The sequence below is a fragment of the Elgaria multicarinata genome, chromosome 3 (assembly GCF_023053635.1).
Source record: "Elgaria multicarinata webbii isolate HBS135686 ecotype San Diego chromosome 3, rElgMul1.1.pri, whole genome shotgun sequence".
In the NCBI taxonomy this organism is placed as follows: Eukaryota; Metazoa; Chordata; class Lepidosauria; order Squamata; family Anguidae; genus Elgaria; species Elgaria multicarinata.
In genome coordinates, this window is record NC_086173.1 from 62,526,048 (window position 1) to 62,597,661 (window position 71,614).

At 45.2% G+C, this 71,614-nt stretch overlaps 2 protein-coding genes across 5 annotated transcripts; one reads left to right on the forward strand and one right to left on the reverse strand.

The window, feature by feature from the left end:
- Positions 1-254: 254 nt before the first annotated feature.
- On the reverse strand, positions 255-40,590 carry STXBP2 (syntaxin binding protein 2). 4 transcript variants are annotated; one of them, XM_063120475.1, is made up of 19 exons: positions 40,513-40,590; positions 19,902-19,951; positions 18,605-18,686; positions 18,197-18,273; positions 17,696-17,774; positions 16,846-16,949; positions 15,213-15,361; positions 14,064-14,148; positions 10,852-10,982; positions 10,600-10,707; positions 10,141-10,198; positions 9,284-9,349; positions 7,439-7,519; positions 6,864-7,002; positions 5,954-6,060; positions 5,183-5,278; positions 3,674-3,759; positions 2,312-2,469; positions 255-1,111 (listed from the first exon to the last, which is right to left on the reverse strand). In XM_063120475.1, the coding sequence occupies exons 1-19, from the start codon at positions 40,541-40,543 to the stop codon at positions 1,032-1,034; spliced, it is 1,767 nt and encodes a 588-aa protein (XP_062976545.1). In that variant the 5' UTR covers positions 40,544-40,590; the 3' UTR covers positions 255-1,031. The 4 variants fall into 4 exon arrangements, with proteins under 4 accessions (XP_062976545.1, XP_062976544.1, XP_062976546.1 ...); XM_063120474.1 differs by having other exon boundaries at positions 2,312-2,472; XM_063120476.1 differs by lacking the exon at positions 40,513-40,590 and adding an exon at positions 20,355-20,432 and having other exon boundaries at positions 2,312-2,472.
- A 12,515-nt stretch (positions 40,591-53,105) lies between these two features.
- On the forward strand, positions 53,106-59,311 carry RETN (resistin). Its single transcript, XM_063123257.1, has 4 exons — positions 53,106-53,133; positions 54,419-54,561; positions 57,685-57,750; positions 59,120-59,311. The coding sequence occupies exons 2-4, from the start codon at positions 54,438-54,440 to the stop codon at positions 59,254-59,256; spliced, it is 327 nt and encodes a 108-aa protein (XP_062979327.1). The 5' UTR covers positions 53,106-53,133; positions 54,419-54,437; the 3' UTR covers positions 59,257-59,311.
- The last annotated feature ends 12,303 nt before the right edge of the window (positions 59,312-71,614 follow it).

The window sequence follows — 71,614 nt, forward strand, 5'->3', positions numbered from 1 at the left end:
TTAAACTAACCTGAGGATGGGTGGGTGGGAGGAGAATGTCAGTAACAATAAACCGTGATTTTGCAGTATTTCTGAACTGGGCTTCTGTCATGTTACATGAAGGGGCAGGGCGACAAATAGAAGAACACATCATGTGCATGAGAGAGGGCATGAGAGAGCTGTTCAAGTGTTGCCTTGAGATACAGTCTTGGGTTTGTACTACTGTCCAAATATCACAGCTTGAGTTTGATTTACAGATTAGATAATGCAGTCAATTTTAATTTTCACATTTATTTTAAAGATTTTGGGGTTCTTGAGCAGACCTGTATAATTCATGGCATACAAATAGTATGCACCACCTTCTGTATACACATCTTCAGTGATCCTTTAAAAAATATCAACCACTCTCATCTCATACCAGGTGTTAGTGCAACTGCTAGGCTTGCAGCCCTGGGCATCTAGGACCGGTTCCTGCTTCTGATGTTTCATATTTTGCCCAATGAGAATTGGGAGGCGGATGGTCTGGAAAACTTTTTTTTTTCTAAACGAACAACAAAAAGTAATCTTTCAGTGGTCAGTTACCTTTGGGAGAAAAAAAGAACTGGGGGAGCCCAGACAGCTGCAAAGGCATGTACGTAGGAGCCATCACAGCTCATTTCCTGAAAATCCCTCTTAAGGGAGCAAATAACCGCATTGCAGGAGGTGCTTATTCATCACGTACGCAGCTGCCACTCCTCTCCCACATTTTACGGGATGGAGGGAAGAGGGGAACAGAAAATAAAGTGCAACCAGAAACCTCACCACAGTGAGAGATAAGGGACCCGTAACAAGACGGCTGGCCCCTTGTCTTCAGCCTAGCCATTACATAGGTTCTCCAACGTCAGGCTCGTTTCATGATAGCTGGCTGAAGAAGGGGCCAGGCCGAGGGCAAGTCTTAAAACGGCAGAAGCAAAAACAGGTATGTGAAAGAAGACATCTTGTTGGGAAAAACTTTATCAGGGCCAGATAAATAGAACTGCTGTCAGCCAGTCTCTTAGGGGTCAGGGATGACCTTATGTCTTCAGTGGAGTCTGCTCAGTCAGATTGCGCACATCTTCCAGGAACTGCTTGGGAGTCAGGATGTGGGATGAGCCTGTGCAGCACAGAAGAAAGGTTGGCAGGGTTAACACCAGAGCGCATCACACAGCTCAGGTATGGCGGGAGCACTGTCCACCCAGGGGCAGTCACAAACAAAATCTTTGACAGCGCTATAGTTTTTGGAGCAGGTCACACTTTGCTCCACAGGTAGAACAAGACATGTTACCCCAACCCCAACTCCCAGTATCTAAGTCATCATCATCATCATCACCTCCCACCTACTGGACCTTTGCTGAGGAATGTTGCTGCCTCTCAAAAGATTCGCCTAGGACAACTGCTACCTACAGCCAAGGTGTCTAGAGAGGCATAGCAAACCATCTTTTCAGGTCAATCTCAGCTTAGTGTGGAGCTGTTGTGACCCCCACAAGAGCTTCAGAACACACAAAGATGTAGTGATACCCGTTAGCAAGCATGTCCAGAAAGTCAATAAAATATAGGTGTTAGAGCAGTACAACAATGGAACCAGTTACCTAGGGAGGTCGTGGGCTCTCCCACACTAGAGGCATTCAAGAGGCAGCTGGGCAACCCTTCCAACTCTACGATTCTCTGATCAAAAACCTGGGTCCAGAAGCAAGCACCAGCGGCCCCCACTCTTCTCCGCAGCAAAGCCTCAACCAGGAAGAACTGTTTATTTTGTAGAAGGGTCAGACGATCCCCATTGCATACATCCTTGGGTGCTTCCAGGCAAGGCTTTTATGGTGCCATCGCCCTGCCCCATCCATGGAATTTTACAGTGTGTGTGCCTGTGTCCAGATGTGGCTGTCATTTTCTATTTGTGCTTCTCCCGTGTTTTTTCTTAATGCAGAAAATCCATTTAGGGGAAAAAAAGATGAAAGAGCTGCCCAATGTCTTCTGATTGCCAGTCTAGAAACACCCATACCCATCATCGTTGCTTATTTGCATACCACTTTTCAACCCAAAGCAGTCATGACTAGAAGTGTTCATTGTCCTAGTCCCAGAAAACGCATCTGAACTTGCTTTCTGCTGCTAGCTGCATGCCGTTTGGATCCCTGACCCAAGCAGTTATCCCTTTCAAGAGGTGCTATCAAGTAACCCATCCGCTTGGATAAGTGTGGCACCATCCCTTTTTTCACTGGGGACGCATGGTTCCTAAATCATTGACTGCCTAAATGGTTCCCACCTTAAAGAGCTGGCTTTAGCCTGGGCCGCACCAGACCAGCACCAGCACACTTACCAATCAACACCTCCCACTTCCCATCCGTGGCCTCCGTGACTTCATAGGCGCAGCGCGTCTCGGACATGGTAACGCCCCCCAGCACGTACAGGATGAGGCGCGGCCCTGTCCGGTACTCGGTTGCCGTCTTGGTCTTGTGCCAATGGCCAAAACGGGCACTGCTGGAGAAAGAAATACGTGGGCAGACGGGGAGAAGCTGCGAGAAGGGGGCCAAGGACAAGCAGTCCATGAAAAACGAGGATTTCCCTCCATGCTGGGCATGTTGCTCCCAGCAAGACCGGCTCCTTCCCACACAACCTCAGCCCCAGGAACAAGCAACATTGGGGCCGGCCCAAGATGTTCTGGAGGCTGAGGGGAAGGGCATGATGGCGTCCCCTCCATGTACAGAAATTGAATGGGCTGCCAACACTTGTGAACAAGACAGCATCCTGCACTGCACCTGAAGCCAGAAGGCCTAGCTCAGGAGAGTGCAGGGCTAGCTGGGCAGCACAGGCCGCTCTGTCCCTCCAACACCTCGCTGCCACTCTACACCCAGTGCAACTATTGCCTGAGGAAACCGTCTCACTCGGCCTAATAGCAGGGCTGGTCCTGAGCAACACATTGCCCCAGGTTGTGTTTGTGTATGTAAGAGGGAAAGAAAAAAGGACAGCTTACAAAGGATGTTTACAAAGAAAACAAAATCTGAAACAATGAAAACCAGAATGTACAACACACACACAAGTGGAGTTCTTGTGGAGAAAGCCTTCACAGTTTCAGGTGCAGCTGTATTGATTTTTTCCCCATGTTGTAATCGGTCCAGTGTCATATCTGGCCATTATACAGCTATGATGACTGACATGTCAGAATCCATAAAAGAGCACCTTAAAAGCAGTTTGCTCTTTCAACTTGCAACCATTACCTGATTCTGCTGCACATACTCATGGGGATTTTATCTGCCTCTCTTATTCCTCCCTGCAATTCCCCCCAATGTATTTGGGTGGCATCACTCTTCCTTCCCCAGTGCCTGAAGAAAGGCCATCCCCACCCTATACTCTGCAGCTGCTCAAGGTGTGGCTACCATGTTGTGGTGAACATGCTTTTAAGCAGGAACAGACATGACAGGAGGAGAAGCAAGGGCCTTCACACAAGAATAGGTTCCCTCATGACCATTTCTTGCCTTGGTTTAGATAGTTTTCCGGCCTAGCTTCCAAATTGCCCTGGATGTTAGAAGACGCAGCTGTCATATGGATTCTTCTATTCTGCACACATCCCACCCTCCCCACAAAAGAAGAGACTGGAGATAAAACACTGGAGCATAGACCCAAGCCCCGGGCTTCGTGTATGAGGGAGTAGCCACCTCAAAACGCTGCCACCTTTACTCACCTCACAGCAGCTTGTGAGCAGGGGCCTGGGGCTGGGCAGGACACGTAAGGCCACAATTTCTTATCCAGCTTGTCTTCAATGGCGTCCTGTGTAAACATGAGCAAAGGGAGAAAGGAAGTCAGCTTCCTTTGTTCTTGCCTTTTAGAAACTGCCTGGCTCAAGACACAGTCCGATCTGACTCTTAAAAACAAAACAAGGAAACAGGCCAAGGAAGAAAAGGTGATCCATGCATCAGTCCTGAGGCAAAGGCAAGGCTGGATTCCACCAGGTGGTTCCCACAGCACAGAGAGGCAGACCTGAGAGTACCGAAGGGGACATGGGACAGATAATATGAAAGACACATTGAACCATCATAGTTGGTTCACCCTCCATTTCCAGATGCAAGGACATGCCAAACTCATTTGCTGCTCCCAAATCTCACCTCCAGGGTGGAAGTCCTTTTGGAACCCCCTCAGCCACTAAGCAGAAGTCCCAACTAAATCCCACCCACACTGCCAACCCTCCTCCAAAACAGACCGCTGCACAGCTAGCAGCTGAGTGGCACACAGGCTGGCTGTACACCAGGCCTGGGCTATATGACAACATGGTAATGGCTTCCTAATAGGGACTTTCAGCTTAATCCTTTGTTGACTTTTTCCCGTGGGAGCTTAATGTTTTGTGCAGCCCAGCTTCCAAAGCTACATTGGAGTTGCCTGGGGTGGGTGAGCGGCTCCCTTGATTGGATTAACTATCGGACTGAAGCTGGGTCAACGGCCTATTCCAAAATCCTCAAGGAGCGCAGTATCAGGACGAACAGTCAGAGTAACAGGATCCACGGCAGCAAGGACAGCCTGGCCCCTGAGAAGGAATACAACACACACACACACACCACACCTAGGGAAGTCACAAAGGGGAGCCCCCAAATAAGGCAAAAATGAAACACTAGCCACCATCTCAGACCAGGGCTTGGAGGGTGGGAATGAGGAGAGAGGGGCACAGGTCAAACTCGGTCACTCATGGTGGTGAGAAGAAAGGGCAGACCAAAGGGCCAGGTGACTTCAGCTGCACTGTTGTCTTATAGAGACAACCTTATAGAGACTGCCTTATAGAGCACTTCAGATGTTTCCCAGTGTACACCTGAACACTGCCAAAGGCACGAGCAGGGCCCTAAGCAGTCCCCGGCCAATCTAGAGAGACAGCACAGGATGAGCAATCCAGCCACACAACTGGTGATGCAGTCTGGGCAGAGGGAGAAGGGAGAGGAACACACCCTTGCCATTACCACGATGCATCCCATGCTCCTCGATGTGTGCTACACTGCCCAACTGGGAGCATTTGAAAATCTGAAGATCATCAAGGCGGAGTCGGTCCCAGAAATTCCCATCCTGATCTCTACACCTTGGGCGGCCTCACAGGGCTGCTCCTGTACAACTGCTCTGCCTCCAGGGGGAGATGCTCTCTGGGGAAAGTCACTGTGGCAGGTGGCACAAAGTTAACCTCTCCCTCCCTTCTTAAACTCCCTCTGCATACCTCCATGACATCCTTAAGAATGGGAATCCATCGCGAGAGCTGGTAGGTAGGTTCCAATCGCACTTTCCTCGCAGGTTTCATGTGTCCACCGGTGTCCTGAGAGCAGAGGAAGCAGTAAATAAAACAGACAGCAGCACTGGAGGAGGTGCCGGGGGTGGGGGTGGGGGAGGGAAAGAGAGGAAAGAGGTTCAGGAATGTGAGAAAGTCTCGACAGAGAGAGAGATGAAGTGGCTTACCTAATCGGCTCCAGCTGGTCTGGCAAAACAGAAAGGCAAGAGGAAAAGAACAGAGAATAGACTGAGAAAAGTGTGTGTTACACACACACACACACACACACGGACAGAAGAGCTGGTGTATCTTTCCCTCCCTCAGGGGAGTCACCTTAATCAACAGGAAATCCAGAAGTTACTCCCTCACCCCCTGCCAAGAATTGTCATTCATTCATTCCATTTATATCCTGCCTTTTCCCCTCTTGCAAGGGACTCAAAGCATCTTACGTGATTCCTCTGCTCTCCATTTTATCCTTCCTGTGAGTTAGGTTAGGCTGAGTGTCAGGGACTGCCCCCAAATCACCCAGTGAGCTTCATGGCTGACTGGAGATTTGAACCTGAGTCTCCCCAGCCCAGGTCTGCCACTCCAGCCACTCGACCGCACCATGCCGGCTCTCCAACTGCGTCGGTGATGGTCAATACAAGTTGCCCCGGCTGTAGCAGCTCAGGTATAAGCGGCCTGCCTAGTGGGTCTGACAAGGCAGCCATGGGGATGACGTACCTCCGGCATGATGGTGGCACCCAGGCAGTGCATGTTGTAGAGGATGTCCCTCTCTTGCTGTATGTTGGCATGCTGGATAAGCTTGGTAAGGTTCTCCTCATTGATGCCTACGCAGAGGGAATACAAGCAGCTCAGAAATGGGCGCTCCAGGGCTCTATAACCTGGTTTGCACATAACAACAAGCCATCTGTTTAAAAACCGAAGGATTGTCAGGCATGAGGGGGAGAGAGCAGGCCAGCCTCTTCTGTTGTTACTCAGCAACCCACAATAGGCTCCTGCTCAGCGTGACGTCCAAACCCAGACTGCTGGGTTATTTAGGGGCTCAACAACCCAGCAGTTAACCCAGTTCATTGTTGGGTTAACTGCTGAGTGGAGGAAAAGCAGAAGAGGTGGGTGGGCTGCAGGGGTTTTAAAACAGCTGGGTTGCAGCTATTTAGAATGTTTGTAGGATGTTTTAATCATGTATGCTATGTTTTTAATTAGTTTTTAATGTGTTTTATATTCACTGTTCCCTGCCTTGATCCAAGTGGAGAGGCGGCTAAGAAATTAATAATTAATAATAATAAATAATAATAATTTTGTGCACCAGCTTGTATACCTGGCCTCAGGTCACCAGAGCACCTCCACTGCCCATACCTGCGGAGAGAAAGCCTCCCAGGCTCCAGCGGATGGGAACAAACAACAGGCAGCCTCACAAGTTCAGGTTCCACATGCCTCAGCTTTGTTCAAGGCAACCACAGGGAGGCCGAAACCAGGTGAGACCCTTGGGGGAACATGGCTGGGCGGAGGAAGCCTGGAGAGGCGGAGGGGGAAAGAGAGCCTCGGGCGCCATGGAATCCACGCTTCCTTTCCTCCCTGGGCAGAACCTTTCCTGCAGCCCCTGCGGGTGATGGCTGTGGATGAGAAATACCATTCTGGAGGAGGATGCACAGCAGGATGATGCGGATCTTGTCGAAAGCCTCCACGCTGGCATCCAGGACTATCGGCACAATGGACTTCATCGGGTTCTTGATTTTCTCCCCTTCAACATCTGCACCTGTGGCCAGGTCCTGGGAGGGAGACAACCACAACAATGACAACAGTGGGAAGGTCCCTTCTGTTTGGCTGCTGCCCCCGCACGACAGCCGAGCTTTAACCAACCAAACGTATTTATTTTATTTTATTATTGCATTTATATCCCGCCTTTTTTCCTCTCAAGGAACCCAAGGCGGCGTACATAATCCTCCTCCTCTCCATTTTATCCTCACAACAACAACCCTGTGAGGTAGGTTGGGCTGAGAGTCTGTGACTGGCCGAAAGTCATCCAGTGGGTTTCCATGGCTGAGCGGGGACTAGAACCTGGATCTCCCGACTCCCAGTCCAACACTTTAGCCACTACGCCACAGTGGTGTAGGCGGCTCTGCATATACATGGCCTGAACCAGGGCCTACGGCAGCCTGGGGGTTCTCATTGCTCCCATCTCCCAGCGATCCCCAACATGCTCACCTGCTCCACGCCACACAGGTTCTCCACTGTGCCCTTGAAGGCATTCATACAGTCCTCTGCCAGGTGCAGATGTGTGGAATACTGCAAGAGGGAAGAGGAGGAGGGTAGGGAGTGGACAACATGCTCATCAGCCAGCCTTAGGTGACTCCTTCTCCCTCCCGCCCAGGTCAATCCCCCTCCCACCTCCATGACAAACAGCCAGTGGCAAGGTGGAATCTGAGGAGATGTTCCAGAAGACATAAAACTCTAGTTCAGGGCCATGCGTATCCTGCAATAATTAACCACATCCTGTGATCAGAAGTAGTTATGCAAATTAAAAAAAATCTATTCATTTTGCATAATTTACTCTGTTTCTACTGGGCAGAGTATCGGTCCCAGCCCTGGAAAACCCTCCTGAGCCTCCTTTATAGCGATGGGAGGTTCACCAGATATTGCCCCCATACTCTCCATCCTACCTTCACAGCCCAAAGGGCGAGAAACCCGTCTGCTGAAAGACAGGCTGCATTCTGTCTGAGGGAGAGCCTCTCCTTCCTTATATAGGCCTGCCCGAGACTTGAGATCTGTTGGAGGAGCCCTTCTCCGCATCCCACCAGTGCAACACATTCGTTATGGTGGGACATGGGACAGGGCTTTCTCTGTGGTGGCACCCCGACTGTGGAATGCCCTCCCCTTGGAGGCCCAACTGGCACCAACGCTGATTTTATTCCGGCGCCAAGTGAAAACATGGCTTTTTAACAAAGCCTTCAATGGTTAAATTCACCAAGCTCACACATTGTTCTAACTGTTTTAATTGTTTTTACTGCTTTTGAATTATAAACTGGTTTTAACTTGATTCATGGTTTAATTTGTTTTTAGCTGTGTATATTTATTGTTTTATATTGTATGATTTTAATCTGTATGCCACCCTGATATCCTAGTGATATAGGGCGGGATACAAATGTTTTAAATAAATAAATAAATAAATAAATAAATAAATTCTCAGGATGCTGAATTAGGGCCCCATGAAAAGAAATGCTCTGGTGTTTCTGCTCTTACGTGCAATCACACAGCACTGATCCACAGCCAGTGTATGGCACACAGCAGAACAGCTCTGGGTAACACAAGAAGAACTGCATGCTTTCTATAGGGAAATCACCACAGCTCAACTTCAGGCCCACTAATGCTCCCAAGCAAACCAAGGTGCCAGGAATGGGGTGGGGTGGGGTGGGGACGACCCATAGGATTTTCTGGCAGCCACCCAAGGGAAGGATGGTTCCAATATGCTGAGCTCCTGTGCTTGTTGCAGAAGTCAAATTGCAGAATAGGCATTATGTCCTTGGTTTCCAGGCCCAAGAGGGCCTTTACCTTTTACATTAGCTAGTATGCAGTCCTCTCTATTCCACCCCTACCCCACTTCTCACTGCAGATTCAACTAGCCCCTCTACGCTTCCGAGTTTTCATAATCGGCTCCCCAAAGAACAAGCAGCCCAAATGTAAACCCAATTTGTTTCTGGTCTCAATCCAAAGTTACGATTGTGACCTTTGCAGCTCTAAATGCAGTTTGGGACCAGGAGTATTGTAAGGCCGGCCTGCTCCCATAGGAACCTGCCTGGTTTGGTCTTCTGGGGAGACAAGGTGTGGTGGGTGGGGAGACAAGGCTATGGAATTTGCTCTTCTGGGAACCCAAATTGCTCTCCCCCAGCTTTCCGGTGCCACTTAGAAGCAAACGAAACAATATTCTGGTAAATGCACTGTGATGGTTGTTATTGTTATTTAAAATGAGCTGTAGCTACGGTGGAAAGTGTGTGGGAGTATAGATATTCAAACAACAACAAAAAACTGCCATGTGAGCCCGGACTCCTTTACCTTGTGAAGTTCTTTCTGGTACTGGGGCATCTTCTTCAGGATTTGAGACAGGTCCTTAATGTTGGCCTAGAAAGGGACATTCAAAAGGCAAGGCCAAGACCAGGCGTCGTCAGAGATGGTGAGCAAAAGCAACTACTTTCCAATCTTTCTCACCCTAAAAGCTCTGCAGGCTGGCGGACCCCAACTCCTTTAAGCTGGTCCAAGCTCAAAATTGCTGGAGCAGCCAGTACGCTCCAGGTGTGCCATGGAGCTGAAGACAGAACCCTCTGCCCCCTATTCTTATGGATGACTCCACTCTGTCCTGCCGAACTCCTCCAAGACTTTCACTGTGGGAAAGACTGTTGCCTACAGCGGGATTGGGGCTGTATCCTTCCAGAAGTTGTCCAATTCCCATCAGTCCCTGTCAGTATGAACCATGGTCAGGAATGCTGGGAGCGGTAGTCAAGGCTCCCTCATTTCATGCATTTAAGTGCTCTAGCCTCACAGCTGGCCCTCCCTTCCAGGGCCAAGCCTTCCTTTTTAATTGCACCCTCCCCCCACAGGCTGTTTCCCCTAAGCCAGGCTGCTCCAGTATCCTTGTCCCCACTGCAAAGGGGAGACCCACTTTGGGAAGGCGAATTCCCATGCCCAGAAGAGCCAAAGAATGGCCTGAAGCCATTGAGCTAAGCACGTCTGACCCTGTAAGGGTCTGTAATTCTTATGAACCACCCAGAGAGCTTTGGCTATTGGGTGGTAGAGAAATGAAATGAAGTAAATAAGCTGCTGGACGAGACACTGCTGTGGAGCCATATGTAAGCCTTCCCAAGCTCCCCAGAAGATAGAAGTACAATAAACAGGTGTCATCCCAGCAGTCTCACCTTGTCTGTGGTGAGTCTCTTGCTCTCACAGAAGGTCCGCAGAAGCTCCGTCACTTTCCTGTGAAAGGGAGGCACATTCAGGGCCTGCTCTGGAGTTGGCTCTGCACAGAACTAGAGCCAAAGTGAAGGCCCTCAGCTCCCTGGACCTGAAACCTCCAGCCTCTACATCAAACAACAATGCTCCGCGTAGTCTGCAAAGGCCAGGGCTCCCTGCAGCTGGAAGGGTGTGAGCATTGGAGGAGTGGTGGTGGATGTTACCATTTTATTGTTATCATCTGATTGGGATGAGCTATGGACACATGGGAGGCAACCCAAATGGACCTGGTAAGTGGGGCTACAGCTACCGATGCCATCGGTTTAAAACAAATCACAGGCGGGTCTCATTTGGTGACTGGAGAGGTGGGTTTGTGCGCATGTGTAAATATATACACAGGTGTACATGGGAGGACAGGTTCTCACTTGGACACATCAGCAATGTGCATGTGGCGTAGCAGCACCCAGAGGTCATCGTCCTCATCCAAGAGCACCGTTTTTTCCTTGGAGTCGCTGATGCCTGTGGATTCGTACCTGGAGGAGTTGAAGGAAGGCGAGAGAAAGAGGTTGGCTAAGACCCACACACACACGGCTGCCATCTCAGGGAGGAGGCAGCCCCCATCATCTGCCACTGACTTCCAGCCTGGCCCTTTCACCCCTGCTGCCCACGTCCCGTACCGATAAGTGTCGTTCTCAATGTTGAGCAGGTCATAGGCCATGGCCTGGAAGGTGAGCTCGTGCAGAAGTGGGGACACCAGGTCGTAGCTCCGGTCTACTATCAGAAGCTGGGAGCGAGATTTGTCGGGGCCCTGAGAGCAGTGAAAGAGGGGAGATGAGTCACGTCCTCCTTTTTGTGCACCTGGCACATCGATAGCACTGTTGCTATTCTCTCCCAGGCCAAGTAGACCCACTGCAACCTGTCCACACGTTCTTCAGTCTTAAGAAACCCACATGAACCATCACACAACTGATCTGGGCTGCAATCCGAGACATCGGGCACGTTGAACCTCTTTCAACCCGAACAGGGGGAAGAAACTGCACAGCAGCCAGGAAACCAGCAAACGATCAGTGGTCAGGGGAAGGGGTGCAGCTACCTGGGGACCCCCGTGAAGGCTGGATTTGGACCCTGGGCCTGAAGTTCGGCATCTCTGCAATACATACTTATCTGAGAGTAATTCTCATTGAACTCAGCGGAGCTGAATTTGTGAGTACCTGTCCATGGGACTGGAGTGTTAATTATTTAAGGCCAGCACTGCTGCAGGCACCAAGAAGCCCAGAGGAAGGAAGGCAGCAGCATACTGGAGCTCCCCAGGGCCTCTTTCCTCCACTCATCCCCGGCAAACTGACCTGCTGCACTAGCTACCAGTTGCGTGCAACCTCTCCAGCACGCTCGCGGATGGGGGCATGGTCAGAAATGCAATCATTCAAATGTACAAAATCCTTTCCCAATTGACAGTGCAAAATCCCATTAGGAGAGATGACTCACTAACCCAAACAGGTTGGGCTGTGCAAAGGAAAACAGCCGGTCTCTCCGGGCCACAGGCTGCCTGTCCTCTGTGGTGGAGACGATGCCTCCAATGCCCATTTGACAAAAGCACTTTAGGGGTTGCTTGGAGGGAGGGGAACCCCCCCCCGCGGGCAAATCTTTTAGGAGACCTACTAGCAGCCAGCCTGGAGGAAGCCAACATGGCAGCTGGGAGAGTAGCCACAGCACAGCAAAGCTTGGTGATGAGAAATGATGGAATGCCACTTGTGCTTGGGAGAAACCAGTTTTGACTATGGAGGCAAAATGCCAGCAAGTCTCAGAGTTCAGTTCATAAAACCTTCTGTTCTATGAATGCAGCAGCAGCTTGGGAGTGGGCTGTTCCCCAAATATTAGAGCTCACTCGATAACAATTAGCACGAAGCCTCACTTCTGAGCGTGCTCAAAGCTGGTCGGAATGTGCCCAAGAAATGTCCCTTCAGACATTCCTGCAAGCGAACAATGCAGTGCATCCTTAAGCCAGCAGGTGGCAGTACGAACACACAGCCGTGTTCTATGGACATGTGGCCGCTCTTCTCTCCTCAGGTGAAGCCAGGAATGCTTGGGGTGTCTTCAGCGTGGTCAAATAAAAAGCACCCCCCCACACACTTCAGAAAGCCACACTGCCCACTAGATCACTTATGGAAAATACACCCACGGGCTGCAAGTACACGTGTGTCCTGCAGCACGAGTGTCCAGAAATGGCTGGATAAGCTGGCCTGAGTCAAACAGCTGCCTTATCTCTCATCATCATCATCATCATCATCATCATCATCATCATCATCATTCCCCCCCCCCCAATCCCAAAAGCAAAACTGGTCTCATGGTCTTCCTAGAGCAGCCCTTGGGAGGGGATGCTGTTGCTGGTCATGGAGACCAATTCTCTTTCCCTGCCCTGTGAGAGGGTCACTGTTTACTAGCAGAGGTGCTTTCAAAAAGTATTTCCTGCAAGAAGCATTGCTAGGGAACAGCCTTCCCCAACCTGCTGTATGCCACTTTTTTTTTTTTACTACAACCCCCACCAGCTGGTCAGTGGTGATGGGAGTTTGAGTCCCAAACATCTGGAGTGTGCTGGATTGAGGAAGGCTGATAGAGAACATCCCTTGGCATGAAGAACGTGGTTCATCTGGGAAGATATTGGTGTCTGCGACCTCAGCTGGAGGTCGGGCACAAGTCCTTCTCTTCCTGCCCCACACACAACATTGACATCCCCTTAAAATTTCCATGCTAGCCCCCATCCTTTTTAACATATGTTCTTTGACTTCCATTTTTGGGTTAAGGGGAAAAGCCCCTGTGAAGAACAACTCCTTCCCTGGAGGCTGGAACATTGCTCCACGCTGTCAGAAACTGCAGTGAAAGCCAAAGGAAAGTGCCTTGTCTGGAAGTGATCTTAGACAAAACCATCTTGGTCTTCGGGCAAGGAAGATCAGTAAAAGGTAATGTTTGACTTGCAGACTAGATGAAGCACGGGAGACAGGTGAACAGTCTGTTTTGTTCCATTCTGTTTTTAAGAAAGAAATGTAGCTGTGGGAGGCTATGAAGGCGATCACAGAAGTGGTGTGAGTCAAGCCCTTCCTGGCAGCCCGTTTCTCCGATCAACATCTGCCTCCCTAGCTTCCTGCCCACCTGCGGGGAAAGAGCAGTTTGGGGAAAGTGATTCTGATGAGCTGAAAGGTTCACAGGGAAAGAGCTAAAGCGCATACATTTGTGCCTGCACCCCACCACTCCAATCAAATCTGTAGGCTCCCACAGCTGCATTTCAGTTCTTAAAAAACCCCGAAGGAAACAAAACATTCATGTACCATCTCTCCTCCATCATCTAGCTTGGCCTTTGGTGCACGTCTAAACTTGACAAGGAGAGGAGTGTGCAGCCTCTGCAGAGCTCCTCCCGTGGATGGCCTCCGTGGAAAGGACATTTTGTGGGTGTTTGGCAGGACATCCCAGCATTTAGTTAAATGCAAATAAGCTAGTTAACGATGGCAGTCTTCGGAAGACACACTCTTCCAGATGTTGTGCAAGACTCTACCTTCTTAGAAATGGTCAGAGTTCATACCCGACTGCCAATTTCCGTGTTTGACATGAAGCTGGAGGGCAGTCATTACTACCTCAACCCAACTTGTGTAGTAATGTAGTGATTGCTTTTCAATCTTGGCTTGAAGGAAGGTGACTTCTGCATTTTTTCCGCACTTCGAGGGAATTTCCCCCAGCACTCTTCCGAAGTCATCACACTCGTGCTCTGCTAGTGAAACTTCTGCTGCAGGGAATTTCCGAGATGGCACCAGAGCAGCTGGCCTTGCAAAGCAAGGCATCCCCCCAACCCTCACGGCTCTGCCCCACTGCACTCGAATGGAGCTTCGGCGTTGCTCACCTCTCCCATGGAAGGGTTGTCTGCTTTGAAGGCATTCAGCTTTGCCAACACTGCATGGGCCAACAAGCAGCAGTCTTCAGAGCCACTATGATAAAGAAAGTGGAGGCTATTTAGGAGCAGCACTTCTAGCGTTGAGTATAGGGAGAAGGCTAAACAGGTGGCTGGGCATGGCAAAGGCTGGGGCACCTCCTGAAGGACCTGGTCCAGCTGTCTCATTCATAGGTAGGCACCCTGGTTCTCAGCCTCATTCCTAAGGTGGGCACCTGGCAGTAAACCTCCCATCCTAAGCAGGTGGCCCCATTCCGATACTAAGTTAGTGGGACACCTGCTCAACCCATAATGGACCCCAATATGTACATCTCCCCTAACTTCTCTGCACAGTGTTATGGCTCAATATGCTCTCGCTCATGCTACATCCTCCTCATATACTTTCTCAAATAATTGGTGTAATTTCTCCAGGAAATATCAGGATATTCCCAACAGTCTCATTGAGGACAAGTCAACTGTAATAAAACCAGCAGGTAAGGGTGGGACCATTGTTATATTAGACATGATCAATTATAGTGCAAAGGTTCAGAGATAACTTAATGATCATTCCCTTCCTAGGAAGATCAGTCATGATCCCACCAGCCATATGTTGCCCAATATTGAGACGGTTGTGAATGAAACTCACACACAGAAGCCAGCCTTTTGATTAACTCTTATCCCAGAGCTTACAAGTTTGCCCGGACTTGAGTGTTCTGGAAAAACTGCAGATGGGCATTGCTGTCATCTTGTCATCAAGAAATCTTTCAAGTGAGGAACATGTATGATACATGCCACCCAAAATATATACACGTGAGAGACCACCATCAGGCAGACCAATTGTATCTGGCTCAAATTCAGTACTTCAACCCTTGCCTTAGTGTGACAGAGCACATCCTTTGCATGCAGAAGGCCCCAGGTTTGATCCCTGGCTTCTCCAGGTAGGGCTAAGAAAGAACCCTTCCTGAAACCCTGGAGAGCCATTGCTGCCAGTCAGTGTCAGCAATACTAGGCTAGATGGATCCACTGTCTGACTCAGTATAAGGCAGCTTCCTATGTTCCTATGTTGCCAGCCCCCCTCTATCCCTCCCTCTCCTCAGTGTATGGTGGGATCACAGCACTAACTTTCTATAGCGAATTGAGGGGTACTCCTTGAGGGTATCGCATAACGTGGCAATCTGCTCTGCCATCCTCTCTAGGTGATTGTTCTTATCTTCCCTGCAGTATGGGCTAAAGAGATTGTGGAAACTCTCCGGTTTGTCCAAGGAGTACACCTATGGGAGGAGGGGATAGAGAGAGAGAGACAGAGAGAAAGAGAAAGGGAAAGAACAGGAAAATAGTGAGTGGCATGTGACGAATGCACACCACTCGCACAGTCCTCTAGCAACACTCTTTCACAACAACCTGCCAGAGAATAGGGGGTGGGGCAGATTCCTTAAAGAACCATTGTCACAAAACAAAATGCATATTTCTGAAGACAGCTTCCTCCAGGCCACTGTCCCCACCCAAGGAAAACCCACCTCTCCAGTAGGTGTCAATGAGTGCAAACCCAAAAGGTTACCCCCTATGTACTGTATGATCAATCAACCTGACAACAGCCTCTTCATTCAGGCCATCACATCACCATCACTGGGACAAGAGCTAATGATTATTTGTGAACTGTGGATATGCAACACTTCAAAGTCATTAAGGGCTGCCAGTTTCTTGGCCTATAATTTACTTATTGTGTGCAGTGGATTAGCATTATTACTGCAGGCTCTTTGGGACTGTCATTCATCACCTGTATGGTGACTACCAAGCACAAAAGAGGCTAATTTAGCTACCTGCTTGAGGTGTTAAGAGCACTATTAGTCTAGCAGGTGCAAGACAGTTTGATGGAAAGTTTGCCAGACAAAAGCAGGAGGAAGCAATTGCTGAACCAGATATATTTTCTTTGTCAACTTTTGACTCCTAGTTCACTATTTTAAAAATAGAAAAGCTGACAGAAATCAATTGTTCAAAACAAACAGCAAAGCCAAAACCTGCAGCCAAATACTTGAGAATAAACTATGAGTTGCTTCATTTACAGCAGAAGTGAATATCAAGGGCATGTTTGACTAATTCTACAAACAAGGTGTTGTCAATAGTTTAGCAGAAGAACTCAAACCTGAGCTCTCTAGCTCACAGGTGGGGAACCTGTGGCTCTCTAGATGTTGCTGGACTGACCATTGGCCTTCCTGGCTGGGGAAGATGGGAGGTGGCGTCCAACAATACCCAGAGGGCCACATGTTGCCCATCTCTGCTCTAGCTAACTTGTATATTAGCAGCAGTTGTCAGAGAGGTATGCAAATGCTTCCTGATCCTTTTTTCAGCAATTGCCTGGTAGCTAAGCTTATGCTATCAGAGCATGCTCAGTTGAGGGCATGAATTCAGTCATAAGTCACTAGATACGGCCAAAGTATAAGGTTAAATATACTGTGGGATATACACCTCCCACTGTACACACGCTCTCTGATTTGACAAACTCTCATAATGGCCTACAAGATGGACACAGGCCTCCTGCTCAAATTTTGTAGAGTCATTACAGAAATCGCCTGGTTCTTTTTTGTCCCACAAGGACTTATGCAGCGGTAGCCTGGGTCCCTGCATGTTTTTAGCAACAGTAAATCCCTTTGTGCAAAACTCACTCACCCACCTCTGCCACTTGCATTGTCTGGTGGAAGGAAACACAGGAAGCCCCTATTCACAGCCTCCACCCTCTGCCTAGCTTTCTCCTTACCTGTGACTCAGAGGGAAGGAAGGCCACATTGATTTCCTTGAGGGTCTTGATGGCTTTGGTGATTCTGGATTTGCCAAGCTCATTAAAGAGGTGCTCAGGGCAGGCTGAAAATCAAGGAGAGGGGACAGGTGTTACACTGTTTTTCCCTCACAGGTGACCCCCCCCTCTCAACCCAGCCTACCACACAGTAAGCGCCTTATGGTAACCGGATGACCCTGACAGCTACCAAGATGGGAAACAAAGGATTCCGCCTTGACATGCTGTCTCACAACTGAAGGTCACACTGAGCACTCCTGGTCAGGATCTTTCTTTACTGCTTCCCAATCCTGTCTAGACAACCTATGAGCAGGTGCAGGAAGCTTAGGAAGAGAATACTGAGAGGGACCAAGCGATCTAACCTCCAGCTTTTCAAGCAGAAACATCAACTCCTCATCAAGCCATGCCACACTGGAGGCTCAGGACAGATCTTGGCGCCTTCCAAGATTCATATATACGCACTGGGGCCAACACCCATAGAACCCTGCAGTTAAAAACTCAAGCAACTGCAGAAAGGCACATAGCCAAAGATCAGTGGGTAGAATGGCTATGTAGATTGGCTAAGTATCAACCGCTGGGTTGGGAAACACCATGGTATCCAAGCCAGGGGTGGACAACTTGCTGCTCCATGTTTTAGCTTACAGATGTTTTGACCTACAACTCCCATCAGCCCAAGCTAGCATAGCCAGTGACGAGGGATGATGAGAGTTATAGGCCAAATCATTCAGACGGCCACAAATTGCGCACCCCTGCCATAGAGTGAGCCACGCACATCCACTTGTCCTGTTTGCATGGGAGCAGTCCTTGAACTTACTGTCAGTAAAGAAGACATGGGCAGCCTTGTACGTGAAGGTGGGAGAGCCTTTGAAGTCATTTATCAGAGCGTGCACCGACTGCAGAGGGAAAAGAGTTTGTTAGCAGTAGCTAATATACAAACCTGAACATCTGCCACTACTTGAGCTTCTGCCTCTGGTTTCCGTCCCCTTGGCTTCACAAATAGTTAACACTCCAGTCATACTAGGAATCCTTCATCATACAGAATTATGGGAAGAACAGGTTCCCCTAAGGGAATTATACAGATATGGGCAGCTAATGGCATGCACCCCACCACCCCATGGTCCTTCCTGCCAAAATTCCTCCTTCCCAAGGAGTTGGCAGAGAGCTACCCCAGGGATAAGCCCTAGTCTCAAGTGAGCCACACACTGGCATGGGTAATTAGGGAGGTACCATCGGATTCTTCCTCAGCCATTAAATGGTATTTGGAGGTTATCACTAATTCAGTGTCTGTCTGAGGATGCAGCAATTAAGAACCTACCGTCTCAATGGGGCTGATCAAATAGATTGCTTCCAGGCTGGGGAGAGGCTCTCGGCGCTTGTTGATATCTTCGATAACTGTAGGAAGTAAATGTGTATCAGATGTCTGGATTTGGGATGGGGAAAGAACGGAGTTGCATAATTCCTAGCGGCTGCACTGGACTCCGTTTTGGATGAGGGAAGGTGAAAACAGGGCTAAACACAGACCAAGAATATGAAGATGCCAAGAGAAGCAGATTGCAAATCAGTCAGGTTGTCACTATCCAGCAACCTGCAGATCCATCTTAGTTTGGATCGACATATCATCATTCATGGGAATAGAAGAGAGAAAATGGAAACATCTCTGCGATGAGAGCCTCTGCCCACAAGATTAAACAGAGCACAAGAGGATATTGCTCAAGTCACGTACTTGTGATTCCTTCAGCCAAAAGATCTGACATCTTAAAACAGGATGAGAGAATCCGTGTGCTAGGATGATCCATAATGAGTACCTACAGGGGTGAAAGAGAGAAAGAAGGATGGACATGAAGACCTGGTGGTCCATGAAGCAACCATTTTTAACTCAGGACTACACAGGCATTAAAAAAAATGGTTACATCACTAAGAGGCAGCATGGAAGAACCAACATGTTTACTCTTTCTCTATCCTAGCTCTTTGTATGTGCTAGAACTATAAAGCCAAATATCCTGTTCTATTCCACAGTTCCATCACAAGCCATTAGACACCACACTCTTTCCAAGAGAACTGAAGAACCATGTCCATTTTCATTTCTTACTTCACCTATTTTATGTTCCAAGGCTCAAAGTAACCCCAAGATTTGTATGGTGGTATTTAGGTCTAGGCCCCAATCTCCTGCCCCAAACCATCCACTATGAACTTCTGGAAGATAAATTTTGCTTGTAAAAAAGATACATTGATTTCAATTTACGAGATTCCAAATATAGGAATGTTATAAATCTTATCACTGTGTTATATTTCATAACTTCAGGGTTATGGGAGCTTCACAGAGGATGTTCCAGGAGTTTAAAACCTTCACATTTGCACTGGAGACACCACCACAGAACATATCGACTCAGGCTATACCAACGCTCATAACTCAGTTCTCTGATGTGAGAGGTGGTGGAAGGAACTTCCCATTCTGCTTTTTAATCCAATCTGCTTTTTCAGTTAGTCCCACACATAATTAGTGATAGTAAAGGAGCATCTCTCTCTCTCTCTCTCTCTCTCTCTCTCACACACACACACACACACACACACACACACACACACACACGTCCTCCTTCCCACAGGTGCAACTTTTTGGAGAAAGAATAAAAAAAGTTATAGGTGTCAGCATTATATAAGCCACAGTAAGCCCTTGTAGAACCAATAGAACAAAGCCAATTCCAAAGACTCTTTGATCTGTCTGGAGCCAGTAATTTCATGGCTGACCTAGCATGTATGCTCCTAATGTCAGCAAACATTATGGGAAGCTCTACGAACCTTAACTGCCACAATGAGGAATGCAAAAGGTCTAGCGAACACATGCCCCGCATAACAACCGCACACTTCCCATATCACAAATAAGCTGTGGGAAGGTTATCTCAATGCATGACAGAGTCCAGTGCAGACACAAGTAACTTTCATAAATAGATCTCTGTAGTTTATATGAAATCTGTGCACTACATACACACACATGTACAAACACATAGTGCACCACTTCTTACCTTCCATTCTCCTTCCTTCTTCATGCTGCGTATGACATCATTCAGGATTTCTGAAAGGTGAAGGAGAGCTCTGGGTTAGCAGTGAGGTACCTTCTACTGCAGTTACAATAAATGGTTGATCCCTGAGCCAGGTAAACAATGCCTCTTGCCACCCCGGTAGATGTCTTCAGAAGGTTCCAATTTACTGTTCACAAAAGACAAAATGTGAACGTGTCTGCTTTATTTCACATGCATATCTTATACCAGTTGCCCTTTAGGTTGTCCTTTTGCCATTGGAGCAGGAGAAACAAATGCCTACCCTGGTGCTGCAATTAGACTTCAGGGTTTGGGGATGTGGAGTGAGTGGTCAGGCCTTGCTGCAGGATCAGACTGTCTGAGACCAGGTAATTTGAAAAAAACTACCTATTCGCATATGGACCTGCCTGGATATCATTGCCTCCCATATATGCTTACCTGACCTCAAGATCTTCTGAGGCTCCTCTCCAGGTTCCCCTGCCAAATGAAGTGAGGCAGGTGGCTACTCCGGAGAGGGCATTCTCAGTGGTTGCAGCTTGGTTGTGGAATGCCCTCCCCATAGGTGTTCACCTAGTGCCTATGTTGTAGGCTTTTTCAGCATCAGGTGGAGATCATTTTATTTTCCCAAGTCTTTTCATCTTTAGAATCTAAACATTTAGATGAAAGTGTTTTAGTGCTTTCAAACTCTTACACTGTTGATAACCTCTGTTGTAGATTCTTATCTTGGCTTTATTCTGAAGCTGTTTTAGATGTACTGCTTCGTCTTTTATGTTTTTAAATTTTACTGTGAACAGCCCAGAGGACTTTTTTGTTTGTTAATGGGCAGCATACAACTGATGTAAATAAATAAATAGATGCCTCCCCTGCTCCCACTATCTGGAGGGAAAGTGAGTGACTACCCAGGGATAGAGCCTTTTCAGTGGTGCCTCAGATATGGAAGCCTTTCCCCTCATATAGTGTTCTATTTCACCTGGTTTATGCACTGGTTTTTAGACTGGCCTTTAGCTGCTTTTGAGGAGATCACTCTTGCTATTTTAAACTGCTTTATTGACATTTTTAAGGGTACATTGTGAGCTACCTAGAAAATATTTTTATCAAAAGGTGGACGGGAAATGTGTTTAAATTTATAGGATGATTTACCTAATATGAGATTACCATTTTATAGATGGGACAGAAGTCAAGCACATCAACTATCATGGAATGATAAAGATCCTGCTCTTTGATCTGGGCAGGATGTGCATTCTTCACCCTTCCCATTCACTTTAGTCAGTAATTCAGAAACCTATTAAACCACAAGGAACCTTGGCAACAATTCAAGAACAGCTGGTGCTGTTTGCTTCTCCAAAATAGTGCTTTGTGGATGGAGGTGGGAGAGAAACTGCAGATATTGTTTACCGGCAACAATTATTACGAATCAGGAGGTTCATTACTTTCCAGGGAGAACTGGCAAAACTGATGGAGAACCAACAATCCCCACAATTGCAATGCATCTGTGATTGCACTCCAGCCCTATATCAAGGGCTAATCCATATATTACTGCTGTACCAGCCAGCCAACATGGCCAATGGCCATGCTGGCTAGGGATGATGGGAGTTATAGTCCAGCACATCTGAAGAGAACCAGGTTGGGGAGGGCTTAGCTAGGGACACGATGATTAAAAACAAAATGGAGGTTAAAACAAAATGGACAGAGTGCTCTAGCAACCTCTGTGCGACAAATGCTTCTGACAAACAAGGGCTGGGGGTAAATCCCTACCTAGCATAAGAAAATGAACTGCTGTATGGGGAAGTAGCTTGCACAATATGACAGAAAAGAAAAATATTGAACTTTGCTTCTTCTGCAAGAAAATAAGCTTCAGTACCCCCAATTCACTATACAGAACTCTCCAAAATGATTAGAGCCAAGATTAGAACCCGAGAATCCCAGTTCTCAACTCCCTCCATCTCCCTCCATGGAGCACACTAGTCTTTCCCTAGGATGGAGCCAAGAGCCCCGTTCCTTAACTCACTCTGATCTCTAATAATGGACAAGTGCCAGAAGTTTCCTGTAGATTAACAGAAAGCCCCTCCTGTGAAAATTACTACAGGCCAGCTCAAACCAATCTCTTGAGCTGTAATGCTCAAATAACTGAAGATTCATTTAAAAGCCACATGCAAGTTGTTGGAAATGAGATAAAGCATTTTTTCTCATTGATAATTCTAATTAAGAAAAAAGCGTTTAAGTTCTGAATCCAAGATGGAAACTGACTAACAAGCAGAAGGCAGTCTGGAAGTACTTGTTTCTTAGTTTTATGTGAACTCTTCTCACACATTAAGAGTGCTAAATTCTTTGTAACTACTAGAGACCCATGGTGCTTTAAATGCTCAAAATGCCCAGCCCCAAACATAAGTAGGCACATGATAACTGGACAGGTAAAAAGAAGAACTGGTAATACTTGTTTAAAGGGTTGAGCCTATAACTAGAGAATGTAAAGCAAGCTGTAAAACTAGCAGCTGTGCCAAAGTGAAAATTCTTTGGAGGAATATGGCTGACAACACCAGAGCTCTGACAGAGAATAGCAGAGAACTGCTACTAAGGGAGCAACTCTGAGTGGAGAGACGCCACATCAGGCAGACCCTAGATAGCCACAAGTATGCCACCTGCCATATTACCATAGAAACTGCAAAGTAACTTGTGTCTGAGGGAGAGATGAATAAAACTGGACAGTTCTGCTCCAGAAATAATTTATACAGCAAACCCTTAACACACTGGATAAGCCACTGAGCCTGGAATAAGGAAGTCTTCCAGTCACACCTCAGTCATGAGCTCATTAGATGGCCTTAAAAAAGCCACTAATTACAAATTTAAACCCTCAGCCCCCTTCTTCCACTACAATATCTGGATAATAATACAATAACCGTGTAAGGTCAGTGAGTAAGGTTTACTGAGGTAGAATGTTCAAAGCGTTTCACATAAAAATGAGGCACTCTATAAAAATGACATGACTATCCTGAAGAGTTAGGGCTTGCAGTAGGCCACTACTACTGAGGCCTTCAGTTGATTGCATGAGCTATGCCTTCCAGGCCTGAGGTATATGACTCTACAGCCAGAGTAGCAGGGATCACCTCTCCACCCCCTATAGCCCTGCAGAGTTACCTTGGGGCCATGTGTAATTGGAGCTTTATAGCACATTGAGGTCTACAAGTCTAACGTACAAAAGCCTAACGTGGTGCTGCGTACTACAAGGCTCTGTTAAAATGCTGGTTCTGAGCTGCATGTTCTGAGCAGGAGAATGCCATGGCAATTAAAGAGAGCCAGTGTGGTGTAGTGGCTAGAGTGTTGGACTGGGAGTCGGGAGATCCGGGTTCTAGTCCCCACTCGGCCATGGAAACCCACTGGGTGACTTTGGACCAGTCACAGACTCTAGCCCAACCCACCTCACAGGGTTGTTGTTGTGAAGATAAAGTGGAGAGGAGGATTATGTACGCCGCCTTGGGTTCCTTGCAGGGAAAAAAAGGCAGGATATAAATGCAATAATAAATAAATAAATAAAATAAAGAGATGGTGTGTGTGTGTGTGTGACTGTTCAGAAGGTAAAGAAAGGACGATGAGCAACAGGGTACTGATTCGCATGATCACTGCAGCCCACTGTTACTTATTTAAGCCATGCTGCCTTACAGCGCATGCCAGCCGCCATTGTGAATGTTTAAGCCGCAGCAGGCGGTCACTGCAGCTTATTGTGAAGTCTGAACCCTGCGCAGGGTGAGTTGTTACGTGGTTAACAAACTACCCCAACTCAAAAACAACCCATGAGTGGTTTGTTAACCATGGCAGCAATGCACTCTTGCTGGGTTCGCATGTCATGATAAGTCATGGCACCTGCCCGACGCAACTTGAGTATTCACAATGGCCTCCAACACACGCTGCAATGATCATGTGAACCAGCCAAGAGACTGACTATCTGGATAAGCTGTGTATAGACCAATGCAATACCCTAACAACAACCCTGGCTGTACATAGATTAGTTGACAACACACTCAGAGCAGTTGAGGGATTGGGAGACTCTGTCAAGAAGAAAACCCTTTGGACTATGCCTTTCAGTATCATGTGGGAAGGGTAGGTGAGTGGGGAAAAGTACTCAGGAGAAAGTACTTGGAGAAACAAAGAAGAACATAAAAAGTGTTGAAGGTAAACATTTACAATTGAAAGTATACAAAACCGACCTCTGCCAACTTTACCGCTTGGTAACTTGAGTTCTGAAAAAAATATCTGCTTATCCATCTCATCTATACTATTTATTAGTAGGTTACAGGAGCAGTTGTTGAATAGATAAATTGGTATTTGTTACTAATTATAATTTTTGTTGAGAAATACAATTTCAGGCTTGTTAAATAATCATTTGATCTCATTTGATCACTACACTCATTCGCTGACACAAAGCTACTGCTGTCTCTGCCTTTTCCCTGATGAGAAGCTAAGGCAGCAACATAAACCTCTTTCAGAACATGACACTACTGAAACCTGAAATTGATTCTGGTATCTCCTCTATGATCTGCAAAATATGGTCCCCAAACAGAACAGAACTCCCAAATGCGGAGTTCTGCTTTTGAAAGTTCCAGGAGCGCTGCAGCGCACAGGTGAGGCCCAGGAATCCTAACCCCTTGCATCACATATTAAGTGGCCATCATGTGGAAGTGCCACTTATCATATTGCAATATCAGACACTGAATGGCCCTCGGAAGGTCAAGAGGCTGCCGTTACCAAAACATGAGCCAGTCAAAGATAGCACAGATCAGACACAGTCTGAGAAAACACAGAGGAAAGTTCCCCCCAAGCATTCTTTGCATCATCTCCTTGATCTACCTTAAATCTCTGCTCTTAATTTTTACCTCCTTCTCACGCCTCTCTTACTCCTTGGGAGTCCATCCTTGAACAGCTAATACTAACTGCAATCAAGGCCAAAGCAAGCCCTTATGATAATCAAGTTGGACTGGTCAGAGAGACACTCCCTGGAACAATCTTGATAGAAGGCAGTAAGTAGTTTCTGTTTAAGAGACAAACCGCATATTACACACATACATACAAGTTTCTGAAGAAAAGCAGAAAGAGAGGGCCATTCCAAGCAGAGAACTGGGTAGCGTAACCATTTCCGCCTTGGTCATTCTGCCCCGCCCCCTGTTAAAACACCATCCAGCTCTTTCCCTGAGATCCAAACACAGCTAAAGACATGATTGGAACCTTGTAGTGGTGATGGTGGCAGGGAGAGAATCAGTTGGGAACTCTAAGTAGAAAATGGCATCTCCCCCTGCCCCCAAAGTCTGATTCTGGAAGTCTTGTTTGAACAACTTGAGGTGATGGGAAACCATTCATTTCAGCTTGCAATGACTAAACAGCTCTCTATTCTCCTGTTAACCAAGCTGAACCTCAGCTTAAATCCAGATCAGTTCTTCTGCCTGGCAGTTTTACTCTGCACCTGTTTTGTGAGAAAATCGGGAAGGTTCCTATTAAACCTTAATGCCTGAGAGCTAGCAATGTCCAACTGGCAATGATGGCTACACAAAAATTTGATCAGTAGAACACAACAGCTACACTGTACTTCCTGGATACAAGGAATACGGACTGGGATTCTTCCATTCCTGTATAATCAGCCTCAGCTATTAATCTGCTCTAAGGCATGGTCTGAGGGCACGTAACAACCACCTTTGTGATGCTAAGCTGATCTGAATATGGTCAGTACCAGAATAGGAGACTTCCTGGGAATCCCATGTTCCACAATGGAAGAAAGGCAAGACAGATATGTACTAAAATAAAAATAAAAAGTAATAGTGTCCATCATAGCCCAAAACTCTGGCTTAACTTGGTATTTCTACAACACTGAGGTTTCACAGGATAAGTTCTCTGCATGGTCACTTATCTCCATAGCTAATCAGGAATGGAGCCACAGTTGCTTCTTCCAAGGACCTTTTTAGATACTGCAAAACTAAAATCGTTGTGCTGAAACAGAATATCTCTGAACAGATTTATCTGAAATGTTTTGCTACCAAGAGAGCTGTGATTTTATTTGCTCAGTGCAATTATTACATTTACAATGTAATCCTAAATGTGTTTACTCAGAAGTTCCTCCAAATTACGTGGGACTTGTTTACTCTCTAGTAAGTATGTTCAGATATTCAGCCTGTTCCACAACAATTACTCTGAATTAAATAGATGTTCCATGTTTGTTGAATAGCAAATGCTTTCAGATGACACAATAACCCACAGCAGGCATCAACAGGAACAGCATTCTGGGAAGTCAGATGTCAGAAACCAGTTACTAAACATATGAAACTCTAACAAACTAATCTGTTCCTCAAACAGCAACAGACTGGGCTGGGAATGGAGGGGGGCAAGATTGCAATGAGAAGAGGTTCTTTAAAGACAACCAAATCAAAAATCAAGGTTAGAAGAGAGCCAAAAAAAGAACCACATGGCTCTATGGTGTGGTATATTAGAGAGTAATACACCACACCACCTATTCCAATTAACGTTATTTCTACTCACCGCAGGTGACCACCTAATTGCAAATCTGTTTTGTTTAGCATCTGATACTCTTGAACCTAACTGTTAGATAACAGAAGTAGCTACTGAAGCCAACTAACTGTCCCCATGCCAAATAAGGAATGGTGCCTTAAGACAGCAAAACAAAGTAAACTGTCACTACCTGACGCAAGTGGTGGACTGCCAGGCACGCTTGAAAAAGAACATATATTGAAGCCAGAAGTAAGGCAACAAATGCAAATCCTCTTCAGTCAAGACCTGACTTTGTAACAGAAAGAAGGCCCAGACAATCTCTTACCACAACTAAAAAGAATTCTTGAATACACACAGGAACCAGGTTTCTTTAAATAAAAATTACATTCATTTATCTTGCTTTTCAGCTGGGAAGACCCAAGAACTGCTGGTAAAAGAAACTTTGTATAGCATCTGTGAAGAGAAGCCATCTCTGGGAAACAAGCAGTACCCAAATGCAGGGTGATATAAAAACCATGATAAAGAACTTTGAGAGGCAACCTGGGCATATGCCTAGTGAGAGAAAGTGTCGCAAAAAGAGGCTTCAGCTGCAATCTACACACACTTAGCAGGAAGTAGGACCCACTAAACTCAATAGGATTTACATCTAAGTAGGCATGTATAGGATTACACTGTTAAAATGCCTGGCATATGAGAGTCACCAGGCGTCAATGCCGTATCATATCAGCGTCACTGCACACGCACTGTGGACTAATGAGAGAAGTTCATAACACAGTAATAGCTTTGGCAGAGAGTAATGCTAGGGGATCAGCCACTGGCTCTGTGTAATCTACCAGGAAACACCCTGCAATCACACCTGTCCACTTCAATTGGTGCCAAAGATTTGAAACTATCTAGAAGAGAAGCGCAGCTATTAGCATCATAGCTCAACAGAGGGTTAGGCAACCTGATGCCTTCCAGATGCTTTAGATTACAACTTCCATAAGCCCCAGCCAGTATATCCAATCATCAACCATTATGGGAATTGTAGTCCATAACATCTGGATAATACCAGGTTACTCTACCTTGCTCTGTAGGAGGAAAGTTAAGACTTTGTGGCCCACAGCTATACTAGCTTTAGTGGAGATTGATTATAGTTCAGCTACAATCCTCAATTCTTACAACTTCTAGCTTCAATGGTACTCAAATTATAATGCAAAAGGGTTTCCAGAGTGTGACATAGGGTAATGTGAACATTATCCATCATGAGGATATCCAAAGCACACTCATAGATGATTTCAGTGAATTGAGAAACACAGGGAAGCCTACCTGGATAGAGCATATACCTGTCATACATGCCAGGTGTATGACAGCACAGAAGTTAATTTTGTCTGAAAGTGAATCATTGTGGAGGAATATGCCAGTGTGGCCCAGTAGCTATATCTTGAACTTGTTTTCCTCATACCACAGGAGAAACTACTACAACAATGCTGATCAGGGCCAGCCCAACGCTTTTTGCTGCCTGAGGTGGCCAAGATGGGCCCGTTCCATGTATAAAAGATGACCAAGATGGCCTGTTCCATGTATAAAAGCTTACTTTGAGACTGGTGGGCATTTTCCACAGTTTCTGAGGGGCGCCAGCTTGCTTTGGAAGTGCAGGGCAGACTACGTGGCAAACACAGCTCTGCTCTCCAACATCACATCACCACTCCCTGCCCCCCAACATCTGCAGCCTGAGGTAGCCCCCTCACTGTCATGGATTGCTAAGGCCACCCACTGTGTAGTGAGGCAACAGGGACACGCTATGCAATTCACAAACTCTTTATTCAGTTAATAACATCTCTTTACACCTGTAGCATTATGCCTTAATTAGCTAAAAGTAAAGCAGTTGCCTGTCAACTCAAATGGATTGTTTGCTGTCTTGACATGACCAGGCTTTTACCGGTCTCTTACCAATCTCAACTCTGCCTGTTTAATTTCTGCTCCCTCCCCACCTGACAAAGGCTGAGTTCCCATGGAGAGGGGGGATGGCGGGACTCCTGCTCGATAACCTCTGGGAAGATTCATCCCTGACTCTTAGATAGTCTTGAGGAATTTCCTCCTCCACTTTTTATCTTGTCTGGACTTTTTCTAACTCTGCCTCCAAATCTGAATCAGAGCATGAAGCCAAATCAGAGAGCTTGGGCCCAATCTTGACAACCACTCTTTCTAATGGAAGGGCTGGCCCTGATGCTGACCTTAATCAATCCTAATCTTCCACGGAGGGGTGGAGCTGGCACACTCACCTTCCTCCATCATGTGATTCTAATCGTGTAATGGATTAGAATGCCTGAAAAGGACTTGAATAACAGCCCCATTTATAGCATTTGCAGCCTTAGAACCCGAAACGTGAATGACAAAGAGGTCAGTCAAGAACCTTCAGCCAAGAAACCTTCATTCAGTCAGTTTGGACAGAGCAGATTGCTCTACTAGGAGAATAAGAAAACACTGCTAAAATTCATGATTAGGCCTTATATATATAGCTCAATTTGTTTCACCATGATATGACGCAGCCTCGCATCAATGGAGATCTGTGATCTTGAAGCAGGTTTACAAATCAATATTAAGATTTTCTACCACCACCACCACCACCACCCTTCAAATAAATCATAGAATCATAGAATAGTAGAGTTGGAAGGGGCCTATAAGGCCATCGAGTCCAACCCCTTACTCAATGCAGGAATCCACCCTAATTATCAGCCTGCCTACTACTAATATATTAGCAGGCTACATGGGCATCAAGTCTGGCAAGCTACTTGCCCAGAGGGAATTATTTGCCTATATGAGTGATTAACAGTATAGTTATTACAGAGAACAACTTAGCATGTAAGTTAAAGTTCTCTTTCTTCTGCAGGACTGTGGCCTGGTGATTGTTCCCTTTAAATATTATACACAGCGGCATCCACTATTAGTAACTCCAGTGAATTCATTGGATATACACTGGGCCATGATAGAGTAAGCACTAGCTTAATCCCTACAATGCAAGTGCTCACAATGAATAGTAAATCCAATGTAAACCAGTTGTGCCCATTTTGAACAGGGGCCATTGCTTGCTGCAGAGCTTTTAAAAGCACCACATTCCCTTCCTGTATTACTCAACATTTTTAACATTTCCAATTTCCATCCATATTCACACTGCATGTCTTCAAATCTGTTACTTTGGCCTTAACAAACATACAAGTGGAGAGGGGAAGCAGAAGTAAAAAGAAAAAGAAAAGGGACACAAATCTATACTAAAACACAATTAAAGTTTATGTTAAAAACAGCAAAAAATAAGGATCCAAATAAAATGATGTTGTATAGTAATTGAATCGATATGTGACTCTTTAACGGAGGATTAAAAAAGAACAAATGGGAAACTGCTAACTCAAATATTTTCCTGGGGGATTTAAATCAATTTTCTCAGAAAAATTAACACCGGGGGTTAACACACTCCCTACCTTCGCTTCTCCGCCCGTGTTTTCCTTCCTCAAGTTACTTCCTCTTTCAAAAGAGGAAGTACACAACGAGCACAAGTCCCATTGAGTCCACTGTTCTAATGGCGCTGCTTCTCCTGCACACAGCAGGAGAGAGCAGCAATTCTGAGTTTAAAAAAACATCAGACTTAATGAGGTTTTTTTTTGTCATGTGAGGAAGACCAGGAGGGGTGGAAGGCGCGCGGGAGGCAGACGACGTCATGTGAGGGACCAGAGCAAACTCCATGAGTACCCAGTAACAAGTGTTTGCACGCTCTTCGGATGGAGCTTTTAGTTAAGCTAATATTGAAAGCACACTTCTACTTGCTCTGCCAGAGACAAGCCCACTCCCACTGAGTTCTCTAGTAAGACTTATCAGAAAAGAGTAATGGTTTGTTCATCTGCTGGCAAGTTATTCCAGCACATAACTGCTCTCATCTTCTCAGACTCATTTGCTTTTGTCCTTAAGGGCCCTTCTCAGAAATCATTCCCACTTAGTCATTTAAGGTCAACCCCCTGGAACAGTTTCCCTGATCAGCACCACTGAGAGAAGCCACTGCATGTTCAGTTAGGACATTTTGAAGAAGCAATTTTAAACCTACCCTTGAGCATAAGTGCTCACTTAGTCATTCCCACTTAGTCATTCAAGGTCATCCCCCTGGAACAGTTTCCCTGATCAGCACCACTGAGAGAAGCCACTACATGTTCAGTTAGGACATTTTGAAGAAGCAATTTTAAACCTACCCTTGAGCAGGCAAAGTGGAATGAGGCCTAGCTGCCACACTGATTAGTAGAACTCAAGACAGCAGGTGGCCTCCCAGTTTAGATGCCCAGAACCTTAACTTTCCATTCTTGCTGTTGAATCAGCAAGAATAGGCCACCTAGTACCTACCCATATTAATTTAAAAATAAAAACTTGTTTACATGGACATTCCATTGATGTTGTATGATATTATTGTGTTTTATTGGTTGCATCCTGCTTTGGGTTGCTTTATGATGGAAAGTTGGTAATAAATTTCATAAACAAATAAAAATAAAAATGCTGAACCTAGTATCCTCTCTGGAAAGTTATTAGCCTGCTAGGAGCATTTTATTTTCAAGCAAGTATCCACAGACTACTGTGCACGGGCATTGTTGTGGGGCTGCAATAGACAGCTTGAAGAACATATTCATTTCTTAGTAGTAACTGGCAGAAGGAAGTGATAGAAGTGCTGTTAGAAAAGTTCCCTTTGCAGTATATTCACACATCATTTATTTATTTATTTATTTATTGCATTTCTATGCTGTCCAATAGCTGAAGCTCATGGTGGTTTGCATACTCATAGAGAGAGATGCAGAAAACTAGCAGAAAATTAGCAGTCCAGACAATGTAGGCTGCAAATCAAGGTATATAAAATATATTTGAATACATAGCTCTCTTTTCATTGTAGCCTTCAGGGACTGTCCTGCAGAAATGCCGATCTAACACTGACAACAAAACCAGTTCCATGTTCTATAAAGACAGCCCTGAAAGAATGTGGATAATGCATGCCTAGTAAAAACAACACAAACAAACTCAGAAACCCAAGGGGATAAGAGGGTAGAGAACAGATTTCCAGTAAGAGAGTATGTTTCAGCATCTTGCATTCTCCATGCCTTTCCCTACATGTAGCACTAGAGGTTTGTAATCCCCACTCATGCATTGTTGTGTACAGGAGGGATGGGAAACCATTGTCCTTTCAAGGGCTGCACTCCCTCAAGGATAATCTGAGAGGGGCTGCATGCAGGCCGTAAGCAAAGCCAAAGTCAACTTTGGACAATGTCAAAGCCAAAAGTGGCGAGGGACCACCCCTTTTCTCTCTTGTTGCTCTATTCTCTCTCTCCAGCCCAGCAGAGTTAAATCACTCTTGTCAAGGTCTGACCAGATTGCTTGCAGAGAGCTTTTGAGATTTAGGCCAAGGTTGGCTACGCCTGGGGTACAGGGTGGTCTTGGGATAGCCACCATCTCCTGTTTGCTTTTTTTACATCCTGCCTTTCTGCCCCCCCCCCCCCCGGCGATTCCTGGCAGCTAACAATAAAATCCAAAATAAAACCTTTATTAAAATATAACATTAAAACAAATAAACTAAAAACAAAATTAAAAATTCATTATGTTGTGAATGTAAAACAATGAGATAACCACAACTTTGCCAGGCTGAGTTCCTTGAAGGAAGGGTGGGACACCAATGTGATAAACACAAGTTAAAATATGTTTGTTTTAAACCTGGTAAATTTACATGATTTCTCCAAGCCACAGCATTTCTTGAAAGAAAACTGACTCTTTAAAGAGTACAATCTTGATTATAGTTCTATTACTCTGAGTACCTGATAAAGGTTATAAGTGCCAAATTATTTCTTCACCTTAGTCTAGTGGGGAGAAGGATCCCTCAGCAGATGCTAGGAGAACATTTTATTGTGTTTCTTATCACAGGCATCACAATGAAATATCCAGATGTACCGTATTTCTTAGATTCTAAGACACATTTCCTCCCCATATAAACATCTCTAAAAACGGGGTGCATCTTAGAATCGCAGGTGCGATGATTATTCTTAGAATCAAAGCTTTTTTTCTGTTGGTGGTACTGAAATTAGTGTGCGTCTTATAATCGATGGCGTCTTACAATCGAAGAAATATGGTATTTATACAAGCACAGACCCACTCAAATTAATAGGACTGGTTAGTTAAGATCCATTGATTTCATTGGGTCTGCTCTAAATATGACCAAGCCTGGAACCAACTCATAAAGGTGAAATTGTCCTTGAAGAAGAGTTTCATACATGAAACATAATGGGCTGGCCAGAAACTGTTTTCCTAGCACATGTTGACAGATCTCTTTCTCCTCCCCATTGTCATTTTCCTCCACTTTTTGATGCTGCTCATTTTTCTTCTTGGCCCAGTTCTGGAATTTCTAGAGATCTGGATCCAGCTCCTGAAAACCGACAATCTCCAAGGAACAACTTGTTAAATGATCAACCCGTCAAGGCTTTAGTGTCTAGCTAAAATCTGAGGATGGCCACCCCTTGCCTTTAGGGGCCTCTTTCTCTATGCTAACTTGGATAATTTCATGGTGATCGCAGCTGGAATGCATGCATGAGATGAAGGCAACTCCTTCCCAACATTAGGACAACACACTGATATCCTGCAGCATGAGGCCAGATTATGATTATCATAATGCAGCATTATAAATACACACTTCAACAGGAAGATATCAGGCCCAAGTATCTTCCACCAGTCTTAAGTGACTGTGAATTTTATCAAGAGGACTGAGACAGACCTTTCTTCATTAGTTTAAAAATACAAGCTATCCACAGCTATGTTTCCTTATAACAAAGTATGTCTTATTGTTAGGAGAAAAGTGCAGTGAGCCTCCGGTTGACATGCTCTCCGCTCCCATCTCCTCTTCTGGCATTGCAGTGAGGAGACCAGAAGCTGTTGTGTCTGTTTTTGATTACCTGGAGTTCAGTGTTATGTCTATACTGTAAACTGTGGTAAATCAAAAACTGTGATTTGTTGAAATAAGCCAGCCCCGTAACCAGAGATTTGAAGCTGGTTCATTTCAGTAAACCATAGTTAAGACTAACCACAGTTTATATGAGTTTGTACATAAAAATCTGCAGTTAATAAAAAATGGAAGTGACCTCTTCTGATCTCCTCACAGCGATGGCAGAAGAGGAGAACTGAGGCCCACTGCAGCTGGTTCCCGTAACAATAAACCATAGTTTATTTTTACAACTGAGTGCAGCCCATTTCTTCTTGACTTTTTCGGTTATCCACCTCCCTCCCCGGGCACAACAGAGGGATAAATCTCATTGATTTGTATCCTAGTGATATGGAACATTCCTGAGAAATATGGAGCCATTGAGAAGATGTGTTTTGACCTACAACAACATTGCGTATGAATTTAAAATGTCATGAACCCAAGCTGACTCCACTCCAGTTGCTGTCATGCTGCTCCCTACTCCAGCTATATGCAGACTCTGGATTGATTTACATGACCACAACAGCTACATTTTCCAGTTGGCCTGTGCTGGTTTCCAACCATCTTGCCATAGTTTGAGCCAGTTGGGTGCATTCTGATAATGCATGCTGAACTCCACAGAGATCCACACTGGCTATCCGATCATAATCTCAGACTTTCAAGCAACTGTGAACGGCTGCCCAGTGTTGACCTCTGCTGAATCCAGAATGTGTTGTTATCCAGCACATGACCATTCCAGTTCATTGCAATGCACTAAAAATCAACAAAAGTGTGGCTGCCAAAGCTTCATTTCCACAGCTTTCAGTGACATAAATCCAATATAAAGCTTTTCCATTCATAGCTATCCTTCTTTGAACAAGTCTGCATCTCAACTGGATCTGGAAAGAAGGAGTATAAGTCCCAAACAAGTCTTCCATCACAATGGAAGGCAAATCAAGTAATTAGGGTGGAAAGTTTTCTTTAAACTGTGGGTGTTGTAAGTTCCACTCTTTCCTTCTGAGGTCTGGAATCAAACAATAGCTCGAACAGAAACTAAATAAGAGCAGAAACCTTACAACAATCTTTCTAAATTACTGAAACCAAGAACTATATAGCTAACATGACAAAAGAACAAAGATTCCTTGGATTGCACCCAGTGCACTGGTAGCAAAGTTGCATGAGAGCTGAAGCTTCCTTATTTAATAGTCTTGCTATTTACTGTTTTACTCTGTACAGCACCATGTACATTGATGGTGCTATATAAATAAATAATAATAATAATAATACCATCTACAGGTTATTCATTTTTCTAGCTGTAGTATCATTTTACAAGCAAGTCCTACTCATACAGTGAACTTTAGAAAGCATATAGTATCAGGACAGGAAAGTAAAATGATCCTTCGATAAATTAATTACAAAATTGCTCACTACAAGTAGGGGTTAGATGCAGAGGGCAGTTACAATGGCCTGGTTCAGACAGCACGCTAAACCATGCTGCTTAACCACAAAATGGATAAGGGAATGCATTAAGGTTAATGCATTGCCTGAATTTTGCTTTCCTTTCCCCCCTCCTCCTCCTCCTCCCTCCCAATCCCCTTTCCTTTTGTGTCATGTCTTTTAGATTGTAAGCCTGTGGGCAGGGACTGTCAAGAAATACTTTTGTAAGCCGCCGTGAGAGCCTTTTTTGGCTGAATGGCGGCATAAAAATCCTTAAATAAATAAATAAATAAATAAAAATAAAATAATTATTTTTAAGGCTATTTTTATCCATCTTCTATGAAAAAGAACACAGGAATAAAATGGTAACATGTAAACAAAACAAACCATTTTATAGAGAACCACAGCTGAAAATTGCTAGAAATAGGGCTGAAATTATTCGTCCATTAGATGATGCATTTCAACCTGCCAGGCAGAATACCTGCATCATGGATTAACAAGAGAGCCTTTTAAAGTGAGTCAGAGCATTTTTCAACTGCTACCACTGGGACCTGGCACAGTTTTGCTGCCCAATTTTTCTTGTAGTCCTCTCTATATTGACTTGTTCCTGAGGGAACAGAAGAAGATACCCATGCAGAATTCAGATGTGCCAGGGGTCCTCTGGGAAGGCATGCAACCATACAAGCATCTGGCACTTTCTTCCCAGGAAGAGCCATGAAGCCTGCTTGGCATGTGATAAGGCATCTTTAATATTAACTGGTTTCTAATGGCAAAGCCTTTCATAGATGTCTTGGTTGGATTCAAGACAGAAATTGATGAAACAGTCCAACTTATGCACATATCTATTATACGGTTGGGCAACTTGTACCCCTCCAGATGTTCTGGCCTACAATTCCCATCAGCCCTAGGCAGCATAGCCAATGGTAAGGGATGATGAGAGTTGTAGGCTAAAACATCTGGACGGCCTCAAGTTCCCCACCCCTTATTTCTACCTAACACTATCACTTAATGATTAGGCTGCTGCTACCAATTAAAAACTCTTATCACAATAACCCAGTTAGTCTTAAATGCTGCAGCCTATTTTGTCTTCCTGCTCCTCAAGACGTTAGGCCTTCTCCTCACATGCAAGCTAAACACCCAAAGCAGGAGCAGAATTGTTCCAGGGTTCCTAATGGCATGAAGAGCCTACATGCATGTGACTTTAGATATGCAGACACCCCCTTTAGAGCTTTTGCTAAATGCATGGAAGTTGGGATCAGTGGGTAAGATCCCTTTCCCTTCTTTGCTTGAGGAGAAGATCTAAAGGTAGCCATTCTTCTGAAATGTGTAGTATTGGATATATAGAGATATATTTAAAAAAGACAGTCCGTGGATAAAAGCAACATAGATAAATGGCCAACACACTGCTGTGTCTATTAATAGCGTAACAGTCAAGAAAAGCTGCTCAGTAAGTTCTTTCGCCCATCACTACTCAGCTACCTATACCGAAATCACACCAGGTAATGTGGAACATTTTCTAAAATCTCTTTCAAATCATCTCTCTCTCGAAGTGAACACTCTGTTCTTTCCATGCTCCTTCTTATGGCATTCATGTTCAATTGTTGAACTCTTTTTCCTGAACATGAATACTAAAGATTGGTTAGTTCACGGCTGGAGAGAGTCATGACATAGTCAAAGATGTCATACGCTGGACCAGTTTCAACTGGACCAGTTTCAGCTGGTAAAAAAAAAACATTTTCTGCCATCACTGTTCATTTGATTCACAGATTTACCTGTCCTTTATTTTTAATTAGCTGATATACCTGGGGTTGCTCGGGTCCCTGAATAATGTTTATCATGTTTATTTGATAAATAAGATCTCTGCAATTTACTCATCTTTGAGGGGACCGGCGGAGGAGAAAGAGCCCCAGAGTACCCCTCCACAGTATCCCAGCAACCGAGCCACCCCTCACTGTGGCGCATGGGCTCCTTGCCAGCTGCTGCTGGTCTTCCTCACTGCTCTCGTCCTACCATTGCTGCTGCGGCTGCTGCTTGTCATCCCAGCCGGCCACCATTCTCCACTGAGGGCTCCCTTAGACTAGCGACAACGTCAGCAGCATGTGCCCGGAAGCACAGACCTCAGCGCCTGCTGCTTTGGCAACAGAGGGAGAGGTGCCATGAATGGCCATTTTCAAATCCTGTTCCACTGCAGCCGACAAGGGTGGGTGGGTTCTGAGCATGCACAGAGTGCCTTCCCTCCCTTTTAAGGGTCAAAGCTGCATGTGCGCTTCCCCCTTCATGTTGGAGGCAGTTTCTGAGAAAACAGCAATATCAGGTCGGGGTGCTTGAGACCGACCTTAGGGCACTGGCTTGTGAAAGGCATGCAGCGCCCACCCAGCCATGCACTCACAATGGCCGCCGAAACCTGGTAAGTCTACACTCCTGCCCAATGCATGCTGGGAGTTATAGGTATAAGCCCTTTTAATTATTATTAAATTCTTTAAAGCACTGTGCTTGAGAGGCTACACATCAATCATCACATTACAATCTAGTTTGCATTTCTGCCACATTGAAAAATAGGTGCAGTTTTGGGCTGTGACTAATTTTTGAAAGCCAGAATGGTTCCTGAGTATGCCCTCCAGTTTGATGTCTTGATTTTCAAAGGCAATACTGCATGGCATTTTACCAGTCTCCCCTAGAAAAGAGGTATGAGAATAAAGTTAGGGTTCCTTACTTTGAACACAGAATGTTGTCCTGACAGAGGGCATAATCCAATGCATTTTTAGACAGAAATAAGTTCTACAAAGTAAGTCCCATGGCTGCCTGGAGGGATGCTGGTAGTTGAAGAACTTCTTTCTGGCTAAACATGCATTGGATTACGCCCTGAGTGTATCAAATTTCATTCCAGTATCTCGCTCTTCAATAAAGTTATCATGCTACAACAAATCCAACAAACTGTCCTTCCTAGTTAAAAGGAAGGTCTTACTTCACGTGGCAAAATTAAAGTGGAAAAAACTTTTTTTTAAAAAAAAATAATGTTCCAAATCATAGAATCATAGAATAGCAGAGTTGGAAGGGGCCTACAAGGCCATCGAGTCCAACCCACACTCAATACTTGAGTGTGACAAAAAGAGGATTCTTGCATGCTTGCATTTCTTTTTCAAACTGGGCCAGTTTTTAAATATCCTCTTAACCTTGCCTATATCTATTGTTTTGTTTGACAATTATAACAATTGCACCTTCAAATTTCATAGGGAGACCATCAACAGTAGAAGACCAACATTTCCTGTTTTTAAGGATCTATCCATACATCCTTTTGGAGGGCAGATATTTGAGGATTTAGTAGTTATTGCTTCTGGAAAAAGTTTAGAGCTACCTGCTGAGAACAATTTTGTGGGACCCTTACAGTACTCCTGCTATTCTTTTGCAAATGGAAATTATCTCTTAGCACTCAAAATGAGAGCTCGTTTGCACACTCTCCATTACTAGCTTAACATTTCCGCAATGGAAGAAGGGAGCCTTCCAAAATTATGTATTTAAGAGCAAACTGTGGGAAGTCTAGATAATAATGATTTCTGGCACTAACTGTTCCCCTTAACTCAAGGCCAAATCACAATTTGAGCAGCAAGAATGTTTTACTGCATGTGCACCACTTTCTGCAGTGGTAAGTGTAAAGCAAAAGCATGTATTTCTAAACACACATCAAGAAATTGGTTAAATGGCTGATGAAGATTATTCAACTATAAATTAGTTGACAGCCCTAAAAATCTGAAATGTTGTTTCCCTTCCAGCAGTTATCCTTGACTAGCAGTTAAGAATGATAGTTATATGCAGGTCCACAAGATTCTGCTCTGTGATTGTTTTCCCCCAGAAGCTTGCAGAGCCTAATGTGCTGATTCTGGTATCTTTGCCAACTGTTGCCAACTGGAAAAAGTGGAAATTAACACCTTTACTTAAACCATCTCCACCTCCTTCTCTCTAAGGTGGATTCAAGAACTCTACATACAGCTGTTCACTTATCCAATAGGTATGAAAAGAAATCAAAACAGTATCTTGCCCACATTGCACTTGGAGCACTGGATGTTATTCTGGGAGCCTTGGGTTAAAGCCCCACCTCTGCTGTATATACTTCTAGTTTAGCATCCATTATGCTCCTCTTTCTCAATCTCATGTCACCATCTGTAAAATGGCAACAATAGTGTCTCAGAGCATTGTTATGAGGACAAGCACAATAGGAGGTTGTAAAACACAGCCAATTAAACATGCTAATAGGTCTACTAGAAGTAGGTGAGGTAGGATGTCTCCCCTTTCCCCAAGGGAGGACCTTAAATGGGCCAGCCAGCTTTAGCATACCAGCAACTCATTAACCTTATAGCTACATACAGGCCTGAGGAATCTGTCTCAGTTTGCAGGGCAGGAATTCTAAAGCAGCTGTATTAGCAAAAGCAGATTATCATTTTCCTACCAGGCACATTACATTTACATTAAACCACACCTAGTTGTTATATCATGTATGGCAAAGGAGGGCGGACTTCAAACTTGAAGGATCTACTTTGCTTTTTGTACTTGAACCCAAAGATCCACCAACCAGAGCCTGATGCAAAAAAAATTTAAAATACACTTAGAGCTTTCTACATGTGGCATGTACAAAAAGGAGGACAGGGCTCCTATATCTTTAACAGTTGTATAGAAAAGGAGATTTCAGCAGGTGTCATTGTATGCATGCAGCACCTGGTGAAATTTCCTCTTCATCACAACAGTTCAAGCTGCAGGAGCCCTGCCCTCTTTTGTATCTGGTCAAACTAGGCAGGGCTTCTGCAACTTTGAACTGTTGTGATGAAGATGGAATTTGGAAAGATTTAGAAAACAATTTGGATGAGAAAGGACAAGGTACAGGATGATACAGCGAAGAAACTATGTATAGCTAGATTAAGAAAAAGGGGTAGGGGATTTGACAGTTTTCCAATACTTAAAACATGGTTATCAAAAAGGATCCCTATTGCTTAGCAGAGCCACTGAAGTTCAGGCAAAACGAAAAGTTTTGAATGACAAGAGTGTATTTAGCATGTACTAAATTAAGTACTAAGGATGGCAAAAGCATCCTAAGAACAGTTCAGCAATGAAACAGACTGTTAATTCGCCTTAAAATCCCGTCTTTTAAAACCCAAGGAGGAGATGGGAATTTGGGGGGGGGGGGAATTCCAATCCACGTTTAGTGATCACAAGTATAGTTGCGGGTTGCGTTGGTATCGTCAGATTGGCTAATTCAGAGTAAACAGATGCCATGTGTAGATGCGGCATGTGGGAAAAATATGAAGTATGTTAAAGTGCCAGTGGTAAACAAAAGAGCAACCGGGGGTTTCGAAGCCCGTCTTCAAACCTCATTGAGGCGGGAGGGGAGGAGAGGCTCCTCAGCCCGTCCCCCGTCCAGGACTGCTCCTATCAGGGAGCACACCCGTGGCTAGAACAAGAAGCGTAAGAGATCTCGTGTGTAGCCTCCACCCGGAAGATACAATGTAAGGAACGGGGGTCGAACGAGGTGGGGGGAAGGTCCGGGACCCCACAATGAAAAATACGCACGCTCCTCTCTCACGGGGCAGATTCGCCCTCCGCGATCGTGTGAAATGGAAGCAACCACACCGTATCGCCCCCTCTCCCTCACAAAGGCCCACAGACGTGAAGGTGCCCCCGGCAGGGCGCTCTCCCTGTTGCCCGCCCGCGAGTTCGTTCCTTCACACTCACTTTCGCCCACTACCGCCTTCAGTCCGGCCATGGCCCCCCCGAATCTCGCGTCGGCTCCTACTGCCCCGGAGGCCGCCACTTCCGCGTCTGCAGGCGGGCGGAGCCGACCTCGGGACTCGCCCTTCTCATCTGGCCCGCGGGGACACACCCCCTTCCGTGAAGGAGGCACCTGCCTGCCTCCCCCGGCGCTGGGGCTCTGGCGAGATGCAGCCCGGCTCCGCGCCTCTCGGGTAAGGAAGCCTGTCCGGCTGAATGCAAGGCTTTTCGGTCCTCGGTCTACTTGGAAGTAAGTTCCACTGAACTTCGCCTCAACGCAGAGGGGTCGGGCTACCGTCCTGAACGTGTGAACCATGGGAGGAAGGAGCACTTTAGGCAGCCGCCTGTGCGCTGGCGCCAGACTGTCAGCACAGGGCGTGATGGCGCGACGTGTGTCCCGAAACGCACAGGGCAGATATGTGCCGTGGAGCTGGCGCCAGACAGGGCTCCTTTCCACACGTCTCTGGTAGTGGAAATGGACGTACGTTTCCCCTTCACACACGCAATCCTATGCATGCTTAGACAGAAAAAAGGTCCGACAGCTTCCGGCTTGTGCCCTTAATGAGTTTTCAGGCACAAAAAAGTGCAACTTTAGAGTCCCTGGGCTGCCTGTAAAACATGAAATTCCAGCTCTTAGGGTGCTCCCAGATGAAAAGGAGGACAGGGCGCCTGTATCTTTAACAGTTGTATTGAAAAGGGAATTTCAGCAGGTATCATTGTTATGCATGCAGCACCTGGTGAAATTCCCTCTTTATCACAACGGTTAAAGCTGCAGGAGCCCTGCTCTCTTTTGTATCTGTTCATAGGCCCCTTCCAACTCTACTATTCTATGATTCTATTATTCTATGCTAGGCAGAGCTTTTGCAGCTTGAACTGTTGTGATGAAGAGGGAATTTCACCAGGTGCTGCATGCACACAATGACACCTGCTGAAATTTCCTTTTCATTACAACTGTTAAAGATATAGGAGCCCTGTCCTCCTTTTCATATGGTCACCCTACCAGATGAGGCTTTTATCCTGCAATCTCCCTGCTTAGCTCACAGAACTTTACAGAGGGTCCAGAGGATGATGTCTTTATGTAATAACCATCCCGTGTTTTCCCACCACTTCTGTCTTTTTTCTTACGTCAGAGGATGCTTCCAGATGGAGGGTTCCTAGTGCTACCAATCAAAAGTCATTGCACAGCTATTCTGCCTTTTATTCCTTAACAGATACAAACAGGGAAAGTGGTGGGGAACTATAGAGGGAGCACAAGTGGAAGAGGACAACATCTGGATCCCAGTAAAGTTCTGGGAATAAGCCATGGTAATGGCTGATAAAAGCTTCCTCTGAAAGCATCCAATGTTTGCCTTTCCCCTCTTTCAAACCAGTAGTGGAGCAAAGGAAGGGTGGTTTTGCATATGCACCTACCATATACTACAGTGAAGTTTTTCTGTGTGCACTGCTCCCACCATACATAGGGGTACATGTTTCCTTCCTTTTCTACACAGAGATACAATGCCACTAAAATTAATTAAAAAAAATAGCATCATGGCAGAATAAACTGCCTCTCTCCGTGTGTGTGCCTATTGGTGTGTGGAACTGCCTGTTGGGAAAGCCTGTTGGAATTATCTATGCACAACCCTTCACTAAGGGCATTTTTGCCAATGCGGCTCCAGTAGATTTGTAATTCAAATGTAGAATTGGTATTGAAAGAATACCTGTTTTTATTACAAAAACTTCTCCTTTGTTTCTGCATTAGTGTCGTGTTCCTGCCTGTTCCCTCTGGCATTCAGACATGCTGGCAAGCTGACATGAGACACTCACATCAGTGAGACTTCTTTTATTGAGGAAATCACACGGTAATTTCCTCAATAAAAGTAATAAAAGTAAACATAGTAAACACTGTAATGGTTACATTAAGAGCAGAATGTAAGAGGCAGCATCAGATACATGTTCTGTGTCTAAAGGGAAGGAAGAGTGCAGATGTGTGACAGAGCAGGAGATGTTTGGACAACAGAGGATGGTGGAACTGGAAAAGTGAAGGGCATGGGCATGGTTGTGTTGGCATGTGAGAATGGACAGTTGGGTGTGGAGGCCATGGAGGGCTTTGAAGCTATGGAGGCTGGTGGCTCAGATCTCGGTGGGGCTGTGAATCCTATTTGGGGTTTCAGTTAGAACTAGCCAGAATTCTAAAGGAGCTATCAAAGCTAACCCTCAAATTAGGTTCAGCACCTTAGATAGTTCCTTTAGAGTTTTGAGTTGTTCTGACCAACTTCAGTCAAACACATATGGAGGGCCCCAGGTTGGGGAAAGCTGGCCTAGTGACTGACTATTAAAGTTTCTGGATTAGAGGAAGGCCAAAACTGGTTGAACAAGTTCAGCCTGACAGATCACCACTGTGTGATCAATGGCTCTTAATAGCCAGAAGACATCTGAAGGGATGTGTTCTCTCCCCTCTCCTAAGGAATGTGAGAATTGAAGAGCTGTGTATGTGCATTGAGCAGGGGATTGGATTCAATGGCCTTATAGGCCCCTTCAAATTCTACTATTCTATGATTCTATGAACAAAACAAGCAGCTTGAATCGGTAGTTGCTGTTCTGGAAGAGACAAGCAGAGAGCTGAGTTGCTTTCTGCAAGAATCTTCTGGCCCTGGTATGCAACCTCACACCGAAACCTAATGGGGAAGCAGCATCTGTTGGAGTGGGTCTCAGTTGTGAGCCTCCATCTTATGTTCAACCTGCATTTATGTGTAAATAAATCATACAAAACAAAATATTATCAGTCTCCTGTGACCTCATTCCAAGGAAACAAAACTCTTCTCACCACTTGGAGAATTGGGATGCAGATGGTGCAGCAGTATGAACTGTTCACAGAGGGGGGTGGGAGTTGGTCATAACCCCTCTAACCCAAGAAGGCTCCCATCATGCACTGGGAAAGACAATAAGGCCACGTAGAGATTTTATTATATTAAGTGGTATATATACTTAATGCAGAAAAAATAAGGAGCACAGCCATTGTTGTTGATGAACACCTAATATTCTTCTTCATGTTGCCCTAAAGACTAGCCAAACATTCATGCTGGCTAGACACATGGAAATCATTTTTCTTTGCAGGGAAAGAATCAGGGCACATAAAATGGAACAAAATGAATGGGGCACTTTGGGTATAGATTTTAGTTCAGTGGTAGAGCTCTTGGTCCCAGGTTGAATCAGTGAGATTGCTGGTTAAAAGGATCAGGGAAGATGTGTCTCTGCGTGAGACCCTAGAGAGCTGCTGCCAATCAGAGTAGACAATAATAGGCTATATAGATCAGTGGTCTGACTAGGTTTAAGGAAGATTCAGATTCCACTGCAACTCTCTGGCCTGGCTGAGTATGGGTTGTCACTGAATCATGGGATGTCATTATGTATGAACCCTGAACTATGGTTTAACTATGGGTCATTAACTACAAACAATCCTGGGAAGTGACCCCATGTTTTGCTGTTGGGTTGTGAACTCTGGGTTGTTCATGATTAACAATTCATAGTTAAACCGTTGTGCAGGGTTTGCACATAACAACAAACCACAATTTAATGACAACCCATATTCAACCTGTACTCTGGCTTGTCATTACATGCAAACCAAGTCTTTATGTTGGATGGGTGAGTTACAATAGAAAAGCACATAACTGGAGACACCTTTTCATAAGTATTAGCTCACCAACCCATATTGAGCACCACACCACAAGAGTTATGCATGCAGCTTCTACCCATTTATTTATTTATTTATTACATTTATATACCGCCCCATAGCTGAAGCTCTCTGGGCGGTTTACTCATTACCACCCCTATGTCCCTTATTTCCTCATACACAGTCATAAGAAGAGCCATGCTGGTCTATTTAGTCCAGCATTCTGTTCCCACAGTGGCCAAACAGATGGCATAGGGAACCTACAGGCAGGACATGAATGCAAGACTGCCCTCCTGCTTGTCTTTCCCTCCAACTGATATTAAGGGCTGAACTACACATTACTTCAAAGACATATCTAGCAGCTACATTTTTAACTCTAAAGTGCAGGGGGCCTGATCAGGATCCTTAGAATGGGCAGGTGGTGGTAATCCTTTTGCCCTACTGTGGGCCCAGTCAAGATAGGGAGGCCCCACAATTGCACTTTATATTGCAAATAGTGGTCCATTTGATTAATAGATCACTTTTGCACTATAAATTGCAGGTGCAGATTGCGACCTCAGCGGAATCCGCACCTGCAATTTATAGGGAAGGGTTAAAACCCCCTAATGTCCTAACGTAGTTTAGGTCTAAGAGGCATATTGCCTCTGATATTGCAGGTAATATATAGCCATCATGACTAGTTGCCATTGATCCATTCAGCATGCACAGAGCCAAGAATGTACCACAGTCCCAGTGCTCTGCAGACCATATGAAGTTTGCAGCAGCTTTGTATGGGATTGCTACGCCATAGTTCTGAACCTAGCATGGAGTCGCAGTGATGGGGAAGAACCGTACCTGTCACTCTTCTTTCTGTCATGCAGCTTTCTCATTAGAACATAAGAGGAGCCCTGCTGGATCAGACCAGGGGGGGATCTACACATCGTCGTGAAGGCACTTGCGTGCGCCTGCAGTACGCCCCAAAACTCATCGTGTAGATCCTGCCCTATCCTGGCCAGAAGAGGCGGCGGCGGCGGCGGCGGCCCAGCATCGCCCCTCGCGGGGATGGGGCAAAAAGTTTCCGGGCTCGGTGGCTTCGCTGGGGAATCCGGCCGCATCCTTGCCGCCACCGCCCACCTCCCCGCCGGCCTCCTGCTGCCGGTGAAAGAGCCACCTGGGTCGGAGAGCTGGGCGGAAGAAGGCGGGGTGGCGGGTGCCTTCACGACAATGTGTAGATCCCCCCCAGGGCGTCCATCTAGTCCAGCATTGTGTTCACATAGCGGCCAGCCAGCTGTCGACCAGGAATCCCCAGGCCGGACACAAGTGCAACAACACTCTCGCACCCATGTTCCTCAGCAACTGGTGCACATAGGCTTACTGTCTCTGATTCTCAACCAAAGACGTCCTGCAGGAGTATACATACTGGCAACCCCAGTCCTTGGCAGTGCTGAACTTGCTTTACCATGGATGCTGTTTCACCTGTGTCTCTGTGCTCAGGAGGGAGCTTTCGGAGATGTAACAAAAGAGATCCGAGAGAAATGAACATCTTCGTCTCGAAACATAATTTTAAAATTATTTTAAAATCCCCACACACTTGATCAAGAACTGCCTGTCTTGGTTCTCAGATATGGGGTGGTAAGCCAAGAAGCTTGGTTAGACTGTGGGAAAGGAGACGCCCTCAAAATGTACAACATTGAGCTGCGGCAATGGTTTGTCAGGGCAAACTGCAGTATCTGGGTCTCATACGGCACACAAACACTCCCCAATATATTGTCCTGGTGCTGTTTCTCCCTCTATATTCTGGGTTCACCACCAACCACATTTATGACTTTTGGGGCGTGTTTTCCATGTGGCAGTGTGTATCCCCTCTTATAACTCTTACTGGTGGGAGTAGCTTCTAAGCTGTAGAACCTGTTTTGCAACATTTTCTCTCTACCTTCGTCTTTAACCTCAGGCAGGAGGAAATGATTTGTGGGCAGGAAATCCACAATTGTCCTCCATTCCTCTCCTTCAATGACAGGGGTGGTTGGTCAGCCATTATTATTTTTGGAGGTTAATTTTCAGTGCACATCTACAGAGCTGTGCAGCTGTAAATAGTCACAAAAATCTTTTCATTGTGTGGTTACATTCCTGCATGCCTGTGCTGGTGCAAATGATTTAACTATTGTATTAATTTTGTAAACCGCCCAGAGAGCTTCAGCTATTGGGCAGTATAGAAATGCAATAAATAAATAAATAAATACTATACCAAAAAAAGGAGAGAAAAAAGGAAACTGAAAAGACAGCATGATCTCCCACTTCTGCAATTGCAGCACTATATCGTGGCTTGCAGCATGTGCTCATACTGTAAACACAAATGATAACGCCCACATGATCTTTCAAATTCCTCTGATGTCTCCTGCAATTATAACACTATGCACTGGTGTGCGACACTTGATCACTGTATAAAAAGGCTGGATACTGCACTATAAGCATTAACATGTAACCACAGAACAGCAATTGCGTGTTTTTAAAAAATAAAAGCACAGCAGTGTACTGGAAACTAAAAAGGCTCCAGGGCAGATTCTACTTATGTCTTTCAGAATGCCACCCCTAGCAAAGAGTGTAAGAAGCCTTGCCTAGTATGAACAGATACAAAAGAAGGCAGGGCTTCTTTAGCTTTAACTGTTGTGAATTTCACCTAGGGAAATTCACTAGGTGCTGCATGCATATAATGACACCTGCTGAAATCCACTTTTCTATACAGCTGTTGAAGACACAGGAGCTCTGTCCTCCTTTTCATATGGTCACCCTAGATTTTCACAGAACAGGAATGAATTTAGTAAGCTGTAATTCTGGTGCTTTGCCTGATTTGGGGGTGGGGGTGGGGTGGATTTTGCTTGGCTCTCCCTTTTGGTAGGGCTGCTTCCAGTCAGAGCAATAGATGCTGCTCTAGATGGGCCTCAAAGGTCTGTTTCTCTGCAAGGCAGTGACCAACAATCCCACGTGTCCATTGCAGAAACATGAAGGAATCAATACATTCATTTCATCCCCCTTCAAGCCAAGCCATGCCCAACATCTTTTGTGAGTACCCCTGGCATACTTGCAAACTTTTCAATGTGCCTACTGGCATGACACTGTTGGGGAGCCCTGGCAAAAGGATGAAACCCTGTTTGCCTTCACATACTGTAGCTCATGTCTCAGCCAGAGATCTCAAGTTGGCCACAGGGCCACAAACGGTGCCACTCCTGGGACACACAGATGGGCAAAGCGCAAACTGGATTCAATATTATTGCCACATTTTCAAACTCAGTCATTCTTTTTCTTCATTACTACAGAAAGAATGATGATGAAACTAGACCTGCAGGTAACCAAGTGACTGAGGAGTAAGGAAGACTGTTGGACTATTTTGGTAACTATTTCTTCAGTCATGTGTGGCCATGAATAACAGCCAAAAGAAAAGTAGGAGCTTCTCAGAAGTAATGGTGAAACCTGATTGTTCAGTAATAAATAGAAGGATGTCATCTTAAAGGGCTGAGCAAGGGCACAGATACAAAATCCCATGAAGTCCTGGTTGCACCTCAGCTCTTCCTATTTCACCCAGAACATAAGCTCAGCATATTTATGAGCAGCATTTATGTTGGTTGGTTGCAACACAGGCAACAGTTCCTTTGTAACATACAGGTAGACATGAGTGGTTCACAAGACACTGCCAGCAGTGGTGCAACAATCCCCTGGAAAGAGACTTGCTCAGTCGCGTGCTTCAATCCCAAAGCTGCATCACCACCAGCAACTTAAGAACATAAGAAGAGCCATGCTGGATCAGACCGAGGGTCCATCAAGTCCAGCATTCTGTTCACACAGTGGCCAACCAGCCATCGGCCAGGAACCAACAAAGCAGGACATGGTGCAACAGCACTCTCCCACCCATGTTCCCCAACAACTGGTCACACAGGCTTACTGCCTTGAATACTTGACTGCCTATGGTGAAGACAAAGAAAAGGAAGAGAGGCCATAATGAGGGGATGCTTGAAATGCTTCTGGATCATTCCAAGGAGGAAGTCAGGGTAGCACTAGAGGAGGCAAGGAAAGAACCGGAGAAAATCCTTGAATGGATGAACCAGGACTTCCAGATGGTCTTTGAACCGCATGCTGCCGACAGGTGGCTACAAAGCGTGTTGAACAACTTCGTTAACAGGACGAATGCTTTGTCATAGGCCATTGCAACCCAGAGCCCACAGAACGGCAGCAGTAGCAATGGTAGCAATGTCAGGACCCCTGGAGACAACAGTAGTAATGGTCATTCCAACACCGGTGCCTGCAGTACTGATGGTGCTAGAACACTCCATAGCATATTAGAAACAATGACGGCCAGGCAGGTAATGGTTAGAACTAAGAAGACAACTGCACATGATGAGTTTTGATGAACATCACAGCTCATTCACCCCATTGCTCCCTTCCAGAAGTGGCAAACCTACACATCCCATGCTCTCCTGGTGATGAGAATGGACCTCCAAGCCCAATTGTGCAATGTTCCCAGGATGGGGTGGGTTTCTTTGAGGTTCCTCTCCTTTGCTTCCGAATTTCAGGGAGCACTGCGAAACCCTGGGTAAGATTCAGCCCACCGTGATGAGGCATTACTGAACTAGTGCATACTGCAACGTATTATTGAACAATTCCTTGCTGAACTGTAGTAGTCTAGTTTGCGTTGCTTTGCTGGTGTGACCTCACAGTGTTGTTTATACAGTCTGAAAGTGTGTGAAGGTGACATCTGAGAATGGCAGCCCTGACTGTGTAGCTGCCATCCTTCATGCAGAGCTTACTTAGCTGGGTGTAAGAATTATTTTTATATTACTGTTAATAAACTCTTAATAATGAAGTGTGACAGTGCAACATTATGGCAATACAGCCAAATCAACACTCAATGCCCATTCATCCACCCACCACCCAATCCCTTGCAACACCTTTAATGTATAAAACGGAGAGTTTGCTACATCAGCCCATGTAAGTCCCACATGTTCAGTAAATGCTCCAAATGCCGCAGCCTTTGGGGGTAGTGGTGTAGTTCTCTGTGTGACGTGCCTGCTGCTGCTCCATCAGGGTTTTCCCCACGCATGAGGAAAGAGGAGGATGCTTTGTAAGAAATCAATGTGGGGCTCACAGCATTGTGCCACTGCTGTCACTGGGAAGAACATCAGGGTCACTTCCTCTTCTGGTCCATGCATGCCATTTCTGTGGTTCAGCCTCTGTTTTGGGAGTTGCAGTCCGCACAGCACGTTGCTTGCATAAGGGCCCTGCATGAGAAAGAGGTCTGCATGCAATCATTTCTGAACACTCCAGCGAGTGATCTGTCCCTTTGCCTTTGGATATTTACTCCTTACAGTGCCCCAAATGTACACCACCACAGTCACACCATATGATGCACCCTCCTTGTAATGGGGTGCGTACTGTGTGGAGTGCAGCACTGTGCTTCAGGATTCCTGTCTGTGCTTTTGTAGTGGCTTCAGCGGTACACACAGTTGCATGGAAAGAAATAACACCTAGTTCAATAGTACAGGGTGTAAAGGAAGCACGCACCAGCAAAAGCCGGCCCTTGGACTGGATTTAGCACAGATCCCCAGAACAAACGCTCACAGCTCACAATTTGGAGGTTTAAGACCATTTATTTGGAAATAGGTAGGTTACATGGGATTAGCATACTAAAACTATTAAAACATGCATATATATAAGAACCCAGAAAAAGCAAGCCAGAAAACTAAAACTACAGTTCATACATCACCCAACCTTGGAGTCAGCCAGCTGCGCTGAACTCCCCCCACAAAGTATGTTTTATAGTTTCTTTTCTCCAACTCCTTCCCCCCTCCCCTTGGCTTTTCATACGTAGATCTTTCACACCTCCGCCTGAGATGTTAATTTCTCTCAAGGCCGGGCGGACATGCCTCATGCGGTTCCGGGCTTCACCAGTCTCCCCCATGCAGCTGGGCCGCTTATCTCCCTTTTCCTATGAACCATAACAATAAAATTAACATGTTAAAAGACAGGCCAGCCCAGTTCCATTCACCCATCCCTTACACAGGGTACACATATGGAGCCCACCCCAGTTTAATGGGCAACCGTAGACCCTTCTCACAGCACAAGGGTAGCCTCATGTTGAGAAGTACGTCCCCATCAGTCCAAGCCATCATGGACAATGTTGTGGAATGGTTGGTGATGAAGTCCCAGATAACTGGAGGCTGGGGGTGGGGGCTGACCTACAGGGTAATTTGGTGGCATGGCTGCTGCTCACAGTTAGCTGGTGGGTTACTTCATGGGCCATCACAAGCGCTGAATGGATGTTTCAAGATAAGTTAAATTTATCCACTTAGTTGGGGGAAACCTCTTAAACCTAATGGCATTTACCTCTGAGGAGGCATATATAGGATTGCATTCAAAAGATCACTTTTCTGTACACACATCTCTCAGAATAGGACCTATTGCACTCAATGGGACTTACATCTGGCATGTGTATGATTGCACTGTTATTTAAAATCACATCTTGTAATAATACATATTTAAAAAATAACACTGTAAAATACCTTTTTGTAAGGGGGGGGGAACATAGGATTGGTCCACATTTTAATATACTGCTTCCTTGGGTGCTTAGTTGAGAATGAGAGCAAATCTCAGTTGCTTCTAGGGGGCTTGTCTATATGCTGTATATACTCCATCATGGCTGTTGCAGTTGTGCTCTGGGGTCTTCCACGTAGTACCGCTGTACAACAATGTACTCAGAGACCCCTCTCTTGGTAGCCACCAGATTCCTAACCCCTCCTGAGTTTTATTTTATTTTTAAAAAATTAAGGCTGGCAAGTGAAGTGTGACCCTCCAGAAATGAGTGTTCTGTGACTGGCCATACAAATCATTGAAACCATTTTATGAACTGCCAAAGTGCCCCAGGGCAGCCATTTTGTGAGAGTACTGATGATACACCTTCAAACTTCTAAATGTTCCCTCTGACCCCAAAAGCACTGGTCAGAACTGGAACATAAGAACCTAAGAAGTGCCCTGCTGGATCAGACCAAGGGTCCATCTAGTCCAGCACTCTGTTCACACAGTGGCCAACCAGCCATTGGCCAGGGATGAACAAGCAGGACATGGTGCAACAGCACCCTCCCGCCCATGTTCCCCAGCAACTGGTGCACACAGGCTTATTGCCTCGAATACTGGAGATAGCACCCAACCATCAGGGCTAGTAGCCATTGATAGCTTTTGCCTCCAGGAATTTATCCTACCCTCTTTTAAAGCCATCCAGATTGGTGGCCATCACTACATCTTGTGGTAGTGAGTGCCATAATTTAACTATGTGCTGTGTGAAGAAGTACTTCCTTTTATTTGTCCTGGATCTCCCACCAATCAGTTTCATGGGATGACCCTGGGTTCTAGTATTTTGAGAGAGGGAGAAAAATGTCTCCCTATCCACATTCTCCATACCATGCATAATTTTGTACACCTCTATCACATCTCCCTGTAGCCTCCTTTTCCAAACTAAACAATCCCAGTTGAGGTAACCTTCCCTCATACAGGAGATGCTCTAGCCCCTTAATAATTTTAGTTGCCCTTTTCTGTACTTTTTCCAGCTCTATAATATCTTTTTTTAGGAGTAGTGACCAGAACTGTACACAGCATTCTAAGTGTGCTCGCACCATCGATTTGTATAAGGGCAGTATGATACTGGCCGTTTTATTCTCAATTCCTTTTCTTATAATGTCTAACATGGAATTTGCCTTCATTACAGTGGCCGCACACTGGGTGGACATTTTCATCGAGCTGTCCACCACAATCCCAAGATCTCTTTCTTGTTTGGTCACCACCAGCTCAGATTCCATTAGGTTATATTTGAAGTTGGGTTTTTTGGCCCCAACGTGTGTCACCATACACTTGCTTACATTGAACTGCATCTGCCATTTGGATGCCCACTCTCCCAGCTTGGAGAGATCCCTTTGGAGGTCTTCACAATCCCTTTCTGTTTAAACAACCTTAAATAATTTGGTGTCATCAGCAAACTTGGCCATGCCACTGCTCACTCCTAATTCCAGATCATTTATGAACAAGTTGAAAAGAATCGGTCCCAATTCCGATCCCTGTGGGACCCCACTATTTACTTCCCTCCATCAGGAGAATTCACCATTTATTCCTACTCTGTTTTCTGTTCTTTAACCAGTTACTGATCCATAAGAGGACCTCCTCTTATTCCATGTCTACTAAGTTTATTCAGGAGTCTTTTGGTGGGGGACTTTATCAAAAGCCTTTTGGAAATCCAAGTAAACCATGTCCACCGAATCACCCCTGTCTACATGTTTGTTGACACTCTCAAAGAATTCTAGTAGATTAGTGAGACTGGACATGCTAACAAAAGGAATGTATTTGCATTTTCAATGCACTGCCCAGCCTTTTAAAAAATTGCCACATCATTGTGGCCTATGTGCAACCTCTAGCATGTTATAAAATACCTGTTGATTTTTAAGCTTTCTTTAAAGGTTAAATGTTATTTTTAGATGGGAGCAATTTGCACTCCCTTTTGTGTTTTGCATAGAAGAACAATGGTATCGTTGTTTGTAAATTTGGAATGAGGAAAAGGGAATTCGTTTTTATAGTGGATCACACAAAACTGGCAGTGTCTGGGGTTTTCCTAATCTCTATCAAATGGTACTAAAAACCTTTCATATAAGTGCATTTGAACCTCAAGAACTTTGGACAATGAGTGGACCACTGCCCACTTCCTGCTGTATGCAAATTCTGAGCAAACAAGGACATTTAGTCAGAACAGTCTGCAAGGAAGTGTTCCTTGTGGTGTAATGTTCAGAAGTGTACAGTATATGCAATGGGGGAGGAGTGAAAACACTTGAAATATGAGAGATTTTGCAACTTTTGCTATACTTACAGGTTGGTAGTTTGCTCAGTGAGTGAAACGACTTGAAAGATATTGGTTGCTCTTGAAGGTGAGTACGGGCTTCTTTTTGACAAGGTAAGGCAGCCTTCTTTGCCCTTGGGTGTCTGAAACCCTATACCCACTTACCTAGAAACAAGTCCCATTGAATGCAATGGGACTTAATTCTAGGTACATATGTCTGGAATTGTACTGTAAACCTGTCAATAAAATGTTGCCAAACATGAATTCTTGATCATATATTTTTGGTTTTATCTATACATTGAACTCCATTGATTCTTCTTCATGAATGGTTTATTGGATTAATACCTTGTCTCTGGTGGATTGCTATTTTGACCTTGCTACAAATTCCGATTGAATATGGCTAGCAAAGCATTTTAAATTTACTTCAGGTAACATGGTCTTTGTGTATGTATTTTAATTATTTACAGTATTTTATGCCGCCAATAACAGTGTTCTATAGGCAGTTTACAACAATAAAAACTTCACAAGCAACAACAGTCAATAAAACAACATAAAACTTTCAACGACAGCAAGTAAAACAGTACGCTAAGATACAATTGCATCACTAAAGTACAAAGCAGGTGCATTTGGCACCGAAAAGAGTTTAAGGAAGACACCAGGCACATCTGTCTGGGAAGGACTTCCCAAACTGAACAGGTTCTTTCCTCAGTAGCCATTTCATGTGTTGTACTTGGTGGTGGCCAGCAGAGAAGGGTGGCCGAAGATGGTCTCAGGGACGTGTGGGATGAGGCAATCCTTCAGGGAGCCTGCTAGTAGGAAGGTCTCCTTGTTTCCCCAACTTCTGGAAGGCACCCTGTAGAGGAAGGTTGGTTTATGCCATCTGAAGTATTGGTTAGCATCCTTAGGACATTTGTAAGACTTCAAGGTGCTACAAGGCTCTTTGTTGATTTTGCTACAACAGAGTAACACGGCTTCCCGTCTGGAACATCTTTAGCAAAATATTAAGGACCTATGATGTTACTTTTATGAGAGTATGTAGTTTCTGAGAATTGCCCACACTTTTGTAATTTAGTAATTTTTTCTGCATTGACTGTATTTATTTTATCATTTTCTCCTTCGCTTATGGTTTCATTGACCCTCTCTACCAGTACCACCTTTCTCTCTTTCACTCTGAGTTTCCTTTTTTAAAAACACTGAACCTGAGGGAAAGTTCTGTGAAACTTGTAAGCTATGTTACTGCTTCTTGATTTTTAGTTGGTCCTAAGAAAGATACTGTTCTTGTATCTACTGTTGGTTTTTCAGGAACTCTACTTCCACTCTGCTGTTCTTCAAATTCTGCCACCCCTGACATGATGGCTCTTTTTCCTTTGCAGAAAATTCTCCATTGCTAAGATGATGAAAACCATATTATTCCTCCTGTTTGCTGGGTTTGTTTCTGCAACATGGGCATATACTCCCACGTGTGAGGTTGATGATGTGCTTGATCGGAAGATCACGGAAGCAATCAAGTCCACAGGTATTTGAATCTGGGGTGTGGGATCTTATGAGGCACTTGAAACTCCGTGTCTTTCTAAAATGCCCATTTTCTCCTTAGGTGGATTGTCTGGTGCTAATAAAATCCCATTGTGCTTTGAAGAGCTGAGAACCTGGCATTGTCACCAAAGTTGTTACTGTGATGGGGCAACCTCATGGGCCAAATGCAGCTTGCCTGAGTCCCCAGTCTGCCCCTCCAAGGTTCCCCAGCTGGCCACACACCCTTCCCCCCCCCCCAATTGCTGTCATTTGGTGCTTTCCCCACTTTTGGGTAGTTTCTCCCCTCCCCATTGTAAGGAATTGAAACACTTCCATCTCTTAAGGCTTAGTTAATAGCGGCAAGAGTTTTAGAGCTCCATCAGACAAGGGTTTTATTGCACACTCAGTACTAGGCACTTGTGGGTCTCTCTCACAACATCATCTACCTCCTGTGCACCTCCCACCCCTCCTAGCCTACTTTGCACTGCAAAAAAACAGCCCAGTAAGAGCTCCATCACATCAGCGTTATACCCTGTTGTCACGGTGCGTTGTATGCAAAGGACTCGGATGACATTGACCATGTCCTGCTGTGATTGCAGTTCTTCCCCCCCCCCTCTTAGCGACTTTTTTGGCACAGAAAGTCCGGTTCTTCTGGTAATGTAAAAGCACACTGCTCAAACTTCAACATGTATTTTCATCCATTGTTTTCAATCTGATGTTCTGTGGGCGTGTTTTCGAGGGGTAGTATTGATGACGAAAGTGTGTTCAAAGGGCAGTATTGATGATGAAAGGGGTTGGGCGTGCCTTTTCTCCAGCAGGTGTTTTCAAATTCAAATTCAAATCCTTCCCTCCTCCTGTTTCCTGGCTGCTGGGTTGAATGAAAGAATGGTCTATTCATGACTTGCTTTGGGAGAGGGGGGAGTGAGGGAGGGTGTTCCTCACCTTCATTTCCTAGGAGGTTGGGAGAGGCTACCTAGCATGCTCTCTGGGCTGGTTTCCCCACCAAGGTGTTAAGCTGGACTGGGCTGGCTGAGTAGCTTCTCTCCCCTCCCTTTTCCCTCCCTCCTTTTCAATAAAAGGGAGGGTGCAAGTTGTCATTAATCTAAGGCTCTGATGTGGCTTACTCCCAAGTAAGCCCGTGCAGGATCACAGCTGGGCTCCCCCTCCCATGAAGCAAGCCAACCCTTCCTTCCCGCCTTCCCTCAGCTCAGTATCTAAAGATGGAGGGGGGTTTGAGCACATTGAAATGAACAGGATGCAACTGCGAATAAGGCAGGCAGCTGCAGTCTTTTGTGTGATTGGAAGTGCATGACAAGGGGAACACTATGTAACCTCCAGTGGCAACTGATAGGAATTTTAGTTGCTTAATCAATTAATCTATGGATTAAATTTGCATGTAGGTTATAAGCAGTCCCTCTGGAGCAAGAAGAGGTTCCATTGAACTCTATGTTCTTACTCCTGAGTAGGCATTTTCATCTTAAAAGAAATGTGGAAAATGCACCATCCTTGCCAACAGCACCCTCATTTTTAAATATAAAGAGATCAAAATTGGCACAGTGATAGCGCTTATGGAGGGCTTTCAGCGTGCCAAATTTGAATCAGATTGGATCATCCCTTAATTTTAAGGGATTTTTAAAATAGAAATTAAACAAATGCTTACATCTGTGTAAGTAGTAAAGCTAAAGAGATCCAAATTGGCACAGTGATAGCGCTTGAGTGCTTTCAGCATGCCAAATTTGAATCAGATTGAGTCATCCCTTGATTTTTTAAATTCCCCCCTTAAACACTTTTCCTGGTAGTTCACTAGTGCAAAGAATCGATCTTCCATTCCTTTGATCATGTGAAACTGTGCATCTTCAAGTTCATTAACTACAGATCTGCTGGTTCCCTTACTCAAAAGTAAATCCCATTGATTTCAACTGTTAAAATCACATGCAGGCTTACCTTTGAGTAAACCCCATTGAACAGAGAGAGTCTTACTTATGAGTAAACACATATAGAACTGATCAGAGCTTTCTTTTTTAAGTCTTAAAACAGCAAACTGGAAAGAAGTGCTCTGCAACCCTATGCTTACTTCTGAGGTCTTACTTCTTTTTACTCTCTGTTCAATGGTGTTTACACAAAGGTAAGCCTTGCAAATATACATTGCCAGTACTTAGGGGAGAAAGAGTTCTTTTCCAAAACTGTTCAGTAACAACAGAAGCTACTCCCAATGAAAAAGCACTGCAAGACCCAGCTGCTGGTAAGGATGAATGGAGGGGGAGTTGTCCAACTTCCACCTTTCAAGAACCAATAAACTGTAAGGGAGAGGTACAAAGGAGATCAATGGGTAGAGGTGATGGTGAAACCAAAAAGGTGAGAGTAAACGTCAGTGGGATAAAAGCGATGCGCAGCGCGCAGTACAGGAAAGGTGTAAAGACGCTAGGAACATACAAACACATGGGTGTAAGTCCGCAAGCTTTCATATGCTATGGAAATGCGACTGGATCATTCGAGGGTAAACCAGGGCAAATGTGCAGGTGTGATGGAACTTCCAGTCCAACTTATTTTTAAAGACGGAAGATGCTGCAATCTCCTGCTGTGTGCAGGAGAAGCAGCGGGATCAAAGCAGCCCACTGAATAGGCCATGTGCACGTTGTTTACTTCCTCTTTCAAACGAGGAAGTAGTGAGGGACAAATGTGTGGGCAGAGAAGCAACAGTACGCAAACACGATGATGCTCTTAAGTGACAATAGAGTGCTATTTTTGGCACATTAGAGAAGCTAGGTTGAAGCAATAAAAACATGTTGCAAGTTTGGCAAAGTGCCTGGGAAGGTATCGCTCCATGTTCTGTGTGAACTTTTGTTTAGCTTAATCTTGGCCCCTTCCTTTGCCTTGGGGCATGTATTCTGGGAGTCTACTATAAGCTGATCTAGTACTGCCTATTTTGCCACCTTACCCTATTTCTGTGCTTTCCCCATTCACTGATGCTGCGATTAAACATTTCTAGCTTATTGGCCTTGCCTCAAAATGGAGTTTGTACTGTTCACTCTGACTGAGCGACTTCATAACAGGAGCAGCAAGAACAAATCTTCTCTTTGAGCAAAGATGACAAAAGGAAACAGTAACCCCTTGTCTTATCTTGCAGCAAGCAACAGCCAGCTGGTTTGCCAAAGTGTGACAACCCGTGGTGCTGATGCCACCTGCCCTTCAGGTGAGACATTTTGCCATTCTGGGAGAGGTGCTCTGATTCTCCAGATTAGGAGCTGGGACACTGGTAGCAAGAGAGGATGCATTTTTTAGGCAGAGGTCCCATGCATTTCCAGGGAAGCCGGCTTGCTTTGTGCATACTATACATGTGTATAAAATGCAAGCTGAGCTATATTGATGAAGGAATTTGGCTGGTTTGCTTAGTTTGGGGCTTCTCTTGATGGGGGGTTTGCCCCAGGGTGGATCCAGAGTGGCAGCAGGTCATCTATATGACGCAGCCGCCATCCCGAACCCATCCAAGGGCAACCCCCCGAAGCTCCACTTAAAAAAAGTCGGCCACTTACCCTGACTATTATTTTTTTGGCTGCGGAGGCATCAGCTGACAGGGAAGGGGGTGGACTGCCTTCCTCCCCCAGTTTTTTTTTACTGTACATAAAAAGGGGGAAAGAATAGGCTGCCCCCCCACCAGTGCCAAGTGCAAGGGATTCGGTGGTGCTCAGCATGGGAAGAGGTCCGAGGGAGGAGAGCCAGGTCTGGGTGTCCCTCTCTTCCTCCCCTCCGGCTTCCCCCCGTTTTGTTTATTTATTTATTTTTAATCTGTACATGCGCAAGTACAGGTAAATGGGGGGGGGAGGCTGCCTCCCCCCCAGCACTCATGCTGTGCACAGAGGCTTGGACAAGAGGTCTGAGGGAGGAGAGCTGGGACAAGGGGGGGGGAGGAACGAAGCAGCCAGAGGGGGAGGAGGGGGAGGAAGAGAAGGACACATTGAGCCTGAACCGGCTCTCCTCCCCCGACCTCCCTCTGGCTGCCTGTCATTCACATCTACAGATTAAAAAAAAATCAGGGGGAGAGGAATGGGGTAGCCAGAGGGAGGTCAGATTGCTGGCTGCCCGTTCCTCTCCCTTCCTCAGTGCTCGGCTGGGTGGCGGCAACTCCGCATTGGTGCTCCTTCCCATACTACTACTACTACTACTACTACTACTAAATTATTTCTTTCCCGCCTCTCTGTTTGGATCGAGGCGGGGAACAACAATAAGTATATAATGCATAAAAGTGAATTAAAAACTTAGTATACATTATTAAACCATCCTAAAACCATCCTAAAACTCCACTCGATAGGCCTGCTGGAATGTATCAGTCTTTATAGCTTTCTTAAATGCTAAATGTTAAATGTCAGGAAGGAGCACCAAAGTGGGAGCCCGAGGCCTCGCAGCGTCAAGCCACTGCTGTCAAGACAGGGGCCTGGTCATCAGCACTGTCCTGAGCACTCATACCTCAATGGCAACGGTGCCAGAGGTGGGTATCCTCCACATTGCAGTGGCTGAGCTGTTCCTCTGCCTGCCTCTCTAACGTCTCCTTTTCCACCTCTCAGGTTTCAAGCCCACTGGGTGTGCCTGTGGAATGGCCTGTGGTTCCTGGGATATCCGTGGTGACATTACCTGTCATTGTCAGTGTGCCGGAATAGACTGGACTAATGCCCGGTGCTGCAAAATCGTTAATGGTCACTAAAGGCTCCTCAGCCGCCTGCTGGCTTTCTGGCTCCAGCTTCTGTGCTCAATAAAAAGGCATCTCTATTATCCTCAACTGTCTATTGCTTGAGTCTTTTCCTGGTACCCATGTCGAGTGGTAGCTCAGCTGTGTAGAGATTAGAAACTGGGGTTGCAAGGAAAAAGGCAAATGGTCAAGCACAAAGGTTTGAGTTCACGATGTGATCAGGCTAAGGCAGGAGTGGACAAGATAGCAGCAGCAGCAGCAGCACTCTCAGCAGGAGCATAGGCCAGGGGTTTTGGGCAAAGGCAGTGCAGGCAGAGGTTGGGGAGAGAGACACCCAACCCAGCTGCCAGGATAACGCTGCAACATCTGTGCAGCGTTACCTGGTGGAGCCCATGGAGGACTGCTCCATTGACCCCCTGGCCTACTGGTCATCCCGCAGACAGATTTGGCCCGACCAGGCTCAGGTGGCCAGGGATTGACTCAGCTGCCCACTGATCAGCGTTCCAAGCAAGAGGGTGTTATCCATGGCGGGCGACGTGGTGACAGCCCACCACTCTTGCTTGGATGCTGAGTTGGTGGAACAGCTGGTCTTTGTTAAAGTCAAATTGCCCCACCCTCAAGCCCTTGGGGGAGTAACAGGCACACACCCTTTCCTTTCCACCAATCCTTATTTTGGCAGGTTTTTCTCTTTAAGTCAGGCATCATCATCATCATCATCATCATCATTATTATTATTATTATTATTATTATTATTATTATTATTATTCAGTGCTTACAGTTCAGTAACTCAACTCTGAAGGAAGGAACCAAAAGGGATCCTTTTCCTAGCGTTTTTGATTAAGGGGATGCTTTGCAATCTCTCTTTCCTATTAGAGACAGGCAGGCTCTTATTTCAACATCTTCATCATCATCATCATCACCACCACCACCACCACTGTGATTACCATGGAGTAAGTTAACTTTAGAGGATCCTGAAAGGATCCTCCTCCTAGCCTCCTAGCATTTCTGATTAAGGGGATGCAAAAGCATCTCTCACCGTCTATGTTTCAAACTGCCAATGTGCCTGCATTGCGGGGCCAGTTTGTGTATTTCTTGCTTTGACTCAGGGCATGAGTCATGCATTGTTATGTAACATCAGCTGCATTTTGAATGTGCTGCTGCCATCATGAGTGAATCCTCTTCTACTACTTTATAAGAATCAGGCAGGCTCTTTCTTTACGTTGTTGTTGTTGCTGCTGCTGCTGCTGCTGCTGCTGTTGGCCGTGCTGCTTACATTGCAATAAGATGGACCCTGAAAGGATCCTCTCCTCCTAGCATTTCTGATCAAGGGGATGCAAAAGCATCTCTCACTGTCTATGTTTCGAACTGCTGTGCCCACCTTGCAGGGCCAGTTTGATTGCTTTCTGCCAGCCTGCCTCTCTACCCTCATGGTATCTGGGAGGATGTAGCTGGGCTGGGTGGGTAAGACAACCCCACAGATCTATTGCTTACTCGCTCTGCCAATCTGCTAGCCTGCCTGTCTCTACCCACTTCTCTAATATTATCCATCTGGTTCCACTTCACAGGGCTGGTTTGTGTTTCTGGCTTTGAATCGACACAATCCTTGGCTCACAGACTCGTGCCTGCACGCATAGCAGCCTCTTTGTCTGCCTGCCAGACTGCCTGCCTGTCTCTGCGCACTTCTCCAATATTATTGGTCTGGTTATGCCTCGCAGGGCTGGTTTGTGTTCTCCTAATCTCTATGGTTAAATTATCAAATGGTGCCAAAAATCCTTCATATAATTGGATTTGAACCTCAAGAGCTTCAGACAATGAGTGGGCCCTTGCCTACTTCTGGTTGTGATCATAAATTCGGACTAAACAAGGACATTTTGTCAGAACAGTCTGCAATGTGCTCCTTTGGTGAACAGGATAAGTATATGCAGTGGGGGAGGAGTAAAAACACTTTTGCTATACTTAAAGGTAGGTAGTCTGCTTTGTGAATGAAGTGACTTGAAAGATATTGGTTGATCTTGAAGGTGAGTATGTGCTTCTTTTTGACAAGGTAAGGCGAAGTGGGGGGGGGGGGGCGATAATAGCAGACAGGCTTCTGTGTCCTTGGGTACATATTCCATGTAAGTCTGAAACCTTATACCCACTTACCTGGATGCAAACCCTAATAAACGCAATGGGACTTACTTCTAGGTACATATGTTTGAAATTGTACTGTAAACCTGTCAATAGAATGTTGCCAAACATGAATTCTTGATCATATATTTTCAATTTATTATCAATACTCCATTGATTCATCTTCATGAATGATTTATTGGATTAATACCTTCTCTCTGGTGGATTAAAATGATTAATTACCAATTAAATTTTCAGTAACAGTTATGTTTTGAAAATTAAGTATCTGTAGTGGTTTCTTTTGACCTTGCTACAAATCAGACTGAATATGGCTAACAAAATCATCTTAAATTTACTTCAAGTAACATGGCCTTTATGTATGTATTTTAATTATTTACAGTATTTTATGCCACCAATAACAGTGTTCTATAGGCAGTTTACAACAATAAAACCTTCACATACAACAACAGTCAATAAAAAAACATAAAATTTAGGGTGACTATATGACCAGATTTGCCCGGATTTGCCTGGGTTTCTGATGGCAAATGCGGGAGGGGAAATCCGGATTTTACTTTCAAAGAGCAGCTCTGATGGGAATTAACAAAAATGCTTATAACACCGTCATTTTTTAAGATAAAGACATGAAACTTGACACAATGGTAGCTCTTAGGAAGGGCTTTAGTCATACCAAATTTGAAACAGATCCGTTCATCCATTGATTTTTTAGGATTTTTTAAAAATTGAGGTTTTAAAATTATTAATTTTTAAATCATCATTTTTAAAGATAAAGAGATGAAACTTTGCACCATAAAAGGATTTAGGTAGAGCTTTAGCCACACCAAATTTGAAACAGATCCGTTCATCCATTGATTTTTTAGGAATTTTTTAAAAATTGAGGTTTTAAAATTATTATTTTTAAAATCGTAATTTTTAAAGATAAGGAGATGAAACTTTGTACCGTAATAGGATTTAGGTAGAGCTTTAGCCACACCAAATTTGAAACAGATCCGTTCATCCATTGATTTTTTAGGAATTTTTTTAAAAATGAGATTTTAAAATTATTGTTTTTTAAACTGTCATTTTTAAAGATAAAGAGCTGAAAGTTGGCACCATGATAGCTTTTAGGTAGAGCTTTAGCCATACCAAATTTGAAACAGATCTGGGGCCAGTAGCAAACCCTGTAAACAACAACAGCAGGTTGCAATGAGTGAAGATACAGTCAGAAAAGATATTTGAGGGAAGGGGAGAATGTAACACACAGAGTAGAGCAAAAGCTTCAAAGTACAGCAAAACCTACAAAAGTAGGAGTGAGTGAAGTTAATTTCAGATACATTGAATCTCTCACTTGTTCTTTATTTCAGTGATTTTAACGTTGAGATGTTATGTAGAACAGATTTGTCTTAAATGTGTGCTGTAAAATCAGACATGTGACCAAGGCTATGTTCGGGTGGGCACACCCCCTTGGTGCTGGACACACTCCTTTGGGGGCGACCATGTTGTCCTCCTTTTTGGTTTCCAAAATATGGTCACCCTAACATAAAACTTTCAACGACAGCAAATAAAACAGTATGTTAAGATACAATTGCATTACTAAAATGCAAAGCAGGTGCATTTGGCACCGAAAAGAATTTAAGGAAGACACCAGGCACGTCTGTCTGGGAAGGACTTCCCAAACTGAACAGGTTCTTTCTCCAGTAGCCATTTCATACATTGTACTTGGTGAAGGCATGCAGAGAAGGGCGTCTGAAGATGGCCTCAGGGACGTGTGGGATGTGGCAATCCTTCAGGGAGCCTGCTAGTAGGAAGGTCTCCTTGCTTCCCCCAACTTCTGGAAGGCACCCTGTAGCGGAAGGTTGGTTTATGCCATCTGAAGTATTGGTTAGCATCCTTAGGACATTTGTAAGATTTCAAGGTGCTACAAGGCTCTTTGTTGATTTTGCTACAACAGAGTAACACGGCTTCCCATCTGGAACATCTTTAGCAAAACATTCAGGAGCTACAGTGTTATCTTTATGAGAGTATGTAGTTGCTAAAAATTATCATTTTCTCCTTAGTTTATGGTTTCATTGATTGGCCTTTGACTTTCTCTAGTAGTGCCATCTTTCTCTCTTTCACTCTGAGGGCCTTGCTAGACGAGGCCTTAGCGCGCTGTGAGGCCCGGTTTCCCTGCTGTGCGTCCAGATGATGCACAGGGGAATCCAGGCCCAGGCCGCACTGAAGCATCCCCTAACGCGCCATAAGCGAATTCGCTTATGGCGTGCCTTTTCCGCAGCCCCGGCCTGAGGCCAGGGCTGCGGAACGTCTAGCAGTGTCCGTGGCTTTTTGCGGCTACTCGCTTACTCGTGAGTAGCCGGGAAAAGCCACGGACTGGGCACAGCGCTCATACGAGCGCTGTGCCCATTGGCCCGGGGGGGGGTCTGGGGGGGAGAGGGGCAGGGGGAAGGCCGGACCAGCCAGGAGGGAGGGGGGGGTAAGCCGGACATCAGCGATGGCAAGGGAGGTGGCAAAGATGGAGACGGGGCTGCCAAGGGAGGGGGCAAAGATGGGGATGGGGCTGCCAAGGGAGGGGGCAAAGATGGGGACGGGGCTGACAAGGGAAGGGGCAAAGATCAGGGATGGGGCTGCCAAGGGAGGGGGGGAGAAGATTGGGGACGGGATCGGGGATGGCGGATGGGGGGAGGACGAGTGAGCAGGCAGGGGGCCATGGGGAGGGATCAGCAGCGGGTGGGGGGCTTAAGTAAAAAAAAACACCTTACCTTCTCCGGAGTCTTCGGGCCGCACGTGGCCCCTTTAACAACAACAACAAAAAAATGGCTGACGCTACAGGGCTTCCGCAGCCCCTGCGCGTCGGCCCTCTAGGAGGCGGGGCGGCGTGCGCTAAAGTTAGCGCGCCGTCGCCCCGCCGGCTTATCCGGCAGGGTCTAGCAAGGCCCTGAGTTTCCTTTTTTAAAAACACTGAGCCTGAGGAAAAGTTCTGTGAAACTTGAAAGCTATGTTACTGCTTCTTGATTTTTAGTTGGACTTAAGAAAGGTACTGTTCTTGTATCTTCTGTTGGTTTCTCATGAACTCTACTTCCATTCATTTGTTCTTCAAATTTTGCTGCCCCTGACATGATGGCTATTTTTCCTCTGCAGGAAATTCTCTACTTCTAAGATGATGAAAATTGCATTATTCCTCCTGTTTGCTGGGTTTGCAACATGTACATCTGTGGTCAGTAATGTGCCTGACCTGAAGATCAAGAAATCAGTTGATTCCATAGGTATTTGAAACTGGGGTTTGGGATCCTATGTGGCACTTGAAAGTCTGTGTCTTTCTAAAATGCCCATTTTCTCCTTAGGTGGATTTTCTGTTTCTGTTTTTTTAATTTTTACTTCCTTTTGAAATTTTAGAGAATTAGTACTCTGTTTCCTCCCCACCACCCTGCAGTAGTCCAGGCTTTCAATCATTATAATAAATCAAGGAAGAAAAATCCTAGAGAAGGATCCATATAGTAGCCACAGTTAACTATTTTGATTGGTTGTGAAGTCCCTCTAAAAAAAGAAAACGGCCTTGTGGGTCTCACTAACTCTTTTGTGTAACAAATCTACTTCATCACTATTTCCCCCCCTCCCCCCCAGCACTAACCAGTTGCCAATTGCAACAGGGGCAAACAGATCAATTATATAAGCCTATGCGGCAGGGTCTTGCTGTTTACTGTTTTACTCTGTACAGCACCATGTACATTGATGGTGCTATATAAATAAATAAATAAATAAATAAATAAATAAATAAATAAATAAATAAAAATAATAATCATCTACATATAAAATGCCGGATTCAGGGTAGCTTGCATCTCCGCCTTGATTATTATGCGGTGGTACCTCTAGCCCCCTTTGTTCAATTTATCCTAAGCCCAGAATGATGTCTTATACTTTATGCAATGCTTTTATATTTTTCGTAGCTTAGCTAGGAGTTACATTTGTTTATAAATCCCATATATTCCTGGGCAGTTACCTCAGGATTGTTTTAAAAGTTGGGGAAGTATTCTCTGTGGAGATGGAGCGTTCTTCGGGATAGAGTGACCTGCCCTTTCCTGGGTGGCCCTTTTTCTTTTTGCCCTCTCCCAGCCACCTTGTTCTCCTGTGTCTCCCCCGTCATTGTCCTTAGGTAGATCCACCACTGCATATCCGGATGGAAATTCCAATTTAAGAGCTGTGAACAATTCTGCCATTTCTTTAAGGGCATGTCTACACCTCCCAGTGATCCGGGAGGGAGGGGGGAGGATCTCACTATATGCTAATCACGAGATCCTCCCCCTCAATCCACATGGGCTGCGCGATGTCCATTTTTTTCAATCATGAAGAGCTGGAGTGCATGTGTGCTCCAGTGAAAAAGAAAAGGTGACCCTCCAGAAATGAATGTTCTGTGACTGGCCATACAAATCATCGCAACCATTTTATGAACTGCCAAAGTGCCCCAGAGCAGCCATTTTGTGAGAGTACTGATGAGACACCTTCAAACTTCTAAATGTGCCCTCTGACCCTAAAAGCACTGGTCAGAACTGAAACATAAGAACATAAGAAGTGCCCTGATGCTGGATCAGACCAAGCGTCCATCTAGTCCAACACTCTGTTCACACAGTGGCCAACTAACCTTTGGCCAGGGATGAACAAGCAGGACATGGTGCAATACCACCCTCCCACCCATGTTCCCCAGCAACTGATGTACACAGGCTTATTGCCTCGAATACTGGAGATAGCACACAACCATCTCACGGCTAGTAGCCACTGATAGCCTTCGCCTCCAGGAATTTATCCAACCCCCTTTTAAAGCCATCCAAATTGGTGGCCATCACTACATCTTGTGGTAGTGAGTTCCATAATTTAACTATGCGCTGAGTGAAGAAGTACTTCCTTTTATTTGTCCTGGATCTCCCACCAATCAGTTTCATGGGATGACCCTGGATTCTAGTATTTTGAGAGAGGGAGAAAAATGTCTCCCTATCCACATTCTCCATACCATGCATAATTTTGTACACTTCTATCACGTCTCCCTGTAGCCTCCTTTTCCAAACTAAACAATCCCAGTTGAGGTAACCTTCCCTCATAGGGGAGATGCTCTAGCCCCTTAATAATTTTAGTTGCCCTTTTCTGCACTTTTTCCAGCTCTATAATATCCTTTTTTAGGAGTAGTGACCAGAACTGTACACAGCATTCTAAGTGTGCTCGCACCATCGATTTGTATAAGGGCAGTATGATACTGGCCGTTTTATTCTCAATTCCTTTTCTTATAATGTCTAACATGGAATTTGCCTTCATTACAGCGGCCGCACACTGGGTGAACATTTTCATCGAGCTGTCCACCACAATCCCAAGATCTCTTTCTTGTTTGGTCACCACCAGCTCAGATTCCATTAGGTTATATTTGAAGTTGGGTTTTTTTGGCCCCAACGTGTGTCACCATACACTTGCTTACATTGAACTGCATCTGCCATTTGGATGCCCACTCTCCCAGCTTGGAGAGATCCCTTTCACAATCCTTTGCATTGTAACAACCTTAAATAATTTCGTGTCGTCAGCAAACTTGGCCACTTCATTGCTCACTCCTAATTCCAGATCATTTATGAACAAGTTGAAAAGAATTGGTCCCAATACCGATCCCTGTGAGACCCCACTATTTACTTCCCTCCATTGGGAGAATTGACCATTTACTCCTACTCTCTGTTTTCTGTTCTTTAACCAGTTACTGATCCATAAGAGGACCTCTCCTCTTATTCCATGTCTACTAAGTTTATTCAGGAGTCTTTGGTGGGGGACTTTATCAAAAGCCTTTTGGAAGTCCAAGTAAACAATGTCCACTGGATCACCCCTGTCTACATGTTTGTTGACACTCTCAAAGAATTCTATTGGATTGGTGAGAGAGGACATGCTAACAAAAGGAATGTATTTGCATTTTCAATGCGCTGCCCAGCCCTTTCATAAATTGCCATATCATTGTGGCCTATGTGCAACCTCCAGCGTGTTATAAAATACCTGTTGATTTTTAAGCTTTCTTTAAAGGTTATATCAGTGGTTCCCAAACTTTTTCAAGTAACCGCCCCCTTGGTTCCACAAACTCATGCCCAGTGCCCCCTACCCTACCCTACACTACCCTACCCTATAAAAATCATTATTCAGAATAGTGGTTTTCAATGACCCACTAAGGAAGATAATAACAATAAAATTCAAAACAGTAACAATTAATTGAATATTTATTCAAAATCCAATTACATTTTTTTTAGTTTATTCAATTAAACATAATTGATGAACTTGATCCAGTGATATCATCTTTTCAATGTCTGATAGTCATTCAGCAAGAATATTAGATATCACAGGACATTAGATGATGAGTGTAGTATATTTGGGTAGGGTCATGCCAGGAGAGGTGCTCCATCAGCCTGAGTTGTCCAGAGCCATGCTGCCAACAAGTCCCTCCTCAATCCACACATGTATTAATACCGTTTAAGAAGAGTCCTTTTAACGGTGAATTGAAATGTTTCAAAAGCACCAAAATGCTAATGAAGAGACATACCCTGCTTGGTGTGCTTCGCCACGCTGGCTGCAAACAGAGGCATTTACTCTCTTTTGCCTCCCTCCCTCGGCAAGCCTGGGGTGGGTGCTTCCCATTTAAAGGGGCCACGCTCTTCTGGATCCTGCTGCTCTGGCTGCCCGGGCTGAGCAGAGGCAGCTGGCGGAGGAGCTGAGAATGAAAGAGGGGGTGTACTGCATGCGGCCCCTTTAAATGGGAAGCACCCGCTGCAGTCTTGCTGAGGGAGGGAGGGAAAAGAGAGTGAACGCGGCTTGGCGGTGCACACCAAGCAGGGTATGTCTCTTCATTAGCATTTTGGTGCTTTTGAAACATTTCAATTCACCGTTAAAAGGACTCTTCTTAAACGGTATTAATACATGTGTGGATTCTTCCCCTATATATATGGTTTGGGACCAAACTACCTTCTCCCATAAAAATGTCCCTGGGTTTTAAGACCTTCTGGAGAGGTGCTTCTCGGAAAAGACCACCTCGAGTGCCCCCCTGCCGCCCCTTTGCCTCTTAGCGCCCCCCTGCCTCCCCCTTGCCTCTTAACGCCCCCCTATGCAATCCCACCACCCCCATGGCGACAGTACCGCCCACTTTGGGAACCACTGGGTTAAATGTTATTTTCAGATGGGAGCAATTTGCACTGCTGTTGGTGTTTTGCACAGGAAAACAATGGTATCATTGTTTGTAAATTTAGATTGAGGAAAAGGAAATTCATTTTTATAGTGGATCACACAAAACTGGCAGTGTCTGGGGTTCTCCTAATCTCTATCAAATGGTACTAAAAACCTTTCATATAATGGATTTGATCCACAAGAGCTTCGGACAATGAGTGGGCCATTGCCCACTTCCTGCTGTGAGCATGAATTCTGAGCAAACAAGGACATTTTGTCAGAACAGTCTTCAAGGAGGTGTTCCTTGTGGTGTAATGTTCAGGAGAAGTGTACAGGAGAGATTCGTCCCCTTGGAAGGGTCCCCAATTTCCCTCCAAGAAGGGAACCAGAGTCAGAATTGGGTACAAACAGGAGCTCAGGTTTATTATTCAGCTGATTAAGGACAGCTCTTTACCACGAGAGGAGCTGACAACATACAGACAATTTTACAGAACTTTTATACAAAATATTTAGCTGATCGTCCAGAACTTGTGGTTACTGAATTACTGCTTAAGCAACTAGCTTGCGCCAGTCCTGGATCTTTGACATTTGCAGCTTCAACAGAAAACTCGCCTAAGTGCTTAACTTCAGCACCGAATTCCTGTTACATACTAGAACATTACAAAGTTTTATTGGGGCAAGCAGGGTACAGAGTGCAAACTGATTATAAGCTGGGTACAAAGAATGAAATTACTAACTTGGTATATTTTTGCTAATACAGGGATTTTCTTTACAAAAGGCCTTTACAAGTTCTTCCAATCAATATTCTGGTTTATGGTGATGTGGCTACATCCAAAACACATTAGATTCATGCTGAGTTCATAGGGATCAAAGGGAGCAATTTCATTCCAGTAGACATCAGGATTATCACGCTGTTGATCATTCCCTATGAAATGTTCTTCTTGCCAATCTTAGTAACCGATGCCCGTTCATCGCACTAATTTGATCAGTACCCAGGGAAGGTTCCCTGGACTTCGATCATTTTGATGTCATCTTGGGAGGTTTCAAGGAAAGTAATCTTAACCTCAGTGCCATGTTGTTCATACTGGGTCTACTATATATCCAACAGCTGCTGAGATTAAAAGCATCCCTTATACTATTTATCAGGATCATGAACTTGTTGCTTTCCTCCTTTGAGGCATATTCCCCAGCCCTAAGGCCTATGGGGGCTGGGTCTACCATTATCAAGAGCACTGTCCACCAAGTCCATTCCTAAATTATTCTGAGACTTGGTACCACAGATTATGCATCTATTGTACTACAAAAGTATGCTAACTCTTATTCCCACTAGAAGTGTGCAGATTAGAACCTCCCAATAGTTCATTAACGTTAGGGCTTTCTTTTAAACTATACTTTGAGTCCCTCTAGGGGCTGTGTTATCCAGTCTGCATTTTTGTTGCCTGTGAGAAAGTCAGCCTCCGATGTGACTTCTCCCAGAGGGTGTTGCTCCTGTCCTGGAGTGTTGTCCGTGGAGGGACCGGCTTCCAGTGTGGTTCCCTCCTGGGGTTGGGGTGCTTGTCTGTAGGGTTTAACCCTAGTGTGGTGTGTCTACTTATCTGAATTTTTAACTTTCACAGCTGAATTTGTTACAAGGAGTACTTCAAATGGTCCAGTCCAGGCCTCTGCCAGCGGGTCCTTTTTCTACTTTTTGATGAGGACCTCCAACCTTCGTCCACACTTGGTGTTTTATCTTTCTATCTTCAACCTCATCCTTAGACCCATGAACCTTCATGGCAATCTCAAGGAGTTCTGCCATTGGTTTGCCTAGGCTGCTCTCTGTCTTCTGAGCAGTTATCATGCGGCTATTTTCGGGCGCTTCTGGGTCTAGGGTTGAATATTTTCTAAATGCTTGATATGGCTGTTCAAGAAAAGCCATGGGGGCTTCCTTTTTTTCTTGCCTCACTTCATATAACTTAGACATATTAGGAACTTTCATTATTGATTTCTTCATGCCCTCCACTATGTCACTTTGGTACAATGCTGCTGCTGCTCTCCCTGGATTGTCTGTTCCCCAGGTTGGATCCTCAGAGGGAAACCTTGCCTCAGCCGCCGGTACTGTGTTTGTTCTCTCTTCTGCCACCCACCTCCCATTTCCTAAGACCATCCTGCGTTCTTCCATGGTTAGGAAGGTGTCCAACATAATTTATACATCAGCCCAATTAGGCTGATGGGTGTGGTCGATACTTTGAAACAGAGAAATCATTCTTTCTGGATCTTCAGAAAATGAGGGATTCTGAATTTTCCAGTTATACAAATCAGACATGGTGAAGGGACTATAAACAAATGTCACTTGGCCTTCGGACACAAGGGGCACCTGGTAAGTGGGATTTTTGGTGGGATCCTGGAGTCTGAGCACGGGGGGGGGGGTGACGGGAGTGGCAGGTTTGCCGCAATGGCGGTGTCCCGAGCCTCTTGTAAGAGTGACACATAAGGTAGGGTGACCATATGAAAAGGAGAACAGGGCTCCTGTGTCTTTAACAGTTGAATTGAAAGGAGAGTTTCCCTCTTCCTCACAACAGTTAAAGCTGCAGGAGCCCTACCCTCTTTTGTATATGGTCACTCTACTATAGCTCCTGCAGCTTTAACGGTTTTGATGAAGAGGGAATTTTACCAGGTGAATTTCAACACCTGTTGAAATTCCCCTTTCAATTCAACTGTTAAAGATACAGGAGCTATGTCCTCCTTTTCATATGGTCACCATGACGTAAGGTGATCTCACTCTCTCAGGCAGAGGTGATTCAGGTAGGAGTTTGTGAGCAGCTAGTTTCGTCTGCAAAGACTTATTTAACACATCCATTCTGTTAATCATTTCTTCTAAAGCTTCTTTATCAACTTCATAGGGCAGTCCCAGGGGTTGGTTATCTGAACTATCAGGACTCTGGGGTGAGGCAACACTGTCTCCTGTTCCTGAGGCACTGCCATAATGACTACTAGCCTGATTCCTAGCCGTATCTAGGGGAGTCACATCAAACATTCCCTCCCTGGGTCTGGAGTTGGGCAAGGCAGGCTTGTCTGACTTCTTTTTCCCTGGTTGTACCATCTTAGCTTTTACAAAACTCTC

Excerpts from the sequence above, each read along its gene's own strand:
- STXBP2 (XM_063120474.1), bottom strand. The coding sequence starts at position 40,543 with ATGGCCGGACTGAAGGCGGTAGTGGGCGAAA. Across the intron at positions 19,952-40,512 it reads GAAGGCGGTAGTGGGCGAAA|AAATCCTGAATGATGTCATA; the intron begins GTGAGTGTGAAG and ends TTCACCTTTCAG. Across the intron at positions 1,112-2,311 it reads GAAGTGGGAGGTGTTGATTG|GCTCATCCCACATCCTGACT; the intron begins GTAAGTGTGCTG and ends TGTGCTGCACAG.
- RETN (XM_063123257.1), top strand. The coding sequence starts at position 54,438 with ATGATGAAAACCATATTATTCCTCCTGTTTGCTGGGTTTGTTTCTGCA. Across the intron at positions 54,562-57,684 it reads GGAAGCAATCAAGTCCACAG|CAAGCAACAGCCAGCTGGTT; the intron begins GTATTTGAATCT and ends CTTATCTTGCAG. Across the intron at positions 57,751-59,119 it reads TGATGCCACCTGCCCTTCAG|GTTTCAAGCCCACTGGGTGT; the intron begins GTGAGACATTTT and ends TCCACCTCTCAG.